Source organism: Parasteatoda tepidariorum, chromosome 1 (assembly GCF_982258835.1).
Source record: "Parasteatoda tepidariorum strain Cologne lab strain chromosome 1, Ptep-v5.0, whole genome shotgun sequence".
In the NCBI taxonomy this organism is placed as follows: Eukaryota; Metazoa; Arthropoda; class Arachnida; order Araneae; family Theridiidae; genus Parasteatoda; species Parasteatoda tepidariorum.
In genome coordinates this window covers 95,615,623-95,687,711 of record NC_141755.1, presented here as the reverse complement: position 1 = coordinate 95,687,711, position 72,089 = coordinate 95,615,623, and the positions used below count along the sequence as shown (strand labels likewise).

The 72,089-nt window shown below is 28.9% G+C and overlaps 1 protein-coding gene across 1 annotated transcript; it reads right to left on the bottom strand.

Annotated features, from left to right (window-relative positions):
- Window positions 1-13,584: 13,584 nt before the first annotated feature.
- On the bottom strand, window positions 13,585-70,636 carry LOC107441923 (melanopsin-like). The gene is made up of 2 exons (XM_016055335.4): window positions 70,406-70,636; window positions 13,585-15,718 (listed from the first exon to the last, which is right to left on the bottom strand). The coding sequence occupies exon 2, from the start codon at window positions 15,697-15,699 to the stop codon at window positions 13,714-13,716; it is 1,986 nt and encodes a 661-aa protein (XP_015910821.1). The 5' UTR covers window positions 15,700-15,718; window positions 70,406-70,636; the 3' UTR covers window positions 13,585-13,713.
- Between the last annotated feature and the right edge of the window lie 1,453 nt (window positions 70,637-72,089).

The window sequence follows — 72,089 nt, the reverse complement described above, 5'->3', positions numbered from 1 at the left end:
GACATGACTTGAAAATCATTGGAATGCTCCTCGACGATTCGACCCTTAAGACATGGTGCATTATCCTGTTGGTAAACACCATCCCCCGCATGAAAAACTGTTGCCATGAATGGGTGAACCTGTTATGCAACTATGTTCAAGTAGCTTGTCAGGGATTGTTCTATGAGGATTATGGGTCCTAATGTGCCCCATGAAAACATTATTCCAGGGCGAGAAACCATGAAAACCTCGGTGAGCCCATTGTTATAGATGAAGGGTGGTCATAATGTAATGGCTCTTCGGTGTATATTTCAAATAAAAAAAATGAGAGTACACGGCACATTTATCATCTTCATCTGTTTGTGTATATAGATACATCAATGAATCGATTCATCTTCTAAACGTGCGTAGAGTAAGAACTGATTAAAATTCATCTTTGCTCATAAGATTCAAACGTGATGGAAATGACTATATATATATATATATATATATATATATATATATATATATATATATATATATATATATATATATATATATATATATATATATATATATAGGGGAAGAATAACGTTTTCCAACTTTAATTTTAACACAACACATTTGTGAAAGCAAAAAGGAAAAGAAAATGGAATCAGAAGAATTTTAACGTTTTTGGTGAAATGAACTGGGAAAATCATAATGTATAATGTGGTTGTCAACAAAATTAAGATGAATTTAACAGGTTTCTAGAGTCTCTTGTCAAAACATTAGCAAAACTAATGATTCGGTCGGGACCTAGATAAGTAATCACTGTCATCGATCCCATCAACTGTCATCGATTCTTTAAAGCATTGCAAAGTTGTATTTCACGCCTTTCAATTATTTTGATTAAGGAAAAGACAAAAATGAAGAACGTTGAGGCTCAGTTTTAGAAATGTTATACTTATAATATACCAATTTTTGCGACTTTCGAATATAAATGTTGTACTAATATTTACGACTTTCGAATTAACTATTTCATTATTGCTCCTATACATATTTTATCAGCAATGAATGTATATTCTGTAAAATGAAGTTCATAACTTAAAATAATATTCTGAGAAATAATCCTAAAAAAAATGAGAAGTATATTTTTCTGCACTACTTTCATTTGTTAAATTAGTACTTTTCTTTGTACTTCTTTTGAGAACTAGTACTTCTCTGTTTACTTTTCTTATTAGTATAAGGATAAAGAACCCTAATTTGCAGTGATGAAATATTGTTACTTTTAAATTTTTAGATTTTAGTTGTTTGCTTTTTTCTTCCGAATTTTTGAAAACGTTTTTAATTCAACTTTTTTATGTAAATATTTTCTTGTAAATAGTTGTATGATATTTCATTGCTTTTCTCGACTACATCTGTTCTATAATGACAGTTCTTCGTTTCTCAAATTCTAGTTATAAATATATGTACTTCATGTGATCATCAGTCGATAACTAAGTGAGCAAGGCACCGTAAATAGTTGTTACACGAAAATCTTCAGGAAATCATTCCTGCAAAATTAGAGAAATGTTTTTTTTTATAAAAATACAGAAGATATCCTGCATTCTTATAGACATTTCAACTTTCAAAGCGGTAGTTGAATTTATTTGAATTAAGTGAAACTTACACATTTTTTCCAAGTTTGGACATTTAGCCTTTTCTAACTAAGAAATTACAAGGGGTATTGTATTAGAATGTTATCTTCACCACTAAGAAACAATTAAAAGAAGCACAAATAAATTCCGTGAATGCAAATTTCTTTTAATACTTTATCCAGGTGTTCCCTTGCCTTCCGGATTGGGTTCAAAATTACAAGACTACGGAGTTGAGTATTGATAGTCGTGAACTCAAAAATTTGGTTGGCTGTTCAACGACGGTTGCAAAATAAAATAAAACAAGCTTCTTCGAACCAGATAGTGGATAGAGCATTTGCGTTCCAATGAAACGTCCCAGGTTCAATCTCGGTCGAGATAGTTGGTTGATTTGAATTTTGCACTGGCATCAGCCCTTTGGTAGGCCGCAAAGGTAAATATTGATAGCCGCAAACTGAAAAGTGGATTGGCTATTTCAATATTTGTTTATAAAATAAGATGACTTACGATTATCCGTTTTTTTAATGCAAGATATAATAGTTTAGAATAAAATCTGCAACAAACTTTTAAAATTGAAATTATGACTGAGTTTAAAAGACTAATTAAAAATAATAAAAACTTTTCTATTACTTTTTTAAAGTTTCAAGAAGAGGGCACACACTGATCCTCTATCAGATTATTGATCTATAATGTTAAAAAAAAAATGAATTCATTTTTTTCTCCTTTTTATCTAGCTATCAACCATTCAGAAACTGACGCCCACTTCTTTTAATCACGCATCCCTCATATTAATTTTTTTTAAAAACGTGAGTCGACTAAAAGTAATTAAAGCTGCAATAATCTTGATCTATTTTTAGCGAGAAAACAGTTAATAGCTGACGCATACATGTTAAAAAATCTAGAAATTTTCCAAAATAAGACAACCATTTCAATTTTCTTTTCGTATTCTTAGTGTATGCGTCACTGTCTGCTAATTTTTACACACAGAACTGCTTGAAAGTGAGGCATGACAACAAAGATATTTTTTAGACTTACTTTAATTCAAAATTTAACTGAGGAATTTTTTTACGAGAAAAAAAATAAATATCCAACTAAAAATATCCCTAGAGAGAAGTTGAAAAGGAAAAGAAATTATAGAAACGCTCAGGAGTTTAGGCATGTAATTCTGAAAGATACTATTAATATTCTGAAAAAATTTAACACCTACGCAGTTTCGATACTTTATAATCCGCTTATTATTATTAAAATATTTAAGAAAAATATTCGTTTTAAACCCCAATATCAAATTGGCAACGACCGACATTATTAAGGTATATGGAATTTTTAAACTTTATAGTTAATCTTAGTTTGTAGCATTTAAAAAATTAAAGAAATTTTTCTTAGGTTTACCAAGAAAATAAAAAATATATATTAGAACCTTTTAATAAACAACACACAGCAAACAGGCAAGCAAATGGTACATTGAAACCCCAATATCAAATTGACAACTACCGATATTACTAAGGGATATGGGATTTTTAAACTTTATAGTTAATCTTAGTTTGTAACATTAAAAAATTTTTAAGAATTCTTCTTAGGTTTACAAAGAAAAAAAAACAATTTTTAAATTATATATTTCAGAACCTTTTAATATACAGCACTCAGCAAGCAAACAAGCAAATGGTACACTTAATGCACCAGTCATATGCAGAAGGTTAATATTTAAAAAAAAGTTGGAAAATTTTCTTAGAAAAACTACACTGCTTAATTGATTTGTAGTCAGTCAATCTGAATTGAGCAAGATTCCATCTTCCTTTGATACCATTTATATGAATGCCGATTTTTAACGATATGAGATTCTCAGTAACTCTCTATACCATTTGGAAATGCAACCTGCCCTTATTTGCCTCTCTCGGCCACCACTTCTTCATCTTTCGTGGTTTTTCTGTTTTTCTTTTCTATATAATTGATAGTAACGTGATAATGGGTTGTCTTTTCTAAGATTATTGTCCTCATTTACGTCTGTTTGTTGAGTCTTAAGAATCGGAGCCTTGCTTTCGAGCGCTTGCATCTTGTAGACTTATTTTATCCTAATAGTTTTTGAAGCTAATGAAGTTATTCCATTTCAAATGATTTATTTACTGGAAATCTTGAAATATTTAGACATTATACAAAAATGAATCCATGTCTTAACTGAAAAAAAATTCCATATCAGTTCCATATTTTTTTTAAATATGTAATCTTATTTTTAATAGTTAAAACTATCTGAAATACCGAAATTTTATTTGTTAATTGCTTTGGCAACAAAAAAAAAGAGAGGAGTTAAAAGCATTGAAAAAAATGGCAGTAAAGCAATATTAACACAAATTAGCATATGTTTCTTGAAATCAAACTAAAATCTCTCACTGATTCACAAATTAAAGCTTACTAAATACTGAACTTTGCTGAAAACATGAATTTAAAATTAACAAGCAAGCATTGGTTTTCAATAATAATTTTATTGAATATGATTTCTGGATAAGACTTTATGAAAATTCTCCGACATTGAATTGTAATTATTTACTTATCTGGTAATGATATTTTTTAAACCATCAATAAAGTAGAGAGGACGTTGCAAAAAAGGTCTGTGTTTAGGAAAAGCAAAACTATTTTTAAAGGGAAACAAAAACCAAAAAATATGTACTGAAAATTTCGCTTATTACTGTCAGATGAAAATGCCAAAGTATTGACGCATTTAATAGATTTCAAATAATGGGAAGAAATGTATGCAAAAAAAGAAAAAGAAAACAACATTGCTGGATGAGTAGTGATCCAATAACTTCTTTTGTAAATCGCCTAGCTTATTTATATTATTTACGAAATAAAAAAAAGATATTTAAATATTAAAATGGAAATAAATTATCTCCGGGTGTAGTTTTTGAGATTTAAGTTTGAAATTCTGCTACAATAATTTGGAATATTCCCATTAAATTCATATCAAATCCAAACTGCGCTAATTATATGCTGATAGGAAAAGATATTTCCCCCGAAGCATTTATAACATTCCCCATAATAACAGAAAAGAGAGTTATTAGATGCATTTTAGAATACTGTTGTTAACGCTTCTAAATGAAATTACAATGTGTGTAAATATCTCTTTGCACAATGAATGTAAACATCTCCAAAACTTTTGACGACTTTTATTTGTTTTGCTATTTAATATTTATTTAGTAGAGTAATCTGTCGAAAATAGTAATGCCATTTATTTAGTAATTTGCCACCATAATAAAATTAAAATTAATTAAATCACCTTAATCTCTTTAATAGTGGAGCTTGAACATCAATATATAATTTATTAACAATAAGTCACATTGAAAAAGTTTTATGAGTATGCACGTGACAATACTAAGTTTCAATACTTTCATTTGACAGCATTAACAGGGATTGATATTTTTGTCCGATAGTGCCGATTTTTTTTTTTAAATTGCATAATAGTAGTAGGAGCCTCCCCCTGTTCACTTCGCTGCCTAACCCTCGTAATTGCTTGTTATTCATTATTGAGGAACAAGAGGGAAGAGCCGCTTATGTTCATTTTTTTTAATATATATATATATATATATATATATATATATATATATATATATATATATATATATATATATATATATATATATATATATATATATATATATATATATATATATATATATATATATATATATATATATATATATATATATATATATATATATATATATATATATATATATATATATATATATATATATATATATATATATATATATATATATATATATATATATATATCCGTCGTTGAACAGCCGAGCCAAATATGGGTTTACGACTACTAATGTTCAACTCCGTAGCCTTGTAATTTTGAACCAATAAAAGACAGGGAGACTCCTTGATCAGTACCCCCACAGGTATTGATTTTTTATGGGAACATGGAGGACTTTGCTAATCGACCAATTTAACGTGCATCAGTCGCCATTTACTATACTGGGAGTCTTCAGGTCTATATATACTCACTATACTGGTCCGCACCCACAAACTCTTGGATATGGGCCCAGTGCCCTACTAACCAGGCTACCCCGGCCAATGTTAATTTTTTTTGAAACAATAATTACGATTGAGCCGCGATGGCTCAGGGGATAGAGCGCTCGCCTTCCAATGAGGTGAACCCGGGTTTGAACCCGCCAAGGGTGGTCGATACGAATTCCGCATCTGGCTTGAACTGACCACAGTGCTGACGTGAAATATCTTCAGTGATAGACGGATCATGGGTTAGAGTCCCCCTGCCATCAGGCTAACCGTGGGAGGTTCTCGTGGTTTTCCTTTCCATGTAAAGCAAGTACTTGATCCAGGAGTTACCATGTCTTCTGGATTGGGTTCAAAATTACAAGGCTACGGAGTTAAACATTAGCGGTCGTAAACCCAAAAATTGGGTCGGCAGTTCAAAGACAGTTATAAAAAAAAATACGATTGGATTGCTATCTGTTGCATTTTGGGAATTAGCAAGATATGAAAAATAAATAACATGGAAAATCGGTCATCGCCTAAAGTTATTACTCAATAAGGATGGGCAAGCTGTGGGAAAACAATTTCTACCCGTGCGCAAATTCATTTTTGTTCAGAATCAGCTTTTATGGACATAAACAGTTTTTTCTCCTTGTTCATCTTAAAAGTCGACAAAAAACGGTCACTTAGTTCAAAACTAACTAATCATTATAATTTTTCGTAAGCACATTTTATTAATATGTTAACCGTAATGAAATGAAAGGATAGTTGGATTTGAAAAATAATCTACTTTACTTGGAATAAGTTTTAAACTTAAGAGAAAAGTAGGCGCCACACAATAAGAAGTAATAAATTAGAAGTAATTTTACATGTTAACAATATACATATAACAATGACCTTATATCATATAACAGATCATATTGGAAGCAGTTTTTAATGTCTCCTCAGTTTTGATATTTTTTAAAAATTTTGGTATAAATGCTAGAATAATATTTTAAATCTGATAAAATCTATTCTTTCTCTAATTTTTTATTTACTTATTTTTTGTTGTTGTTACGTTTACTATTATTTGTTTATTTACTTATTTTTTGTTGTTTTTTTACTTGTGTTTATTTACTTGTTATTTTTGTTGTTTATTTACTTATTTTTTGTTGTTGTCTTTTTTATATTCCATCGAACTTCTTGAACATTTTTCTACGCATCTTCGTAATTCCAAGTACCCAAGTCTTAGAGATTTTGAGTAGCAAAACAAAATAAAAAGTAGAACAGAAAAAAAGTTTAAAATAAAAATTCGCAAAATAGAAATACTTAAAATTTTAATAACTCTCGAGTAAGTTAAAATTTCGAGAAAAAAAAACTGCAAGTTGAGTTCATGAAGAAATATGGCCCCTTAAACAAGTCGAATTTCAACTCTGCCGTTGCATTCCAGCATATATGTATGCAGATCGGTCCGCATGATATTTTTTCAAACAAGTTCAACACCTAATAATTCCTAAACAAAGGTTAACTGTTTTTCATTTCATCGTAATTTCTATACACTTTTCTATACACCTCAGTAATTTCGAATTTCTGATTCTTGTAGTTGCAAAACAAAATGCAAAGTTATATATATATATATATATATATATATATATATATATATATATATATATATATATATATATATATATATATATATATATATATATATATACACTGAGGAGCCAAAAAAACTGATATACCTGCCTAATATCGTGTAGGGCCCCCGCAAGCACGCAGAAGTGCCGCAACACGACGTGGCATGGATTCGATCAATGTGTGAAGTAGTGCTGGAGATAATAGACACCATGAATCGTGCAGGGCTGTCCATAAACCAGTAGGAGTAAGAAGGGGTGGGGATATCTTCGGATATCTCTCTTGCATGATCTTTTTCCGACAGCAGCGGTGTCGTAGATTTGATGTTTTACCGGATTTCCGTTACTCACGGTATATTCGTGAAATAGTCGTACGTGAAAATCCAAATTTCATTGCTATCTCGGAGATGCTATGTCCCATCTCCCGTGCGCCGACTATAACACCACGTACAAACTCACTTAAACCTGGCATTGTAGCAGCAGTAACCGATCTAAGAACTGTGCTAGACACTCGTTGTCTTATATACGCTTTGCGGATCGCAGCGCTGTACTTAGATTGGCTCCATACCCCTTTATTTGCATACTCATGCCTGTACCAGTTTTTTCGGCTCTCCAGTGTGTATATATATATATATATATATATATATATATATATATATTCAAAATTTAGAGGACAAATACCATTGCTCAACTGTGGTCCATGAAAACTAGCAAACTTAAAACGACGTTTATTTTTTTATTTTTCCAGTTAGTGTAACAGTTAATAAAAAGTAATGTTTACAAATTGCAGTTCTTAAATTTTGAACTTAAATACATTTGCTACCGAAATTCTTCTTGTAATATATCACATGAATATCAAATATCGATCCTAAACAAGAAACATTCAACGTCATCAGGAGTTGCTTTATTTTAGCTGTAACTCAAACCGCAGATACTTACCGAAACAAGAATCTAGTACTTACGAATGTTGTAATGAATATCAATACTATTATAGTACTATCAAGGAAAATTTTTCGTAAATTGAAATTAAGCAGCGATATACTATTATAATTTATCAAATATTATCAGAATTTGCTTCAATTTTATGAGTGCTATTTATGCTTTTCTTTCGTCACTTTTTTAATTTCTTTTACTAGCAGTGTTATTTTCGACTATGTTACTATTTTAATTACGATCATCTCATTTTTGTTTTATTTAATACTGTAGTTTCTTCTCTTCGTATTATCTATTTAAAATCAAATTTTGTATTTTCCAGATATAGAGTATGGAGTTAAGTTGTTTTATCTTAACAGTTTCCATGTAATTATATGAAATTTCCGAAAATCAATGATGGCTGCAAAAGCACGTGAAAATATGTTTATAAAAAGCGATTCATGCTTGTTTTTACCTCTAAAGTAGTTTAAATTTTTCAGTCTAGAAACTACTTTACAGAAACATTTCATTGAATTAAAGTAAACGTCTTCTCAGAAATTGGCAGACAGAAATGACATCAACATTTTTAAACGAATTTATTCTTTCCATAAATATATAATATCTCCAAAAACAACATGTTTCTTTCTTTTATAACAACAGCTTTCAAAGCACACACTTAACAATGAAAATAAAGAATAACTGAATATTTATTTAACACCAATTCAATAATAGTCAACACCAACTTTTTCAATATAATATGCAAATGCTTTTTACAATGATTAACACTTAAGCCATTACATACAAACCAAAAGCAATAGACTAATAAAACAGTGTCTAAAGTTTAAAAAAAAAGAACAAAAAACACGAAAAATATTCACAATATAAACACAGGAACTTTTTTCTATTTGTTACATTGTATCTATATGGAACTGAAGGTACAAAAGTTCTGACGTCATACGTACTAAAAAATTTTCAAAGCTAGATTATCGTCTGTGACCGGAAAAAAGTGCTCCAATCACTAACTGTTAAAAAAAAATTCATGCCCGTTATGCTAACAAGAGCATAAAAATATAGACTTACCCTTAAATTATTTTCTCGTGAATATATATGGCCACTGGCTGTAATTTAGCGCTATGCTCGTAAAAATTATCTTTAATCCGAGTTTTGAATTTGTTTGAGACTTACGATCGAATCAAGGTGAATAAGAATGAGAGAAATCACTAATGCATAGAGTATTGAAGAGATAAGTTTTTTGACGTTAATCGGATTCGAACTCGGGAACTTTGTGCCTGAGACAGTAAAAACCATGGTAATAGAGTATTCACCCATAAATTCAGTTAGGAAGCTTTATACAATAAAACGTTGTAAATTAACAGTTACGGGCACTGAGCTTTTTTTCTCAAAAGAAGAAGCTGACCGTATGAATTAACGACCAACTCTCCGAAATTTACGAAAATTTTTTAGAGCGTAGACGTCAATTCCTTTTTCGGTGTTGTTCCAAAACTTCTTCCTTTTTTTTTACAGAATGCTAAATTATTGAGAGATATAGGTTCAAGCTGCATAAATTTGTACAAAGCATGTGCTCATACACCCATAGTTCATGTACTTGGGACAAATGCACCAATTTATAAACTTTCAATATTTTTGGCGAAATTCATATACAGGCTCTCCTCAAATAACCTATAGTAACCTTTATTTTTAAGACCTTGTCAAACAAGGATTCAGTGGAATTCACATCATTGAGTTCGTAAATGATTACGTAAATGATAAAAAGAACACTCCTACACTGATTAAAAATATAGAGTATACTTTATCTTGCTAGTCAACAATTTACATTTTTATTAGCCTTTTATTTTATTTTTATTACCCTACAAAATTTGGTTTAATGTTGAACTGTAACAGAACCAAAAACCGTAATATGATGCAAATTTTGTTAAAATCTTACTACGCTGACGATTTTATCATTCAACTTAATCATTTTTAAACTTGATTAAATGATATACTAGTTGAAACCGTATATAGAGTCGGAGAATTTACTTCATATTAAACCTTTTGATTTAAGTATAGTGAATCAAAGTTCAACTGAATGAAATATTAAATAAGTGCATATTTTTCGAACGAATTCATATATAACTTTAGCCACTCTTTAACTTTGATTGAATCGAGAGTTAGTTTCAAGTTTGTGTTGTCTAGATTAGCGTTTTTAGTAGCTTAAATTTGCTAGGAATACGGCTGAGAGTCAAGTCCTATAATTAGTAAATTTGACTCAAATATCAAATTTCGTACTTTAATATTTTATACCAAGACTTAGCTTGTAAACGATTAAAATTTGATCTTTAACCCCTTGCCAGTATCGTCCGAATCTAGTTCGGGCAACTACTACGGGCAGTATTTGTGAGGCTCGAACTGACTTTGGGCAGGAGAAAAATTAACGTTTCTATTTTGTGATGCTCGAGCTGAGTACGTTTCTACTTTGGAATATTTAATTCACTATTTTCCTAATAGATGGCATTAGTGGTCCTAGTTTTTCACTGATTACGATATGGGCTAGTATGCAGTATTGGGATATAGCATATTGTAAACGATTCGTAAAGTTTATTTATCGAAAATCATATTGTTGTGTTTTCATATTGCATTAAACTTGTTATAATACATTATTGAGTTTTTATATTACATTATACTAGTATTGATAAAATTATAAATACAGTAGTTATTGCCCTTAAAATTTTATTTTTGTAATAAAAAACCATTTTCTACCTTTATAATAATATAAAGAATAAAATTAAACAGTAAAAAAAAATTTTATTTTTGGTCCATTTTTCTGAAATATTAAGGGGTTAAATTCCTTTTAAAGGGGTTAAGGTGTCCACTGTTAAGGGGTTAAATTCCTTGCTGCCTTTAATAAGTCACTTATTTAAATTTGAATACTTCCACTCCCACTAGTGTTTATGCTTTTTAGGCCGGAAACCTCATCACATAGGTTTTGATGAATCCATTTTTGGCAAAAGTTGAAAATATATAAATTAAAATGGTTTTTTTAAGAATGAATGACTAGAAAATACCACTTTAACAAATCTATTCGTTTTGGGAAATGTAGAAATAACCTTAACTGAACAAATAAACCAAGTATATAGGATAGTGGCATCTCTGGTTAAAAAAAATTCATAAAAAAACATCCATTATAACCATCATCTGGTTAATAAACCATCCATTTTAAAATTATTCCGTTCATATGTTAGCGGCTTACTGGAAACTTTGGTCTTCATAATTATAGTTTTCATTATCACACAATTAGTAAAAAAATACAAAACTGAAAAGAAAATTCAACCGAATAAATGGTTTTTATGCCATGCTTATGATAAAAATTACCAAATTTTACCAGAATTTTCAAAATTTCCTCTATATTTTATTGTTAATTTTGCCAAAATCACTATCAAAGCGTTTCGGTAACAATTACCGAGGTTTTGATATTCTTATAGAGCCAGAAAAGCAGTAAATTTTACCAGATTCTGGTAGTTACGAGCATATTTTTCTCTTAGTGTTAACTAAAATTTTTCACTTAGTTCCTCTACCCGCTGAGATCTAAAAAATTTAAAACTTTGAAAAATATAATTAATTGTGAATATTAAAGAAGACTAAAATTAAAATTTTTTCTTTTTTCCCGAGAAGTCTATTTTTTTTCAAAAATTACCCCTAGTACCATCTTTCGCTGAGCTCCAAAGTTAAGAATTTAGTTTATGCATAAAATCTATTATTAAGAAATGACATGGTTTTTAACTTATAAACAGAAATTTTCGTTCTTCTTTTCTTACATATTCCTTCTAATATCAGAAAATGCTACTACTACATATTAATTGTAAAATATTGCAGAAACTTTATGATTTTATATTTCAGAATTTAAATGCAAATAAATGTCAACTCAAATTTTGGTGATTTATTTACTTTGATCATATTTATATATTTTATAAAAAGATTTATCATGTAATTTTTTCTCACATTTAAAAATAGAAAGTGCTTAATAAATCTCTTTCACATTGAATCTAGTAGAAATAAGAAAATTTATCAGTCTTAAAGTGTACATTATACAAATATACATTTATGCAATACTTCTTAAACATTTTATCAAACTTTTCTTATAAATTATGATCAATTAGAAAAATAAAGGCAATTTCATATGTAAATGTACCTTAAATTTTTAAAGAAAATTTGAATCGAAATTATTTCGCCTCGATCATTATAAAGCAAATTATAGAGCACTTACGGTATCAATGTTATGAATCTAATTAATCTGGTTTAGACTGCTTGGTTCATTTCTTTTATAATTTACCAAAACTAAAAAAAACTAATAATTGAATTTTTTAATCTGATTAACAACTAATCTTATATTACACATATTGTATTATACATATATTTCATTCTTTATATTAAACAGGGTGCTCTGTAATTCTGACTTACAAAAGTATAGTTCTTATACCCACACAGTAAGTAAAAAACTACAAAATAAATATAATCTAATATATGGTTGCTATGCAATGATAAAATTACTAAATAATGATAAAATTACTAAATTTTACCACATTTTAAAAATTCTATCACACTTTGTGAAACAATATTTTATTGTTAATTTTACCAAATTCATTGACAAAGCGATTCGATAAAATCTTTTTGGCGTTCCCATAGAGCCAGAAACACAGTAATTATTATCATTTTTTTTTTTTTAGCTTTGATCATACTTTTTTCTCAATGTGGTGTCGAAAATTAATATTAAGTAGATAGATACTGAAAAACTAAATTACATTCATTAATGAATATATATTTTTTTTAACAAGGTTTATAAAATAAGTACTAAGGGAGGACATTACAAAATACCTTGCTCATGGTTTTTGGTTTGAAAATCAACTCAATCCACTGTTTTGGAAACATCTTATTTACCTTCTTATACATGCGTTATAAGCATTTTTAGAAGAAAAAAAACCTTTTAAGTTATTGACAAATTCAGCTTCTCATTTTTTTCCTCTTTGAAAAGACTTTAAATCCAATAAATTAATGAAAGTAATTTTTTAATAACTTATTTTTGTGTATTTATTATTTTTTAAATATCAATCACAAAATAACGCAACCGCTCTGTTTAAAATACCTAAAAAAAATGCCGAATTCAGATTGAAATAAGCTCAGATCAATTTTTTTAAAAATTAAAAAAAAAAAATTCAAATAAATTTAGTGTAGTTTTTTTAATACATATTGTTGAATTGTTGTTATGAATATGTTCTTTTATTCCCGAAAAAAAGCTAAAAATGAAATTTATTTGTTACCAGTTTTTATTCTTTTCCGTCTTGAAATATATATGTATATATATATATATATATATGTATATATATATATATATATATATATATATATATATATATATATATATATATATATATATATATATATATATATATATATATATATATATATATATATATATATATATATATATATATATATGGACTTTCAACCCCGTTCCTAACGTTTTAGCATTTCTGTATTTAGAAACTGGTCAGAATGGCGATGCCTTAAAATTAAATTAAAGCAAGGTCTAATTAAAATCAGTATTTTTATATGGGATATCTAAGTCAAGTTTCACTATGTTCTTCAGGGGGTTCAATAGTTTGTACTTGCCTGATTAACTTAGGCCTATTACAATTGCTACTAGACTTTGTAAGTGAATTTGCTGAAGAAGAATCAAGGGTTTCTGAAGCAGTTGAAGACGTTAGGGTTGTTTCGCTGGATTTCTTGTGTCTTATGTGGCTGTGAATGAAGGATTTTCTTCTCGCACTTCCAAAAGACGACATGCCCTTTCGCGTTTCACTCGTGTTCTTTTGTTCGTCATTCGAAGCAACTGGCTTCTTGTGATATGTCACGGCAGGCCTGGATTCGAAAAGCTCTTCAGAAGTATTGAAAAGATACTTTCCAATGCCACGTCTAGATGGCAGCACAACATCTGAGTCACCATGCTGTTCATTGCTATTGGTGCTTTCCAACGAAATACTGCAGTTATCTGTTGTGTCGCTGCTCGTGGAATCTCGATTCACGCTTGTCTTCATTCGGAAAAGCAACAACTTGCTCGAAGCATTACCTTGCGTAATAGATGTGTTTTTCAGAGTGGCACTGCGAGTAAAAGAGTTATTGTATATAGCTTGCACATTTCCACCCGAAGTTTTGAAAGTCTTCCTGGTTGGTAAGCTGTGTATCCCACTATCGAAGAAATCATCATCTGATACATTTGATACAGTTTCATCGATATCGTCTCGACTTCTTTCTTCTGATGTACTGAATACTTGCCATTGGCCATCAATGTCCTGATACAGAGCAGGAAGAGCTTTCACTTTCTCTGACCCTTCGTTTTCAAGACTAGCAGTTAGGATGCAAGGATTCAGTGTGGTGGGATTACTTTTGTCTCTGTTTTCCTTTTGGAAAATCCATTTTTTGTTTTTAGTGAGATTAGTGGGACAAATTATTTGCTTAATATGTTTGCGAGATGTTTTATTCCTAAACACATATAAATAAGGATTTATAATGCAAGCACTAGAAGAGCATAGAATAACGATGAACAAAACATAATCTGGTATTTTGTTGCTGGCATAAAAATAAGTTTCCAAGGACGTCACTGTAAAGTATGGCAGCCAACATAGTGTAAATGTCATCACAACGAGAAGTCCAGTCCTAACTGCTTTCCATTCTTCGCCAAAAAACTGGTTAGAGCCGGAACTCCACCTGCGGTATTTCTTTTTAGGGGGCAAAGAAGATACTCTAGACGTTTCGGGAAGGGTAGATTCTACAATGGTACTGTTTACACTGTGTTTTCTGGCTCTCTCAGAATTGTCTCTGGCTGCTTGGAACATTGATGAATAGACGCATATTGTCGTGAGGAACGGTACCATGAAACCAAGAACAATTAGGACACTCCCGTATGCCAAACTGTAAGTTTCGTTATGCTCCCACTCAAGTGTGCACATGTGCCATTGTGGTCGATATTTAATATCCGTTACGCCGAAAAATGGCGGTGAGGCGACCAGCACCCCGATGAACCATGTCATGAAGATCAAAAAACCTGTGCGTTTCTTGGTGATGGTCATGGTGTAATGCAAAGGACTATTGACAGCAAAGTTACGATCAAGAGCAATAAGTAACAGGGTCAGCACGGAAGTGATGATCAGCGTTATGAACAGGAATCCACTTATAATGCATGTAATGTCGCCAAATAGCCATTTTTCTGCTGCCACAGACATTACTGTTGTAGGCAATGTCAGGATACATTGCCAAAAGTGAGATATCGTGAGATTGAGAACGAATCTATTGGAAAAGCTCCTTAAAGTTGGCTTTCTGTAGAAGAGTAAAAGTACCAGAAAATTGCTCACAAAGCCTAAGATAGTGATGAGGGATAATGATATTATTTGGATGTAACGGAATATTTCGGCTGGTATCGGATTCTGAAGCAGAGGATCAACAACTGCAATTTGTGTTGCAATTATTGTCGGTGGATATAAAGACGTTGTTGAATTTGATAAATATTGGTAATCTCCTGTCCATATACTTTCACTGGGTTCATCCTCATCCATATTCCACCGATTTGGACACCTAAAAAATAGAAACAAAATTGATTGTAAATAAAGTACTATTACTAAGTGCTTCAGAATTTTAAACGTGATTTAAAAAACAACGAAAAAACACTTAGGAGGTCTGTTGGTCGTTTGAGTCACTATTCGCAAATATTACTATTTTTTAATTATACATGCCTTCTTAATCACTTTTATGATTGTGACTTCTTAATCACATTTATGATTGTGATACGGTTGATAGAGTAAATTTTGTGCAATAAATATTAAATTTGAGATAAATGCTCTTTTTGATTTAACCCTTTGAGAAAGGATTTTCATTAAGCATATTTTCTCATATTTTTTTATTATTAAATATTAATTTAAATCAAAGTAAACGAAAAATGTTAAATATAGTATTTTAATAATTTATGCTTATGAAATACAGCATGAAGCACTGGTGTTTCGAAGCATGGTAAAGTCTTCCAAACACGGCTCACTCCCTATCAGTAATTTTTCACATTTGCACTTATTTGCAGTTATTTAGATAAGGTTATACAGCACTGAAATATCTTTAATTTACGTATAATTTTATTTTAATTAATAAATTTTTTAATATGAATGGAAAGAAATTAATCTACGTTTTCTGAATTTTATATCTTAGTACAAATATAGCTCTGATAATCTAGAATTATATATATATATATATATATATATATATATATATATATATATATATATATATATATATATATATATATATATACCTGCTCGGGATTTTTTGCCGTTGGTACCTGTTCTTCACACGTATAATTATTATATTTTTAACTCTAAAAGTCAAATTTTCTAAATTTTTATTTTAAAGTAAGAAAGGTAGGGGATTCAAAACATAAAAAATAAATTTTTAAATGTTGATACAATGTCTTTTAATAAACAATTGTTTTTAATTTACAAAATATCACTACAAAAAATTTCGAAAATATATAATTTTAAACTTCCCTAATAATTTTTTTTCTAATACCCACCTGACTTCACTAATATATACCAACATTAACTTCACTAATATATACCAACTTAAATTTAATAAACGATACATTTATAGATTACAAATTATAACTTTTTAGTTTTGAAAATTACAATTATCAATTAATATTTTTTAATTTATTTTAATTTCTTAATAAGTTTTTATTAATTCGCTTTATATAAGTGGGGGAGGCAATCTTTCGATTGAAATTTCAATAACTTCTTGACGGATTCAATTAGAATTTAATGCCATGCTTTTGTCAACAGAAATTCATCATCAAACGTCAAATGTCAACTTTTTTCTTACAGTTAGAGTTTTCAAAAGTTAAATAAAGCTCTAAGACGGATGACAAAATAAATTTAAATTATTTCATAAGTAGCAAGGGTATATTGCTTTTTTTACCATTAATCAAAATATCGACCATTTTGTGACACAAATAATCTAACAGACTCAAAAGTAAAAAACAAATAACAAAGTATAAAATTTCGAAAGCTGCCTTTATGAATAACTGAAAATAAGAAAATGACTTTACTTTTGACAAATCTGAAGCGAAAAATTTAAGGCGCATCATTTACCAGGTCTATGGCAGTTTTGTTTGTCCAACCAGGCATGTTAGTCTATAAAATAAGTTAGTCTGAAATATTAGTCTAAAAATAATTGCCAGAATTAAACTTTTACGTCACCAAACATTTCAGAATGAATAAAAACGTATATAATTTTGAGGACAATTTTGATTGAATATTTACGTGAACGGTCAAGTATGTAAAGTTTGAGCCTTGTCCAAATAATTTTAAAGCCTTATCACTCACATAGTTAACACCTTCAACTTCCGAATATAATTACCGAAATCGACGTATTCTGTCGTTTTAGTTCCTGATCAAACAGAAATAAAAATATTTCCTATTTTCATTTATTTTAAATACATAGAATTTATTTTAATACTTTTAAATTAAGTTTCTTCTTATCTTTAAGATCGATAGGGGAGGGTGGCCTAAAGCGGGTAGGTTAACAATAAACACTCAGAAAGTGTAGTTTTTGGGCTTTTATCGCAGCGTTTTTGATTTTATTTCTTAAGAGAGATCTTGAACTTTAAAATAAAAAATGATTATTGCGTTATTTTAAATTTTATGATTATTTATTATCAAAAATAAAAAACATTGAAAAAACCCGCTTTGCCCTACAAGGGAGCCTAAAGCGGGTAAGCCGTTTGGGCAAAGCGGGTAAGCACCATAGATTTTACAAATACAAGCGCATATTAATTTTCTTAAGCATTAATAATGAGACCTTAATCACACGTATAATAAACGTTAAAAATAACATTTAAATAACAATTTTAGACTTATTTTATCAGTCTCAAATTATGATTTGTTATTCTTGACATAGTTCCCAAAAATAAGACCCTCTTCCTGAATAAGTTGTGCAAGCTTCATGAGCCCAGTCTTTACAATCTCCACGTTCAGTCCAAAACCCATCATTACAAAAATACGGAAAAGTTAGTATAAAAATGTATCGGGGCAAAGCGGGTATCTACCCGTTTTGCTCTACCCGCTTTGCCCTACCCGCTTTGCCCAAAAGCATATTTTTTACTAAAATAATTATAACCTTAAATAAAAAAAATTAAAAAAAAAATTGAACATCGTAGTTTATGGGGGAATAGTGTTAGAATAATATAATAATATCGACAATAAAAAAAATAAGCCGGCTTTCGAATAGCCACAAGTTGCATACCTTGAGTTTTTTTAATAAACTTATAAATTTGTTTATTTTGTGATTGGTTACGCCATGTCGCTTTACTTCTGCTCCGCTGAGACTGATTGAAACTCGTAAGCATTCGGGTAATCACGGCATACTTAGATATCGGCGCTTGCACTCCATGCGGCGGGATACGATTGCCTACCCGCTTAAGGCGACCTACCCGCTTTAGGCTACCCTCCCCTAGACGTACAAACTATCAATCTAAGATTTAAGGTTAAAACGCTTCTGCTGTTACAAAAAATAATACAATTAAAGAAGTAAGCTGCAAACATATTATCATGTATATTAAGTAGCTTCTTATAAATTAATCATGGTTAAAACAGTTTCAAATGCACCTGAGCATTATATCCTCATTATATCCTAAGTTTACATTTCCTTCTTTTTAACTAATTGCTCCTTTATGCGGCACGTGCTGAAAGAGGCGATGATTAATTTGATTTTACGGAATCCTTATACATCCTGTTTTTTTTCAGACTAATGGATTTGAACTGAAAAGATTATTGTGAGTCATTTCAGGACATGAATTGGAATTAAACTATTTTAATGTCAAGTTCAGGATTACAATCAGAGGAGGGTATGTGATTGCAATCAAACAACATTAAGAAAACGAAATAAGCATTGGATAATGATTAACATTTCTAAAATGCAAAACCAAATATCTAACGAATTGTACTTAATACATTTTTTTCAGTGTTTAATTAATTAGTTGTCTGTTGTTAATTGTCTGTTTCAGTGTTTAATAGGTGTACTTTAGGAAAAAAAGTAATGAAAGATGGCGTTACTAGAAGGCTTCTCTTTTAACTTAATTTTTCAATGCGACATTTTGGTACAAAACCTCAAAATAGTCGTTATTTAACGTGAATTGTATGTTTTTGAACCGTCTTGAAAAAATAAAATAACAATAATAAAATAACAATCTAACTTGAACTAGTAGTTTTTACGTTAGTATGAGCTGTAAATGGTTGTATTTTGAAGTTATAGACATACTTTGGTACCGGTACGAAAATAAGAAGTTAATGATTAAAAAATGCGATAAAATAACAATCTAACTAGAACGAGTAGTTTTTACGTTAGTATGAGCTGTAAATGGTTATATTTTAAAGTTATAGACATACTTTGGTACCGGTACGAAAATAAGAAGTTAATGATTAAAAAATGCGATAAAATAGCAATCTAACTAGACCGAGTAGTTTTTACGTTAGTATGAGCTGTAAATGGTTATATTTTAAAGTTATAGACATATCTTGGTACCAGTACGAAAATAAGAAGTTAATGATTAAAAAATGCGAAAAAATAGCAATCTAACTGGAACGAGTAGTTTTTACGTTAGTATGAGCTGTAAATGGTTGTATTTAAATGTTATAGGCATACTTTGGTACCGGTACGAAAGTAAGAATATATGATTAAAAAATGCGATGAAATTACAATCTAACTAGAACGGGTAGTTTTTGCAATAGTAGAGCTATAAATGGTTATAAATTTATAGCAATATTTTGGAATCGGCCCAAAAAAAGGAAGTTATTGTTTAAAAACTCCTATATATCAGAAAGAGTAGTTTTTATATTAGTGTTATAAGTGGTTGTTTCTTAAAGTTATAATTGTATTTTGGAATAGCTATGAAAATAATAGGTCGATGATTAAAAACTGTCATAAAATCTCAATTTAACTAAAATGAATAGTTTTTTATTGTTATATTCAAAATTTTTTTCTGTTTAAAGTAATATTTATATTTTGAAACTGCCATGAATATAAGAAGTTGATAATTAGAAACCATCACAAAAAGACAATCTAACTAGGAGGAGGCAGTTTTTTCATCAATATCGGCTAAAATAGGTCAATTTTTAAAATAGCAGTTATAGTTTGAGACTGTCATGAAAATAAAAGTTTAATGATTAAAATTTATCCAAAAATAACAAATTATCATGAACTAGTAGTTATTATTCTTTTTAGCTTTCTAAAGTATCTAACTATATGATATATAATACTCTCAATGTACGCAAATATAAAAAAACCATCTATAACAAAGTATAAACATAAAATACCTAAACTAAAAGCATATTTTGTACAAAATAAACATTTAAATCATAATCCTACACCATATCCTCATTAATAAATTTAATATTCAAGTGGCACTTTTTTAATAACCAGTTTTTCCCTTCTTTTTTAGAAAATATTACTTATTTTCAAATTAAATTTTGACATATTCTATTTCCTTCGATGTTTTTATCTTTATGTTCAATATTTGATATTTGCTAAAAGTTTTCATTAATTAAATAATCTTATAGTAATTTCCTTTTTACGATGGTATTTTAGATTATTAGCATAAGTCAAATTTTCATCAAGAAAAAGATAATGATCTCTTAGACGTTTTTTTTTTCCTTTGAAAACTAATAATGTGTACTTTATTTTTTCTGCTTTTGATGACAATTACGTACCTTTTCATCTGAACATTTCTTAACATTTTTCTTTCTTAATAGATTTTATAACACTAACATAAGAAAAATTTATTACTCTACAATAAAAAGGGAAAAAAACTGTCTGATGTTTACGATAAATGAGCAGCATCATTTTATGTCATATTTTTAATAGTTTTATTTTTATCATTTTTTATCTAAATTAATCTTTTAAATAAATCAAACTTTCTATGATATGCCATTGCTTTACAGGAAAATTCATTTAAACAACAAGGATAAATAATTTAAAGGATTATTTCGTAATTTTTAAACATAAAAAAAAACTGATTTTTGATAAGGATATAAAAAAAGTTTCCAAAGAAATATTTACTATAGACCAGAAATATTATGTTAATTAATAAATCTGAGCACGAAACTTTTAAGGATGTTAAAGAAACAAATGATAACTTTCATGTATCATAATTTTCATGTCGAAAGTAAAGGTAAATAGCTTTACTAATGTACATGACACTTTTTTAAATAGAAAAAAAAAAGCTATTTGTGAAATAAATATGATTATTATTAAAAATATTAATTATAAACTAGGAATTTTATTCTAAAAATAGAAACTTAACGGTTATAAATATATGAATACAAATGGTGGGAGAAAAAAAGTTATCATTAAAATACCATTTAGAAACTCAAGATTTTGTGCGAATAAATCGATGTTCAATGGTTACAAATAGAAGAGTTTTCGAAAAGCTATAACTGAAATACTACTTAGAAACTAAGAATTTAGTGCTAACAAAGCGATATTCAATGGTAAGAAATAGAAGAGTTTTCGAAAAGCTATTACTGAAATACTACTTAGAAACTAAGAATTTAGTGCTAACAAAGCGATATTCAATGGTAAGAAATAGAAGAGGATTAGAAAAGTTATTATTTAAATACTAATTAGAAACTAAGAATTTTGTGCTAACGAAGCGATATTCAATGGTTACAAATAGAAGAATTTTAGATAAACTACTATTGAAATACTACTTAGAAACTAAGAATTTTGTGCTAACAGAGCGATATCCAATGGTTAAAAATAGAAGAGTTTGAGAAAAAGTATTACTGAAATGCTACTTAGAAACTAAGAATTTTGTGCTAACAAAGCGACATTCAACGGTTACAAATAGAAGAGTTTTCGATAAATTATTACTGAAATACCACTTAGAAACTAAGAATTTTGTGCTAGCAGAGCGATATTTAATGGTCACAAATGGAAGAATTTGAGAAAAGTTATTATTGAAAATTAATTGGAAGCTAAGAATTGTGTGCTAACAATGTGATATTCAATGGTTACAAATGGAAGAATTTGAGAAAAATTATTATTATATATACTAATTAGAAACTATGAACTTTGTGCTAACAAATCGATATTTAATAGTTACAAATAGGACAGTTTGAGAAACTTTTTTACAGAAATATGAAGTTTAAACTAGTAATATTATGCAAAATTATGAATAATTTACATAGTTCAAGAATACATTGAAAATATTATTTTTTAAAAAAAAGATGTACTTACATATTAAGAAAAGTAAGAAAAAATTATTATACAAGCATAGAATGGCGTTCATGAATTTTACTTTTAATAAAACTTAATAAAATGTACTTGTTCTTTAATCCTCAGTACATCATGTGACTGTTTTGTTACAAATCACTGGTAAATCTCACAATATACCAAAAAAAAAACTCCTGAATTTAGGAAAAATGTTACAAAGTTGTTGAAGGTAATATGAAATTTCTAGAAATTAAGCTACTTCACCAATACTTACGAGCATAATCACCTAACCAAGATATCTAAAATAAATATGCTTTAATTTTTGATCAGTCATAGCTAGGACTGGGCTATAAATCGATATATCGCGACATATCGATTTAACGCCTATATCGGCAAACCGATACAGCAACTTTCATTCCAAGCGATGCATCAGAAATCTGATTTAAGTCGTCGAGTGAAGAAGACGATATAACGATATAGCGATATAGCGATACACGCAAGGACTTTCTCTTACGTTCCGATGTCAACTCGCGCTGTGGAAGACGATATTGTTTCGTTATGTTGAGACGGCCTTGACTGATGAGCGGTAGAATCAGAATCACTTTTGAGACCTTATATCGTTATATCACATGTTCGTTTTCGCACCTTCGCGATTTGAAATCGTTTCTTGTAGATTATTTTCAATGGGATTAACTTCGTGATCGCCGTCGTAACCTTGTTCTGAACGCAATCTATTATTGAAAAGAATTTATAAAGAAAAGTTTCTTCATTAATTAGGTAAGTTTTTTATTTATTTTTTAACAAAACCTTTTTATATTTTTAAATGTGAAAATTATCGGAAATCTAATTTAAGGCACCCATAAGGAATTAAATTACAAAGTAAATAAATTTGTTAGGTTATTTTTTTACTTTCTTTTAATTTATTAAAAACCTTTTGGATAAAACTTCTAATAATTTAATGGGCTTCTATTACTGATTTTAAATTTATAAATCTTGAGTTATTTTTATTTTTAGAAATAAAGTTAAAACAAAACTTATTTTTTGGACATAAGTCAATAAACTTTATTTGTTCAAAAGAATTTGAAAAGATTGCGAATTTTATTCATTTCTTATTTTTTTTTTTTATCAATTACTACTTCGTTTTATTAGAGAGTAAAATCATTATTTTTTTTTAATTTTCGTTTTATATTATTAGTTAATTAGCTAAATATATTTACGAATATCACAATTCTTTTTTTATTTTTAAGAATTTAATTAAGAAACTTTGCCTTACTTTGTTTTTCGTTCATAATTCGGTCATTATTTAATTTAATTTAATTATTTATATGAAATAATAATAAAAATAATGTTTAAGAAGCATTTTTTTTTCTTAAATTTATTTAGCTCTTTGTTTTAAGCATACAAATAATTTTTTAACGAACTTATTTTTTAAATTTTGTTCCTATGCTGTTAGGTAAATATATTGATAAATTTCACTTTTATTTATTTTTTTATTTTTAAACTAAGAAATCTTTTGTTATTTGCGTGATCATTTTTAGAAAATATAACAAAACTTGTGTTTACTTCTTCATTAAGAATTTGAACATTACGATCGAACTTAATAATTCTGTAATTATTTACGCATAATAGTACAAGCAAATATTGATTTGTTAAAAAAAGTTTCTTTTTTTTAAAAAAAAAAATATTTTTAACACTTTGTTTTAAGTGTATAATAAATTTCTTAACAAACTTTTTTTTAAATTTTTTAAATTTTCTTTCAATAATTTCAGCTAGATATCTTTATAAAATTCCCTTTTTATTTTTAAACTGAGAAATCTTTCAGCGAACGAAAATTTTAAGAAATTATTACAAATCTTATGCTTACTTTTTAGTTTAAAATTCGAACATTTTTAACTTTAAACTTCGGCTTTTAGTCAATCTAACTTTTATTTTAATTAAAATATATTTTGAAATTTTAAAATCAGCTTTTGTTTAATAACAATATTTTTTTTCATTAAGGGTGTTTTAGGGGTTAACTTAAATTAAGACTGCTTATACCTTATAAACGATAAAGAAGTGCAAATATTTCATTCTGTATCTACACACATTTTTTCAATAAATATTTTAAGTAAGATTTGTACATCTTAGTCAATTTATTTAATATCTTTCTTTAGCAAAACATATATATTTTCAAATTTATAAATTGATTTAAATCAATATGCGTGTGAAGTCTTGATAGAAATCTGACTTTCTGTGCCTTAAAGTAAATGAAATTCAAAAATACTATATCGCGATACATCGCTATATCGCGATGCAAAACTGACGATATATCACGATATATAATTTCTAATATCGCCCAGTCCTAGTCATAGCATTTTAGCAAATTTAAGATTTAATTTTTAAAATTGAGATATATACGTTTAAATATAGGTTGAAAAGAAATTAAGATAACAGCAAAGGTCATGACATGCATTCCCAGAATGAAGAGATCCTATTTTTATCTCTTTATTTTAAATATTTATTGGAAAAAAGGTGTTCATAATAAAGTACGCAGAATAAAAGAAAAAAAAACTGTCAAAGTCTTAGTGGTTTACATCATTCCGAAAAATAATTGTTTTCTCTGGGAAAAGGCTGAATCAATATATCTAGTCTGGTATACAATTTAATTATATTCAAATCAACAATTTATTTATGATCGCAAATCTATTGCTTTAAACGTTTTTTATATATAGAAAATTTTCTGTTATTATCCTCCACGTCACTTTAAAATTTCAAAGATCTGAAATTTAAAATTTCTGAAGTAGAATTTGCCAGTGAGAAACTACATTTTGTACAACTAAAACACACGAAGAGTTGGTGCTAAGTAAGAAGATTTGTTATGACACTGATGCGGAATAATATGTCATCAATTTAGTGAAAATAAAAAAAATATGTATTCAATTTTTTTTAAGTGTATTCTAATTAAAATTTGACTAGTTACATAAAATGTATCACAATTTTGATAGAATTTTTAATTTCGTCATTATTTTTGTTCGAAATTTTAAAGGAAAATACCTCTTGTGATGCAAGCGAAAAATTATCTTTACACAAAATAGTATTTTGCCTCTTGAAGAAGTTAAGTTGTCAAAAAAATATTTTAAAATCATTTTATGAGATTTAGTTGAAGTTTATAAATTTAAATTGATATTTTTTTGTGCTCTCACTGGGTTAACAATATAAACTCACGGTTAAAATACATAAACATAAATAATTCAAATTACAAAAAGGAATTTATGACTATAACTTTTTCCCTAAATAAATAAATAAAGTGTCATATGAATCGGTTTCTTCCCGAATTTGTTTTCATTTAACATAATCTATAAGCATTAGTTTATGTTAAATGCATCATAATATTACTTTTCAATTTTTTTCGTTAAACAATTTTCGAAATTCAAAACAAATTTCTAAAAAAGACCAAAAAAGTTTTTAAAAGTAACACTTTTTGCTTTCTCATAAATTTTCTCTATGAATGCTTTGAAACAAATGCTTATACACCCATTTAAATAAATAAATTTATACTTATCGCAAAGAAAACAACTGAAATATTTATTTTTGTAAAAGATTTTTAATTTAGAAATATCTAATAAAAACAAAGGTTTAATTCAACAAGGAAAGCAATGATGTGATAGGAACCCAAACAAATAATATTTTAAAGAAAAAATCTAAATGATATTATTTTTTTCTTATAAGATCAAAGGAGATTAGAAATAAAGCTGGTAGAAAATTCTAAAAGCTGTTTTCGGTAAGCTCCTAAAAAACCTTCTCATTGAGTAAACTCTAGAAGAATTGCTTTTTCTGCTTTTGGATGAAAAGTTGAATTTAAATTTACTCAATCGGATGATTTCAAAAGCCTTATCGCAATTGAAATACCACAAAAAATATTTCTGTAAATAAAGATGTAATTAATCATTCAATAAAATATCTAGAATACCTAATAGAATAAAGAATACCTTATGTTTGATTAAAAAAATATATATTTAGAGCTCTATTTTAGAGTAGGGTGCATTTTGTTAAAAGGACTTATTTCAGTTTGGAATGTTTAATTTTAATTTATAATTGATACTCGGCTTAACTCAGTTATAATTTTTCGTCCGTTATGAAATTCGTTATAATTATAACTTTTATACTATGCACCATTCAACGGGAACTGCTTAGCAGATGTTATGCAGAAAAGCCTACGCCACGTTAAAAATGGGATCAATTGTGGATAGATGTTCATAGTAATCGAATGAGCAAATCCCATGTTATTTTTCTTTTCACTAGAATTACTGGCAAATTAGGAACCTGACAAGTCTCTAGCAAAAAGTGATATTCTGCTACTTTTGAATTAAGAATATCATTTCCCTATATATTTGATATAGTAATCATTAATATCCTTCTTGAATGTTTGCTGACTCTTGCGGAGTTTTGCGATAACTTCAACTTTCAATATTTTCCTTATAAGTACGGTCTAAAGAACTTATAGTTTACGTATATAATTTATAGTATGCCTCTAGTTTACTGTCAGTGACCAGTGGAACTGAAAATTAACGTTATGTTTGTAAAAGTTGTCTTCAGTTTAGGCAGCGACGTTGTCTGAGACTTCGGTGATTTGTTTAAAAACTCAAAGCGAGCCATGGAACAAAGAGGAATATTAAAGGGATGCCATCTGTCAAGGACTTCTGGAGATGCATGCCCGTGGTCTGTCGTTATCAATGTAAAATATAATAACGTTATAATATAATATAGGTTATAATATAATATAATCTATACGAAAATTAATATAATAACCATTGAATTAACTTCTAACTCTACTAATTGTGCTGAAGGTCGTTGCATTTACAGACACTGGTCTTTTCCCTCAAAGAAGGAAGCTGGCTGTTAAATTAGAGGTCAACTGTGCTAATTTTTCAGAAGTTCGTTACTATTATGGACATTGTTTTTCCTCTCAAAAAATGGAGTTGGACACATAAATTAACCGTCTCTTTGCAAAATTTTACAGAAATTTCTTTGTGTATAATGTCACATCTTTACCCAAACTATAAGAAAATACCTGTCTAAATAGCAAATGAAACGAAGTTTGTACTTCTCACTGGTATTTTTGTTACTTGTAACGACGTTAAAAGTTTGGCATAATAAAACAAAACCTGGCATTTTTGTCTATATTAAAACTCAGTTTTGGTAAGTAATAATGAAATTCAAAAAGAAAGAAAGGAAATTTTATGTGTACTAAGATAAATCTATTTTCCTTTAGTGTCTGCTTCAACTATAAGACTTCTAGACAGTATGACAAAATTGGTTGTTGACTGCCATGGATTTTTGTATTTTTTATGCTACATAGCTATGTCTTCTTCTAGGAAAAGAAGAGACTTTATTGTCATAATAAAACGGTTTCGTAAGTAACAATCAAGAAAACATTACTTTTTTTGGAGGCAGATTCTTTTTATCAGCAGTTCCAAAGAAACTGATTACAATAATTAGTTTTAAGATCTTACATACTATTTTGCACTACGTAGCTAAATAGCGAGGAAATAATTACATAAACAAGGTTTATAAAATATATAGAAAGTATGTTCCAGTCTCTTTATTACTTAATCATTTCAGTTACTCAGAAAATTTTGACAACTTATAATTAAATTTTTTTTGTTATAAAGAAAACTAAAGGTTTTTTGAAAAGTCTGAAGAAAAAAATGCAACAAAACAAAATTTAAAATAAAATATGTTTTCTTCAAACTTATAGGAAAGGCAAAAAAAAGAATTAACTTTTAAAAGAAACTAAAGAGGTACAAATGCAATCGCAAACATTTGCCTTTGTTACCAGTAACACAAAAGTACGAAAATGAATCCTTAAAACAGGAAATCGAATTTTTCAAATTTCGCAAGAAGGTATAAACCTCGAGTGCTATTTTTTTCATACTTTTTTGCGTTTTCATGAACCCCATTAAAATGTTTTGCTATGTGAATCATTGTACAGGCGTGCTTTGAAATTGATAGTCTTATTGGCTCTTTGGTCGTTTAAAATAAATCGAACTTTAAATGACAGTTAATAACATGTGAATTCAAAGAAATATTGTGAAATATGAGTTTTGGGGAACTCTTTTTTTGGTTGTAAACAAAGTGTAATTAATATGTGTTTATACAAAGCGAACTTGATTCCCGCTTCTGTGTAGTTGGTACAAGTTGAAAGAAATATGCAAATCAACAAATTACCGGAAATTAAATCTGCACCATCGAGATTCAAACCTGGAACAAAGAAGAATGCTAAATTCTCTTGGACTTGCAAAATCAATATAATTGGCAATTTGAATCTGTATCAGAAAAGGAAACAAAATGTGAATCAGCCAGTCATCATCAGAACTCTAACCTGCATCTGACAAGAATACAGTAGCATTTTATTTTGAAAAACGTCTGGGAAACGAATATTTAAATTTAATTAATCATCATTGGGATTGGAACCTGCATCGAAAGAGGAAGCAAAACACGCATCCGCCAGTCATCACCGGGATTGCATCAGAGGTTATATCAGAAACAAACGCTGTTTTTACTGAGTCTTACGAGAATTCACAATGCGATCACGATTGTTTAAATTTAATTAATCATTATTGGGATTGGAACCTGCATCAAAAGAGGAAGCAAAACATGAATCCGTCAGTCATCATCCAGATTGCATCAGATGTCGCATCAGAAACAAGCGCTGTTTTTACTGAGTCCTACAAGCATTCACAATGCGATCACGGTTATTTAAATTTAATTAATCAGCATTGGGATTGGAACCTGCATCAAAAGAGGAAGCAAACATGAATCCGCCAGTCATCACCGGGATTGCATCAGAGGTTGCATCTGAAACAAACGCTGTTTTTACTGAGTCTTACAAGCATTCACAATGCGATCACGGTTATTTAAATTTAATTAATCAGCATTGGGATTGGAACCTGCATCAAAAGAGGAAGCAAACATGAATCCGCCAGTCATCACCGGGATTGCCACAGACGTTGCATCAGAAACAAACGCTGTTTTTACTGAGTCTTACAAGCATTCACAATGCGATCACGATTACTTAAATTTAAGTAATCATCATTGGGATTGGAGCCTGCATCAAAAGAGGAAGCAAAACATGTATCTGCCAGTCATCACCGGGATTACATCAGAAACAAACGCTGTTTTTACTGAGTCTTACAAGCATTCACAATGCGATCACGATTACTTAAATTTAAGTAATCATCATTGGGATTGGAGCCTGCATCAAAAGAGGAAGCAAAACATGTATCTGCCAGTCATCACCGGGATTACATCAGAAACAAACGCTGTTTTTACTGAGTCTTACAAGCATTCACAATGCGATCACGATTACTTAAATTTAAGTAATCATCATTGGGATTGGAGCCTGCATCAAAAGAGGAAGCAAAACATGTATCTGCCAGTCATCACCGGGATTACATCAGAAACAAACGCTGTTTTTACTGAGTCTTACAAGCAAACATTCCCAATGCGAAAGAGAGGGCGAACAATAATAGAACAAAAAATATCACTTTTAAATAAGAATTTGAAATACAATTAAATTAAAACAATACTTCGTGAATTTAACAGAAAACAAGATGGAAAAATAACGGGGAAAAAATATATCATTTCATAGAAAATCAAGTTCGTAATGATTACTTAACAATTCCATTTAATTGGTTTAATCTTAATACCTAGTAGAGCTTTTATCTACAAAATGGACTTAGGACACAAGAAATAATTGAAAACATAGCAAGGAATTACTTTAGCTTTTCTTGAAATTGAAATTAAGTCTTATTTTTTGTTTTTAACCTTGACAGAATTCCGATTAATTCGCAATAACTAAGACACCCTCGAGTATTTTTCTAAGAATGTGTCTTTTCTTGACACTGTTCAATCGATTATCTTGCAATTTTATCACCTTTATTTCATTTAACAGCTGTCTCTTATATGATGGTATAAAACAACATGATCGCTTTTGACTTTAAAAGTGCTTTTCTACAAAGTTTAAATTCGATGATTAATGTGAGAGTTAAAATAGGTAAGAAAATTAAAAAAAGTTTTAATTCTATGTTACTTTAAAAATGACAGAAAATCTATATAATTTTTTTTAAAAAAAATTATTTTAAATAAAGAAAAGTATATACTTTTGAATAAGCTAATAATTTTAATATGCTATAAAGCATATAGACAAACACCGGATTGTCACTGAAAGTACTTGTTGAAACAAAGGAGTGTCACATTGATAACTTTTGACTCCCTCGCATTTGGAAAACAATAACAAAATATAGAACAAAGTTGAATTAATAATAAATAATGTTTCACTCTAGGGGATCATAAAAGGTTTGCATGAGTAGGTTGCATGAATAATAACTAGCACTTGTACTTGAATAATATATGAAAGTATAACTTTTAAACTAACAAGGATTAAAAATATTCCAGAGTGTTCTAGAAAGATGTTATATTGTCTAAGAGTAATTTAGAAGAATTTGGAAATTTTTTATTATTTTCGAAATAAATAGCAATCCTTAACACTTATGTATGTGTTTAAATGAAAACAAAATTAATAATTCTACATAAAAAAATCACAAATATTGAGTAGAAATAATTGACATAAATGTTGATCATATTTCTAATGGTATAGTAAAATATTAACTTTAAAATGTTTCACATTGATGTTGTATAAGTAAATTACACTTATTATAAAGTTAATTAATGTTTTAATACAAAAAAACAATTAGCATAAATTTTTATTATTCTGATAATTTAAAAAAAAATCCCTTATAAAATTTATTAAATGTATTAAAAATTAACTTATGATGATAAATGCGAGCATTAATAAATTTAAAAAAAAAAAAGCTAAACAGATATTGGTTATATTTCTTTTAAATATAACAATATTTTATACATCTCAAAAGACTAAACTATAATAATGAATGTATTTAGTTTTTAAATATTCTAAAGAGTAAATAAAATAAAACCTGGTCCATTCTCGTAATCGCAGAGAAAAATATTTTTGAATCATTTGTTTGTAATTTTGAATAAAAATAATTGGTATATATATATATATATATATATATATATATATATATATATATATATATATATATATATATATATATATATATATATATATATATTTTGAACATAGACAGAAATTTATAAAAAGACCTAAACAGATATTGTATTTTATAAATACAATACAATATCTGTTTTTATGCATTTTATATTTAATTTTGAACGTAAAATAGTTGATTACGTTGCAAAAGTTATGAGATAAGCATTACACAAATTTATTATTTCTTTAACTCCATACTCAGTGAAACTAATCTCTTGAAATGTTGGGGCAGAACAAATTAAACTTCCATATATCAGTAATTATAATCGATATTTAACTAATACAAAGTTACTAAATTCAATAGCGTAACATAGACTTTATAATTTACTTAATTTCAAACAGCGAAACACTTTTCTCAGATAAAAGTTTAATTTGCTTCAAGTTTATCCGATTCAGATTTCACGTCGGTATCTATTACTCTTAAATACTTGACAATCGACGCAATCATGGACAAACATCTAAGAAACAATATAAACATAATTAAATTTCTGAAACAGAGAGAGAGAAATTCCTTCGATAATCATGTTTTGAAGACAGAAACCAATTTTGTGTAGCCAAAGCGACTAAATAAATGCCAAGGTCTTTATCTGGCAGCAAGAGAAGTCGCCACACATAATATTTTCTTTAGAATTTTCTTCCACTTATTTTCCAAACTATCCGGTTTGATAAAATTAAGCAAAATTGCTTAAGTGGAAATATTTATAGGGTTTTAAATTGTTTTAATACAAATTTACTTGTTATATACTAATTCCGTTACCGATTTCCGTCAAAAACGCATGTTTTTGACTTTTTTCTGTATTTATATTATAATGATAGGATGATGAGTGAGACAAATGTTTATGCTTTAATTATGTTTCAGAATCATACAATGTTACTTAAGGCTTGAAAAATAAATTCCACTGTTGGAATTTTCATTCTAAAATTATGGTTAAACTACTGCCCCTAGTCAGTTCCTCCGATTAAACAGAAAGTTTACGATAAAGAATATTTTTCACTTTACGGTTTTAAAGCCGTTTACAACAAGCATTGTTATCAGACCATGAATACAAAACGGATTTTACGGATTATGTACCTATACTGCCGATACTTTATACCATAATTTGATCCGGAAATTTTTTACATTGCATCTAATTTAATAACTATTTTGTAATTGTGTTCAACATTCGTCGATTTAACCAATAATAAAATATCCATTAATAAAATTCCTAACTATCTAATAAGAATAAATTAATTAAATTTGTGAAAAGAATAAAAATATAAGCCAAATTTCAGAATTACCATAATTTCAGAATTTTCATTCTGAAATTATGGTAAAACTACTGGCCGCAGTTTGTACCTCTGATTACACAGAAAGTTTACGATAAAGAATACTTTTCCCTTCACGGTCTTAAAGCCATTTACAACAAGCATTGTCATAAGACCATGAATACAAAACGGATTGTACGGATTATGTACCTACACTGCCGGTACTTTAGGCCATAATTTGATCCGGAAATTCTTACAGTGCTTCTAATTTAATAACTATTTTGTAATTGTGTTCAAACTTCATCGATTTAACTAATAATAAATTATCCACCAATAAAATTCCCAACTATCTAATGTGAATAAATTAGTTAAAATAGTAAAAAAAATAAAAATATAAATAATCATGATATCCAATATATATTCTTTCTTTAGTCTTGAAGAAGAATGTAAGATCACGTCATTTTATTCCTCCTACTTTCTCCTCTGTACTAAGTAATTAAATTCTATTTATTAGTTCAGGCTAAATGTTTTTTCCCCATACTACTTCTATTCAGTCTCAAAGCTAATTTACTTTGATAGAAAAGGATATAAACAAAAAATAAATCATGTTTGTTTTGGAATCCTAATTTAATTACAGAAATATCGACATAGATAATTAGACTAGTACGCTTAATATAATAAAATTTCGATATAGGTTAATGGACTAAATAAATAGTTTTTGCATTTTTTAAGAGATTAAATAATTACATTGTCATTATAATATGTAATTATAAAATAAAAATTTTATAATAGAAGAGAAATGATTACGTCTAAGATTTTTCATTAGTTTACATCCATCACATTCATGCACACTTAAAAATGTTTATTTACTTATTTTATCATGGTTAACAGTTTGAATACCGTCTTTTTACGGTTATTTGACTGTTTTGGGTGGATATGGTGAAATAACAATTAAATAAATTATTATTTAACCATTTCTCTGATAAATTTCAAACATAGTAGTTCCCAGCCATTTTACGACAGTGGTGTAATACAGTTAACATGGTGCAATATTTGGTGTAATACAGTTAACATGGTTTTAAATTTAACCTGTTCAGTAGAAGTTGATTTGTTGCTATTAAATTGTACCGGTACGATTCAAGCAACTACGCGACGATTTCAAACAACGCAAGTTCAAACCTATATCTCAAACAGTTCAAACCTATAGCTACGCAACTAAAAAGCAAATAGAATAGCAGAATAAGTTGCTTAATAATTGTATAATGTATTTATTAATTTATACATTAATTTAGTTCTGCTACATCATTACACAGGATGGTCAAAAATTACATTGAAAATTTTTAAAACCGATTAACTTAAATATAAACTTAACAACAGAAGTACACAGTGACTTGTTTTTTCTGCATGGATTCTTTTGCATGCAAAAAAAAGTTTCCTAATTTATCAGTTTCAGCGTTGTAAATGCAATGTTTTTTAAAAATCAGCAGGGGTACAATATGTGAGAAGTACGATTTAGTCAACCTCCCTGAAAACTGAGAAAAGTGCTGCAGAGTATGTTAAAATTTGCCGCGTCGCTAACTCTATGGAAACACCAAAGAACTCGGTAATTTTCACCAAAGTGCTTTGGTAAAGGCTTTGGTAAAATTCACAATAAATTATGGTTTATGATAAAATTTGGTAAATCTAGTAAAATTTATCAAATTTTATCATGATGCTTAAGAACGTGGTATAATAACGCTTCATATTCGGTTAAATTTACATTTCAATTTTGTATTTTTTCCCGAATGGGGGGAAATGAGAACTAAAATTTTGAATATCAGAATCTATCTATATTATATAAAACGCTAATACGTACGTATGTATGTATGTATCAATAAAGGGGGCGGAGCCTCCTAGTCTATATTATATAAAACGCTAATACGTACGTATGTATGTATGTATGTATCAATAAAACCGATGATATTTCTTTTCTCGCGCTGGCAACAGTTTTCATTTTTAATTGATTGGATTCGGCGCGCAAGAGCACGTAGTGAGCAACCAGATAACAATAACCAGAGTGAGCATTATCAGGTTGTTCAATTCAGATTCATGCACTAAAAACATGACAATATTTAATTTAAACTCAATTAGGAATTAATTAATTAATTGAAGTGAGAATGCTTTAAAAGGCCGCTGTTGAATTGATATTTTTCTACAGGGAGCTACCTAAACGTCTAAAAAACGTTTAAGTGTTTGTATTGAATGCATTGAATTTTTTTTGTATTTCGCGTTTATTTATGCATTGAATTTTCACGCTTTAAAATGCAGAATATCAGTGAAACAATATTTGATAATTTATTTTGATAATATATTTCTTATTTAGCTAATGTTTTGATTTTTTCACCATGTACAATCTAAATAGCTAATATACTTTTTTAAAAGCCAATAAGAACATTGGTAGAATTCTTCTACATAAGTACAATACTGTGTCTTTGATGATAAAATACTATGTCTTTGATGATAATATATTATGTCTTTGTGCTGGAACATTGTGTTCATTGGCGAGCGAGCGCAGCGAGAAATGGTTCACGGCGTGAACCACATAGGATTGCGTAGCAATTCTCGGGGGTTGGCGAGCGTTAGCGAGCAGGGGGCGGAGCCTCCTAGTTTACATTTAATGCAAATGCTTACTGATGATTTGACATTGGAAATTAAACAACGAGTTTTAATTTTGTAATTTACCATTTAAAGATGTGACAGTTTTTATTAATGCTCTAAATTTACAGAATTACGGTAGGAAATACAGACTTGCTTTATCTTATATAAATATTTTTATACTCATTAAATTTAGATTTATCTAAAATGTCATTTTTATTAGAAGACACTGTTAAGTGAATTTAAAAAAATAGTATTAATATTTTTTAATTGTATCTAAAAATTTATGTAGAAAAATGTTTTTGCGTTTTTATTTTTATCTAAGATTTTTAAATGTAATTTTCATCTCATCAAAGAATTTGAAAAAAGATAGAATTTTTGAAAACTATTAACATAATGTGAAACCCTTAACTTTTTTGTTGTTGTTGCTTTTACTAATCCGCAGTCTTATCTGACAGAGTCAGACCAAGTCTGCAAATCCATTGACACGCATGAAATCAATAATCAGTTGGAGGCAAGTATAGATGCCTTTCCATACAAGTTCGAATATCAAAGACTTCGAATATCTAGTATTATATAAAACGCTAATACGTACGTATGTATGTATGTATGTATCAATAAAACCGATGATATTTCTTTTCTCGCGCTGGCAACACTTTTCATTTTTAATTGATTGGATTCGGCGCGCAAGAGCACGTAGTGAGCAACCAGATAATAATAACCAGAGTGAGCATTATCAGGTTGTTCAATTCAGATTCATGCACTAAAAACATGACAATATTTAATTTAAACTCAATTGGGTATAATATTAAAAAAACACAACTACTTCCACTTAGTAGGAATAACATTTACCATGACGCAATGCTAAATTCTATGCCACTATCCGCATAAATGCCACTATCCACATAAATCAATTATTAATCAAAAATCGAATATCAATTACTTTTCTTTATAATGCAATAAAATCTGGCGAGCCGCTATTTAAACGATCAAACACTTCGTTTGTTTATTTGTGGCTTGAAGTTAGGCTCGCAGAAAATGCCGTTCATGGGTTAAATTTAGTAGGAATAACACAACCTGTGACGTAGGCTATAGTATACCCAATTAGGAATTAATTAATTAATTGAAGTGAGAATGCTTTAAAAGGCCGCTGTTGAATTGATATTTTTCTACTGGGAGCTACCTAAACGTCTAAAAAACGTTTAAGTGTTTGTATTGAATGCATTGAATTTTTTTTATATTTCGCGTTTATTTATGCATTGAATTTTCACACTTTAAAATGCAGAATATTAGTGAAGCAATATTTGATAATTTATTTTGCTAATGTGTTTCTTATTTAGCTAATGTTTTGATTTTTTCACCATGTACAATCTAAATAGCTAATATACTTTTTTAAAAGCCAATAAGAACATTGGTAGAATTCTTCTACATAAGTACAATACTATGTCTTTGATGATAAAATACTATGTCTTTGATAATAATATATTATGTCTTTGTGCTAGAACACTGTGTTCATTGGCGAGCGAGCGCAGCGAGCCATGGTTCACGGCGTGAACCACATAGGATTGCGTAGCAATTCTCGGGGGGTGGCGAGCGTCAGCGAGCAGGGGGGGAGCCCTTCTAGTTTCCAGTAAGCCCCTTATCGTATGTATGGAAAAAATACCAAATACCGTATATTTAAGTTTTATTGATCATATCTATAATTGTTTTATCAGAAATTCCATGACCATACAGCATAGTAGTTTTGCTAGAACTTTTTTTTTATTCGTGTATATATTTTATTTATAATAGCATGAAGTAATAAATTTTAATTAATGTTACCTGAATATAAAAATAAAGTTTTAAAGAATTAAAGTTAAGACTTGAGGGGAAATAATTCTTAACTAGAATTTTTTTTTTTTTTCAAAAAGGAAAAATTTCAATTTTTGAAAAGGAATTTTTTCAATTTAAAAAGCATTTATGCTTTATGTTTCAAAATAAATAAGGAAGAAAACATAAAGTTTGAAAACAGTTGAATTATTCTCAAAAATGTAAGCATGTATAAAAAATGGATGTTTGGAGAAAACTTAAAATGCTTAAAGTTTAAAAATAATTTTGGCTGCTTATAAACTGTGTACCCCAATTTATAAAAAGCTGTGGAAAGAAACATGAAAGAATTAAAGATAATAATAATCTCTCTTTTTTTTCTCTTCTTTACCTACTAAATTATGCATTTTTTACAATTCTAAATCTCGTATATTTACATAAATGTCTTTCTTTCAAAATAAGAGAGCATTTTAATCCTGTTGAATAAGTAATCTAGAAGTTGGTTGAAAGGACAGGGAAATATGCTTTATTCAAATAGTATTTTTTTTATCAAATTAAGGTTGGGCGAAAAAATTGCATTTATAGAGGCGTAAGGAAAAGCGAATTAGGGAATTTTGGTTTACTCCAAACCGTAAATAAATGCAAGAAAGAAATAATAAAAATGTGTCATAAAAAGGTAAAACCACGGATGCTAGATACATTTTTGTAAGAATAAAACTCTGTGTTAGATTACATCAAAATGTATTCATTTATGATTTTTGCAGTAGTTTTTAATGTTCTTGCAGATTGTTTTAGTGGTTTATCAAGGATTTTAGGTAAAATAACGGATGCTTCAGACATTTTCGTAAGAATAAAACTCTGTATTAGATTACATCAAAATGTGTTCATTTATGATTTTTGCAGTAGTTTTCAATGTTAGTATAGATTGTTTTAGTGATTTTGTATTTTCGCCAGCTGTATTTAATAAACATTTAAATAAATCACTTTTTTCATGTTTCCTAAATTGCATTATTCAATAGAATAAATGAAACACAACTCGTGCATGGATAGTTTCATAGGAATAGCTTTTCCATTCTGCATGTTTTATTTTAATCGATGCTTACGTATATAATGCATAAGCTTACGTATATAATGCATTTAAAACAAATTAATCAAATAACTTCAACTTGAATCAGACGTCTCTAACTAGCATATAAGACTAATCAAGAAAATTAATCACATTTTTAAAATATGTTCAAAACTATATATTTTCGAAACATGAAATTAGCCAACATGTAACGAACTTGTTCACATTCAACCGGTTGAAATCAAACAATTTTAAATCAATTAAATTAGCTAATTTGAATTACTTTAATGAATTAAAGAGTATATATGCATAAGAGATTGATTAAAATTGAATCGTATTAGTTATAGATTTCAAATCAATGTTAAGATCATAATTCAGAATAACTATTGCAAATTCAACTAGTGTTTCAACTATTGCAAATCACCAATTTTGCATCAAGTTTTGCCTGTTGTGCTTAATTCTAATCAGAACCGTTTGATTTTAAAAAAAAACTCAAATTAAATTTGCTTTTTATAGCAAAATCATGTGAGAAATAATTCTTAAAATTGATTTATATCAACCAAATTCGCGGATTCTCAATTTTTTTAAAAAATTATGATAATCAAAATTTACATATTACAGATTTGAAATGAAAAAAATTACTGATTTAAGTGACTCTACACTTTTAAACTGTTAATTTATAATCTGTGTAAAATCATAATTAGAACTAACAAATTAATTTTTAATTGAAATCCCAAATAAATTCTGTGTCTAACTATTTGTATTACTTGCGTTTTTAAAAAAGATTATTTACAAAATTTTAAAAGTATTTGCCATTTATAATCAAATGAATGTAAAATTAAATTACAATCGCTTAAATCAACTAATAAATTGATTAAATTAAGAAGCGAGAAATGATTACTTACTGAGAAAAAAATGTGATTGAAATTAACAGATATAACTACCGTGGTAAAATTTCCCGTGATTTTGACTCTAGGGAAGAATCAAAATTAAAAGCTCGTTAATTCTTATCGAAATGCTTTGGTAATGATTTGTTAAAATTAATAATAAAATACGGCCTTATAATGAGTGAAAAAAATGGCAAATGTAGTAAAATTGGTAATTTTATTATGATACCTTATAACAAAGGCATAAAAATTATTTACTCGATTAAATTGTTCTATTTTTTTACAAAATGGTGATAGGAACTGTAATTTTAATATAACTATAATTAATATTGTGGGGTGATAAGAACTATAGTTTTAAAAAAGCAGAATTTCTGATAAGCCGTTTTCATATGAGCGGAAAAAATTGTCAAATGAATGGTTTAAATATCGTTTGATTTCAGGAACTAGAATTACGATTTTTTTTACCGGAAATGCCATTAAAAATCACTGAAATTTTACCGGAATTTTTTTCTCCGGAAGTAATTCGGAAGTAATTGACTTAAATAAATGCATTGTAATCATTGCTTTCCAATTATTGTTTAATCGATAGCTCAAAAGTTATAGTCCCGAATTTTGCACTTAAATATCCTGTACTTATTAATATTATTTTTAATTCGGATTGTTTAATTTACAAAATTACAATTTTGTTTGAATGAAGCATAAAAAATTAATTACATCTGAAGAGTTCAAACAGGAAAAAGAACATCCTCGTACTATTTACAGAATTACTTTTATGAATATTCCAGAAAATGGCGATCAGTTTCTAGAATAAATCAACAGCCCGGACAAATCTTTAATAAGCTTTCGTTCTATGTACTATGTTGGCGGTCAAGGTTTGTATTACCGATTTTTCATTAACGCATTCCATAGAAAAAGCAATCACCTAATTTTTCCTTCTCGTAACTAAACGAATAATATCTCGCTGTCAAGAGTATGTTTACAAATTGTATCCTAATATATGAGAAGATGTTACAGCAGGTTGTTCTTCGTAAATCTATTTATAAGCTGAGAAAGATTGGCAGCAATTAAGGAGAAAATTATAATTCTCGATAGCTTGTTTACCACAGGAAATTGTTTGGTGTAATCTGGCCACTTTAAGGATTTCGAAGTAATCATGGCAAAGTAATAGGTTAAAAGCAAGGGCGCATTATAGATTTGTGATGTACAATGAGATGTTAGCAAATTTTTATAAATTTAAAAAAAGGAGTAGAGATGATTTAAGAGAATCTTAATTGCAATTAAATCTTCTCGAAATTCACTAAAAGCGACAAAAAATATATTTAATTCGGGAATTATATTAAGAATGATTCTGAAGGAAAAGGAATAAAGCAGCTCGTTCATTATAAGTCATTCAAAATCGTAAACTGTTTTTAGATTAAAAGACTTATTATAATTATTCTTAAACTTAAAATCATTCAAAACTGTACTGACTCACCCTTATAAAAATAACTTACCAAATAACTTTATATACCAAACGTATAACCTAACTTACAAAAACACGTTACCTAAATAAAATTAATAATCCTGTCGAGTATTATTTTGACAATAAAGTCGATTCACTGTTTTATTCATACGATGTTCAAACCGATGAAATAATTACTGAAAAAAGAGCAAGTATAGAAATTAATAGTAAAAGGATTTGAAAAAAGTTGAAATATCGTACGGTAAGCAAAACTGAATGGTAAAAACTAGAATTTGGACTGAGGGCTTAAATTCGTTTGCGATTAGGGTTGAAAAAAAGAACAAATCAGCTTTAAACTGTCAAATATACAGAGAAAGTCCGTAAAACACGAGGATTTCTTGCATTTTTCAGACAATGGTTTAAAGCAGAAAAAACTCTTCAATTTTTAAACTGTATTTTTTTTTCTGTGAAAAATATGCTTTTTTGTAGTATTTACAGTTATTTCTCACTGTGTAACTGTATTTATTTTATGGGAGAACTAAGAAAAAATATTAGTTAAATATAATTTAATTTTAATGAATTTTTTCCTTCAAATCTCACAAATAATTCAAAAATAATTTATTCTTACTAATAATAAAGAATATGATAAAAACTGAAAAGGAGGGACAATGAATTAAAAATGATTTTATTTAAACATGAAGCAGCAAGCATTTACATACCATTTCCTTGATTAGTGCCCGTACATCATGGACAATTAAAATTGGTATTCCAATAAGTATTATTAATAATGCGACAAATTGTACTTCGACCTGGAGTATAAAATTCATAATTATGTTAGCATTGGAATGATATTTCAATCTAAAGAATATGTCGTCATATTTCTTTATTTTTCGAACTTTTTATCTGACCAAAAAAGCTTGTTTCATGCATTCAGATTTAACTGCAGCTAAAACCCTCCAAGCTGTTCAGCTTGGAGGGTTCTTGGAGGGTTCCAAGCTGTTCAGCTAAAACCCTCCAAGCTGAACCAAAATGTTCAGCCACAAGAAAAATCATCAAATTTGTGATTCAAAGAATTTAAAAAGAATTCTGAAAAATCTGGAAAATATTCTTATAATTTAGTATTTTTGTTTATTCTCTGGAATTATCTTATATTATGGAGTCACTCAGTGTCTAGTATTTTATTTTTAGTTTTTTATATTCTATAATAAAATGCAATTCGTATTAAAATCCTTTTACTACCTAAAATGATATTTTTTAAATATTTGATTTTTTTACAAGGTGCTTAACTAGGTATATATTTAACTAAGTATTACAGGGTGTATATTTAACTAGTGCTTATTAAGTAGTTTATTTAATAACTCGTTAAAAATTGTTAAACTAAAATCAAAAAAATCATTATTATTACAGATTTCAAATGCAATCTACATTGAAAATATCTAAATGCTTAAGAAATGAATTTGATTGAGTATTAAAATATTGATTTACTGAAATATTTGAAATAGTTTATTTACTTACTTTTTAAAATATTTGAATTTTAATTGAAGAAACAACATTAAAAAATATATTTTAAATCATCTTTTCAACATTTAAATACCTAAAAAGAAATTTTTCTAATTGATTGAATTTTTGTCTGACTTGTGAATTTCAAATAATATATACTTAACTTTTTTAATAAGTAATAAATTCATTTTAATTCTTATTTCTTATTTAAGTGCACTTTTAATTTTACTTTTACTCCAAGACCACTGAATTTTTTAATGTTTAATTTACGATTTATTGCTTCTCATTTATTTGCTGTGTAACAAACAGAATAATAAAATGAATAAAAGCATAGAAAGTAGTGAATAAGTTAGTGCTTTACTTTAAATTTTATGCACAAAAAGGAATTTCTCAGAATAAAAGTAGTTTAATATAGAAAATACAGATACGCATATACTTTTAAGTGTAGTTCGCGAAGTTTCACGAAAAGGAATAATTTAACACTTTCAAGATTAAGAATTAAATTTATTTCTGCATATACACACTCAGAAAGCGTATATATATATGTACTTAAAGAATTAAAACTAAAAAAACTAATTTATTTTTCATGATCCTTCTTAAATGATGATCACAATTTTTTTTGTGTAATTAACATTTTTTATTCGCACGAGAATGCAAATAAAAAAATACTGCCTAGGCAAGTTGAAATAAAGTTCTTGTCTCCTTAATTTTCAAAGAAAAGAACAAAAAGAGCAACCTAGAAATTTGCTTTTAATTCTTTCTTTGCATTTTAATATATTCTCATTTATTTCTCTTAAGTTTAGCTGTTGTTACATTCTAGTTTTGTGGAAATGTTTACTAAAAATAGTTATTGATGTTGCAGTGGTATTAGGAAAAATAAAGGCATCTATGATGTTTCCTGTTAATAGTTCATGACTGTTAAAATTTAAATTACTTAAAATATATTTATATATATATATATTGTTCCTGATGTAAAGTTATATGCAATTACAGTATCGTCTGCAATTAGTTCTAGACTATAAAAGATTCATTGACACAAAATATAACTATGCATTGTTTCATATGTAAATTATATGTTGTTTGTTATAAGTCTTACACTGAGAGGAAAAAGTATGGTCAAAACTATTACAATATGGTAAAATTTACCGTGTTTCTGGCTCCATGGAAACATGAAAAAGAGCATTGGTAATATTGGTAATATAATTGTGTTAAATTAACAATAAAATATGGTTTTATAATATGTGATAAGATTAGGAAAATGTGATGAAATTTGGTACTTTTTACATGATACCTTCGAGCGTGTTATAAAATTCATTTGTTTGGTTAAATTTACTTTCCAATTTTGCAATTTTAAATAAGAGTATGGTAATAAGAATTATAACTTTGAAAACCAGAATTCCTGTTAAAATGTTACCGTACTTACTAAACTGTTACTTAATCGTAATTATTAAATAAACGGTTTAAATACCGTATATTTGTTTTTTTTTTTAACCTGATTTTCTTTTTACCTGAAATATCCTGACGATACTACGCTGTAATTTTTACCGATTTTTTTATCCTCGTACATCATTAAAACTTTAGTAACATAAAATATAAGAATATATTGTTTCAGATACGAAGTTCATGCATCTATAATGTTGTCTGTTATTAATTCTAAATTAGTAAGACTGCGTAAAACGTAAAATATCGTTATATATTGTCTCAAATGCAAAATACTTCCATCTACAGTGTTGTTTGTTATTATTTCTAGACTATTAAAACATACTTAACAAAAAAAGAAGAAGAATTATGTAATGTTTCATGTTACATTAAGTAAAATTTTGTGAATTATAATTACGTAATGAAGCTAACGTAGTGTATCCAAAAACGTAATGTACCAATGTAAAGTATAAAACGTAATATATCCAAAAATTAGAGAAAGCAGCTTTAAATGTCATACAAAGGACTACTGAAAACTGACCAATCATAGAAACGTTTCTAAAATTGTGGGATGAGTTTTATTATAATTTGCAATAGAAAAACTGAAAAAATAAAAAAGAGATTACTAATTATGGGAGAATGGAGTAAAACTGAGTTGGCCACTGTATTGAGTGATTTTATAATGTATAATTTCTTTTAATTTTTAGTTTCATTAAGGCAAGTTTGAATTGCGTTATAATATTCTCTCTTTATGTCTATATTTTATTTAAAACCTAATTTCTTTATAAAACTTGGTGTATAGAGAAAAAGGCAAGGAAAGACTGGATAACGGGATATAACCAGGTAGGTCAATTCTGATGAAATTAGTTCTTTTTAACGAACAGACTCTGAATTACCTTCTACGAATTGGGAAGAAAGGATTGCCTTATTGGTGCGTTGTTGTTCTTGAATTCATAACAATAACTGGTTCAACCAAACTTTTTAGTCCAGTTTATTTAACATCAAAAAGTTTAAAAAACTTTAGTTATTTCCTAACGAACAATTAGGAATAAAACCGTTCAGTTCTGTTTCGATAACCTATTCTCTCTGCCAAGACCATTTACAACAAGTTAGCGTATGGCAGGATAATATCATCACCCTATAAAGCAGATTTAGAATATAAGGATAAAAAAATTAACATTAAAAAATGTTCCATCAAAGAACAGAAAGTCGTTTTGCCATGAAAAAATTAAAAAGGGAAAGCCTCAAAACGAAATAATTAGAAACTGAAGTTTATAAAGAATCCAGAAAACAAAACAGTTTAATCAAAGAAAAAATTAATCCTTTACTGGTATATCTTCCAATACAGGCGATTAAAACACATCAGATGTTAATTGTTTAATATGTATTGATGAATTTTCTAATTCGAAAGAATAAAGAAAAGAAAAAAGATGAATCCATAGAGGAGAACTCTTTACTGGATTCACGAAAGCTGAAGTAGAGAGATGGAAGACGTGTGAGTTTCGTACAGAATATCTTTGTGCCATACCATTATATCTATGTTCTGAAACTTTTATATTATTCTGTTATAAAAAAAAGCTTTATATTAAATTGCAAAACAGTTTTTTGATATCCGATAAAATATTCATGAATTCTATTTGAGGCAATGCAACAAAAAATAATACATATTCGACGATAAACTCAAAGGATGAAAAATAAAGAAACTACTCATACATTTTATTTTCTGATTATGTTAGCAAACACGAATCTCTCTTTTCGTTTATGATGAGCATCGTGTATCGTAAAAAAGAAAATTATGATTTATTGCTGGTATATTTTCTTCTTTCCTCTCCTGAGGTGTAAAAATGCCTGTCTTCTCAGATGATTATTTTTCTAATTTTCTTCTGATTTACCATATCATTATTTCGCTTTATTCCAACTCGATGTTCATAAATGTGAAAACATTGCTTTACAGTCCCATATTTGTCAAATAGGCGATGCTTCATTCTTATACAATAATGGAGTTTTCGAATAAACATAAATTTCTTAAATTATACGAAGTTATATTAGAGTTGAAAGCTTCCAGATACACAGAGTTTATGTTAGAGTTATTTTAACAGTGTGTTTTTTGTACTTAAAATCAATATTAAAAAACTTCCAGTGAGTCAAAGATAGAAAAAAAGATATCACCATGCATAATTTTTGCTTCAATAATCAGATTTTCATGCTGAATCTCAATCTATTCCAATCTTAATGCCTTAAAGGGCTCTCCTCTAATCTGCTAATTAATTAGTGGAATCTATTGAATAAGTTACGTAATAAGTTAAGACGTACTTACTGAAAATGAACATGTTTCTTTTTCTACACATTGGCAAAATGGGTCTTGTTTTGAGTTTGATGACGTGCGCAACTTATTTAGACGTCATCACACTTTTCAACTGTGCTCAAGAGTAATAGTAAGCAGTGGGCATGCGTCGTCATTGCATGCGTTGCTATGGCGATCACTGCTGTTTTTCTTTTTCTTTTCACTAGCAGGCATTTTTAATGTATTTAAATAATAATAATTTAAAGTATTTTTACATATTTTTTTATTATTAACTTATAACTACTGGCTTGACGGTGATTTCAATATAAATATGAATACTGATGAAGAAGGAAAATTATTTTGTGACGTCTTGAAACACATACGTAGGCAGGATTTGAAAACCAATCCGACGACAAACATCAATTGAGACAGTTTTTGCAACCCATGACTTGAAATGTTGTGTCCTTTAACGGAGTCAATCCAGAAGGACAAAGCATTTGACCAATGGCTAACCAGTGATCGTAATAAGGGGATCACAAAGTTTTGACCCATTGGCAAAATTTTTTTTTGACGGATTTGTATTTTTGACTTTCAAGTATAGACTTAGGAGAATGTAGGAATGTAGGAAATATTGATTCTGAATTTTAACAGTAGAACAATTGAATTTTATGGCCATTTTACTTTAAATTTACTTTTTTGCGTATTTCTCGGTAATTTTTAAAGTGAATTCGAAGCATTTTCAGCACAAATATAAAATTTCGTTTTCCATAAATCATTATACGCATTGAAAGTAATTTTAATGACCATTTATAGTGCTTTCATTTATATATTTTATTTTAAAAAAAATTCATAATTCTTTTATTTACAGTTTTATTTAATAGTTGTCGAACAAAACTTTGAATTGTAAGGTATACAAATTTTTGCATAATTTTAAATAAAAAAAAATTAAAGGTTGTCGAAATGTTATCAAGAAATGAAAATTTTAAATAAAGAAACACGATTCGTTTGAAATTTAAAAAATAATTCTACCGATTGTATTGAAATTTTATACTGTAAATTTGTTTGTCATCTGACATTTAATTTTTCTGAAATATTTATAAGAATTACAATTAAAAAAAATTTCGACTAATTTTACTTAAAATAATGAAAGATTATAGATTATGAAAGATTGTTTTAATAATAAAATTTTCTTTCGATAAATGCATTATATAGCTGCATGCAATAAGATTTCTATTCACTTAAAAAATTTCCGACTTATGGCGAAATACGCAAAAAAGAAAATTCACATAAAAGGGTAAAAACTTTTCTTCTGTTAAGTTCATATATTATACACTGAATAAAGAGTTTCACTATACAAATAGTGAAATAGACTACAATGCGGAAAATTCCGGATCAAATTATGGTAAAAGTTACCGGTACATACCTTTTACTGTTAAGTTCATTTTTACCGCAACATGCTACGGAACAAAACATTTGATGTACCGTAATTTTTACAGTAATAATTTCAGTAAAATCCTTAAATCACTCTAATTAGATAAATGTTATTGTAAAAATTACGGAAAAATAGATTAGAGGTAAAAATAGATTTTACACATAATGCATCCAAACTGTTAGGATTTTATACAGCTATTTGATCCGAATTTTTTTTCAAGAAATACACTGCCTGGCTCAAAAAACGAACATACTCAAGGCAGTCTGTGTAAAATTTTACCGTTTCTCAATACTCAAAATGGTGCCAACTACTTTCACCAAAGTTGTGTACAGAAACACCATAGAAAACTCTTGGCTCTTGATATTTCATTACACCAAGATCTTGGACAGTTCCAGGTGTTGCGATACACCGCAAATGTATGTTTTGATTACGTCAACTGGTGCAAAGTAGCTGCCATCATTTTTATTTAGTAGCACTCAAATTTATAATTACAGAAAAAAATGATACACGTAAGTCGGAATATTTTTACTATACAATATAAGTAAGAATCATTAATTTCGGCTCAGTATTCTTAAAATAAGATCAGTTAACTAAACATACACGCAGCGCAGAGAGATTGTTAGGACCAATTCGAAATAGGCTTAATAAATGCGAATTGAATAGAAGTTTAAAATAATAATATTATGTAATTTTTTTTTGAGAATATAATTATATTTATTACACTACTACAATCATACATGTCTTTTTGTAAAGGAAGGCTTCTATTTCTGTGGAATATTCAGCAACAGACGGGATAACAAACTTCCACTTTCTCGAGCTCGATTGCAGACAATCTATCATTGTCATCTGATGGTTTCTAAACGTGAGCCGAAACTGATGAAAATAATTCATGGAGCAAATGTAATTGAGCTCTAGGTAATCTTTCTCAATTATCGGTGTTTAGATATTAAATACACGCTTTAAGTTGTGTATGAATGCTCGAGTCTTTTAACTCGAAATAAAGTTTTTATTCACATAATTTTCGGAGTTTTTGACTCAAAATAGACATTACATTCATTTTTTACAGTACGAATAGGTGTTATAACGAAAAAAATAACAAGTGAAATAAAAAAAAAGAATCTTAAGAGCACTACGTGATCGTATTAGGTGTTCCATAAAGACCATCCTTAATATGTATATTTGTAATCCCTATCAAGAAGGAAAAAAAGTATATGCATCTATGTTTTTGACGAAACCGTTGCCTTGTATATGCTCCGAGCGAACATTTCCTCAGAAGAACGAAATAGCTGTCGTCACTTTTTTGAGGAAAAAAAATTTTCAAATATATATATATATATATATATATATATATATATATATATATATATATATATATATATATATATATATATATATATATATATATATATATATATATATATATATATATATATATATATATATATATATATATATATATATATATATATATATATATATATATATATATATATATATATACAGGGTGTCCCAAAAGGTCGTTTACAAACTTAACATGCTGGTCTGTCATATCATGATGAACAAGATTTACATAGGAACTTGTGTCCGAAAATTAAAACTGCGACCGCTAGAGGGCGATAATTGCACGAAAACGGGACAGTGGGAAAAACAATCATTTCAGGCGTGGGAGTTGAAGGAGAAGGATGAATGAGTTTAGTAACGCAGAAATGGCCGACATGCATTACGTATACGGCTCCGCTGATGGAAATGGACGTGCAGCGGCACGGACGTACCTTGAGCGCTTCCCAAACAGACGTCAGCCAAGTCACGCTTTGTTTGGACGATTGCACTGCAGATTATGTGGATCAGGTGCTTTCGTAGCACGTAGCCACATCGGTCGAGAACGTGCTACACGCACACCTGTCGTAGAGGAAACCGTGCTACAGGAGTATGCCATCAACCCGCAAAGAAGTCTCCGAGAAGGCGAACGTGTCTTAGGTGTAGCTCGTTCCACCATAATGCGCATACTGCACGATGACATGCAACACCCTTACCACTTCCAAAAAGTACAGGCATTGTGCGCTGACGATTATCCCAAACGCATTGCATTCTCACGCTGGTATTTGCAACAGCGGGTCGCACAGCCAGATTTTCCATCATGGATTTTGTTTTCTGATGAATCCTGCTTTACACGGGATGGTGTCGTGAACCTGTGCACAACATACACGTATGGGCGCATGAAAACCCAAGATGTACACGTGCCCATGCACATCAACAACGTTTCAGCGTAAACGTTTGGGTTGGTATTATCGGTGACATGTTGATTGGCCCTTACCTTCTACCTGAACGCCTAGACGAAAATACCTAACGCATTTTTTTAGAAAGAGTTTTGCCGGATCTGATGGGTGACGTTCCAGCCGCTACACGCCGAAGCATCTGGTTTCAGCATGATGTAGAGCCAGCCAACTTTAGCAACGCTGTTCGAGAATACTTTGATAGGATTTATCCTAATCGCTGGATCGGTAGAGGCGGACCAGTCCCATGGCCGCCGCGATCCCCCGACCTGACTCCCCTGGATTTCTACCAGTGGGGACACATGAAGTCCATAGTGTACGAGACACCTATAACATCGGACATGGATCTTATCGCCAGGATCGCGGAAGCGGCAGCACGTGTTCGTGACACTCCTGGCCAATTTGAACGGGTTCGTGAATCCATGCGCCGACGCTATGAAACGTGCATTGTGGCGAATGGAAGGAATTTTGAGCATTTGCTGTGATGTTTTATAATAAAAATCATATTAACACCGCTATCGATATCATTTTTTTTCTCCTCATCCAAACCTGCACTTATCGCCCTCTAGCGGTCTCAGTTTAAATTTTCGGACACAAGTTCCTATGTAAATCTTGTTCATCATGATATGACAGACCAGCATGTTAAGTTTGTAAACGACCTTTTGGGACACCCTGTATATATATCTATTTCGCCATTCCAGTTTCAATTGTCTAGTCTTTATTCTAGTGAAAGAGCACCCACAATGCCCTGTGATAAGGTTCCGAAGTCGCGTTTCGTCACAAATCACGTGATTTCGTAACGAAATGATTCTCAAGATTAACGAAATACAACTTAGAAGGATTGCTGAATCGCCAAAAGTGAGATTTAGTTTATTTCGGAGAGTGGGGTAAAAATAAAAGAAACCTATTAACTTGGTACATCTATTTAAAAATAACAATCATAAGTATTATTTCTAACATATGTTATATTTGTATATTTTTAAAAAGGTAAAAATTAATTCAAAGCATTTACATATGGTTCAAGAGATGCAATTTGAAATAGAGTAATTTCGACACTGCCTAAGACAAATATTTATATGGATACTAATTAATATGGAGCAATTATTATAGTTAAGAAGCTGTCCTAACTAAATATTAGTTTTTACTAAATGTGTAGCCCAGGGGAAGAATTATCGTATCGTAAACCCTATAAAAAGAAACGAAAATAAAATAAACGGAGTTTATTTTTCTATTTAAATGCAAAGCAGACGCATTTTTTTTCTCCTCGTGATTTACTATGTAATTCAAGGTGATTCTAGTCCATTTGAAAATAGTCTAATCATCAAAAAGAAATGAGATAATTATTTTTACTAGAATCGAATCATAAAAAAATTCAAAACGCGTTTCGGAAAAATATTTTTTTATTTTCTATAATTTTAATTTTTCTATAATTTGTTAATATATTTTAATATTCAAACGTTTTTTTTATGAGTGAATCTTCAGCTTTTATTGGACGAAAAAAAGATCTGTGTCATGCGATGTATACAATTGAAACAAATATTTCATGATTTTTACTGTTACTTTACACGTCTAGACAGTGTTTAAAAAGAACGCCAATTTAAATTTCAAGTCCATTTTAAGTAATCTGAAATGAATGTAGAGACGATTTAAAAATTACTAGTCAAACTGTAACCGATTCAAAACCGATCAAAACCGATTTAAAAATTACTAGTCAAAATGCAACTCTTATAAGAATTCAAAAAAAAAAGAACATTTTCTTTTCATTTTTGTCATCATTAATTTTTTAATTTTTAAAAGAATCAATACTTAATTCTGGTTATAGAAACCTTATAGTAACAATTTATAGTAACATTATTAATACCTTACCTTATATAGTACCAATATTAGAACAACCTTATAGTAACAATTTATAGTAACATTATTAATACCTTACCTTATATACTGCCAATATTAGAACAACCTTATAGTAACAATAATTTCAAGGGAAAAAATATATTTTGTCCTGATCATTAATTTTCGTTTGAATGCCAATCATAAAATTTGCATTAATTGTTTTTTTTTTATGTTTGGTACACGCTTGCTCGGTATTTCCAATGCAAGTGTAACTCCGTAGCCTTGTAATTTTGAACCCAATCCAAAAGACAAGGGAACTCCTGCATCGAGTATTGGAAGAAATTTTCCCTTCGTGGAGGACCTTTTGATGGAGCTAGCCCGCATTTGCGTTACATGGAGAGGAAGACCACTCGAAACTCCCACGGTTAGCCTGACGGCAAAGAGACTCTAACCCATGATCCGTCTACCACTGAGGATATTTCACGTCAGAACTGTAGTCGATGCAAGCCGGATGCGGAATTCGTATCGACTGGGATTTGAGCCCGGTTCGCATCACTGGAAGGCGAACGCTCATTTCAACCCTGAACCATCACGCCTCCACAAATGCTTTTAAGGATAAGTGGTACTCTCGGCGTACACGTATCTTGATTTGATACACTGATGTTTTTTCACAGTAAGTTGCACTTCCCCATAGGCACTTACCCTGTATTCCGTACACTGATGTTTTTATGATCTAATAACACAGTTCGGTATACACTTGCCCTGTCTTCCCTTCACTAGTGTTTCTTAATTTTAACCCCTTCTTTCTCGCTCCCGTGAAAATGACGCGGTGAGGTTTCGCCATCTATTTCTCATTCCCGTGATATTTTCGTGCTGGAGTGTTCAGTAGTAACGGGCCAATAAGAAGAAAACTAATTCATTTCCTTTGCCCGGAAAACATTTTATTTCTCATTTTGCCCATCAGATGGCAGTACCAGGATATTTTTAAGGTAATTGTAGATAGTTAGTTTATTTTAAACTAGATGTCAGCACTAATCATGGATACAGGGATAACAAAAAATAGGCACTTTTATGACAGTTTTCTTGGAAATTAACAGATCGTTAAGGGGTTAAGTAACACTGCCCGGTATACACTCGTCATGTGTTGCCCTCACTGTTGTTTTTAAGGTTATCCTGTATTCGCAAATCCAATGCTTGTTTCTTTTCAATTTCTACTATTAGTCCACACTCTCCCTATATATATTTATACATCTTGTTCAAATTTTCATTCGTTAATAAAATACTTTTGATTTTGCTAATACAGTTATTTCAATTCACTAATTAAATTTAATTCATTAATTTTAGTCTTATATGGGAGAAATATAAATATCTTTCATATCATGGGCATCAACAGTACATAAGATGCAAGGGAGCACTGTAGATTGATTATGCAGTAATATATCTAGGACGAAAACTCAGAACAAGCATATGTCGCTTTGAGTAGTGTGAAATCATTAAATGGACTATTAATTGAAGAACTGGACTGCTCGAAACTCACTGGAAAGGTTCCTTGCAATAATGAAGCATTACAAGAGATGGTTAAAATGAGAAATTATAGACCACCATCAGCTTCGAGAATTAGAAACGAAAAAAAAATATAGAGCAAATAAATAATAACAAACAAAAATAATAGTCCAACACTCTATATGGAAAGAAAAATGAAAAATTGGAAGGAAATTGGCTGTCTATTTTGCTATTTAATATTGTGATTCTGTCATATGTTTATACATATTTATATTAATTCTAATTATTTAATCAAAAGTAACTAAAGTAAAAATCTTTTTTGACCTAAGTAGGAATTGACTTAAATTTTTTTTTAATTATTTATTTAAGGATAAGATGAGTAGAACTCCGACCCACCCCAGGGGGGTATGAAGAGATTAAAAGTTAAATTATTGCATTAAATATTTAGGCTAAAAACTTAAAATACAGTAAAATTTTGCCAAATGACAGTGGTGGTGATCAGTTAAAAGTGAATTAACTAAAAACTTAGGTAATTAAAAGCATGACTTAAAATCAAAGGAAGCTAAAAGCGCCGGTGTAAATATCAAGAATTAGAATGATGAAAATACTAAGGAAATTAGAGATGAAAATAAAATCATTAAACTAAAAATCAGTAAGAGCTAAAAGTCCTAAGTGCAAATGGCTGAAAGTAAAAGTTTGAATAAAAATCGATGACTTTCTGGTATGCACTTGCACTGTAATAAAAGAAATAGTTTACAATGAAATAATAGTACATGTATTATCTGTTATCATATTGCTATTAATAATAGACCAATGAATCAATTTACTTCTCTGTAATCGTCATTCTTCAACATTCCCAAAATCGTTCAAAGAATATTTAATTCTTATCTGTGTTGTTCCAATCCATTTTTAAAACCATAATATCATGCAATTATATCTGCGGTTCTATCGATTTTCCCTTGTGAGGTTGATTTCTTAGGAAGTTCCCAACGTGTGTGAAAAGCTCTTTTCCGTCTTTTAACGGCTTATTATAATAATATTAAGCTGATCGTGTTATTCTTTCATAAAATTTAATAATTCAGAGTTTGTAATTTGAAATGATGTGATTTGTAATAAAGCAATAATACTTCGTTTAACTCTTCAATTGAATATCATTACACAATAAAGATATTTCTTTTACCCGGAGCTGGGAAGTCGAAGTCAAAGAAAAAAATTGAAGGATTCTGAGTCGAAAAAATTTGCTCGACTCCAGTTCCGGTTAGTTAAACGTTTTTAATACTTTTGGTTTAAAAAAAAAAGGGGGGGAGTTTGATCTTTCGTTATTTCAACAAATATAAATTTATAAAAAGGGAATTCATATGTTTGAAAATGAGTAAAATTATTAATCAAATGAATATTGTAACAATTATTTAAACTAGCCACCTTTACCGACTAGCTTGACCACCCTTCAAAATTATCTTGTGCAACATAACCAAGACGAATGTATAACACCACTGTATATAAATATTCTAATTCTTCAAAATTTCCTCATAGCATCTTAATTAGTTTTAAACAATATATTAGCCAAATTTTTTGCCGTTTAGATGTTGCCCGTGCCTTTACCCTCACGTAAATACATAGATCTTCAATTTCAACTACTTTCAAGAAATGTCAGTGACATCAAAGTCCTTTATGTATTAAATTTTAGCAATAATTTAAAATCTGTTCGGCAGCTATTAAAGCATGCAAACAGTCTTAAGTATGAGTTCAGTAAATTTTAGCATAGCAGGGAATTGTTGGAAATATTGACATCTCTGTCGTGAGATAAGAAAAAGAACTTATCCCAATGCTCCATTACGTGCTGTACTACTTCCTGACTCACCTCTTGAGCAATAATTTGAGTATCGTGCAATATATCTATGCTGTTTAACAAAACAGGCAAGCTGTCACCAATAATTGGTATGACAGTACGCGGCACCATAGCAGCGCTTATGTTAAAAAAATTTACCACCATTTGAGAAAGGATCAAAAATAAATCTAAGTGATTACGTCGTATATGAATTTTAATTTCTATAAAATAAAAGTACAAAATTATATACAAAACAAAAGTACACACATATATATATATATATATATATATATATATATATATATATATATATATATATATATATATATATATATATATATATATATATATATATATATATATATATATATAATAAATAAATACAAGAAAACACGAAGAAAGTTAAGAAAAACAATAAGTTTCATTTATTGCGCTTAATCTGCAAGTAAACAGAACCCATTAGATAAGTTCAAAATGAAGAATAAAACAAAGAGAAATTAAAGACAAATGAAAAAAGGGGGAAATAATAGGTAATAAGTAAAAACATAACAAACAACAGTTTAAAAAAGTAAAACAACAAAGTAGTACAACAGTAAAAAAAATTTTTGAGTGCTCCTCACACTATTGTATTAATATATTTAGCTTTGGCTTTATTGATACAATATCAGAAAGCACTCTGTTTTACGGATATAATCGTGTGGGCTGATGAAAAGATTATATCTTTTTTTCCGGCTTTTTTTTCCGGTTTTTTAATCCGGTTTTTTTTCCGGTTTTCCGGTTTTATCCCCTTTTCTTTTTTCTTTTTTTTTAAAATGTTGTTTGTTATTTTTTTACTTATTACATATTATTTCCCCCTTTTTTCACTTGTCTTTAATTTCTCTTTGTTTTATTCTTCATATATATATATATACATATATATATATATATATATATATATATATATATATATATATATATATATATATATATATATATATATATATATATATATATATATATATATATATATATATATATATATATATATATATATATATATATATATATATATATATATATATATGCATATATATATATATGCAAGTGCAATAATGTTTAAAAAATTCCACCATTTCTTTTTACCTTTCAATCAAGTTTAAATTTTCAACGGTTTAAAAACAACTCTTTTAAACCACCTTCTGCTTCAAAATATGATATTTTCTAAAGAAAACAAATATTCTAGAGGCATAAAAATGTTTTGCCACGTGACCCATCCTTTCAACTTTAAATTTTTATCCAAGACTCCGGAAACTGATATCCTTCAAAAACATCTGCAAGAAGTACGCAAGCAGCCGAAGCCGCTGTCTTTGTGAAAACGATGCGCATTTTCTTTCATCTGAATTCCTCACGTTTTCTACAAATTCATAAACAAGCGTTTCTTCTTCTAAAAATGCTCAGAGCTATTCACTTTTGAAATAAAGAAAAAAAAATTGATATTTCATGATTAAATTTCTCCTTTGTGCATAAATTATATTAAGTTTGATACTAATTGTAATTAAAAAAAGAAACATTTTACTTTTATTAAAGAGTAAGATCAATAACGATATTTCGAACGAAAAAAGTAAGCGGATTTTAATAATTTTTTTGTGGGGGGGGGGAGATAATGAATTCATATTCTTAATGGATTATACTTCTGGAAACATATTACAATGGATTATGCTTCTGGAAACATCTTTAATTGCACAATTATTACGAGACATTATGACTTTTTACTGTGGATTGTAAAAATCAATAATAAAAATTTTTCGAAAACTAATCATCAAAAAAGTCATAATATAAAACCTAATAATAAAAAATTAGAATAAAAAGTAAATAATGTAAAAATTAATATTGTGACATTTAGTTATGAAATTTAATACCAAAGCTGAGTAATAGGAAATTTAATAATATGAAAATTAATAATGTAATATTAAAAAATAGAAATTGATAACGTAAAAACTACTAATAAAAAACCAATAATACAAAAACTGCTCATGAAAAAACTAATAATAAGAAGTTAATAATGTAAAAATTAATTATGTTAAGTTTAATATTAAAAATTAATAATGCAATAATTAATAATATAGAAATTAACAATGTAAACAATAATAATAAAAATATTAAGTAATTTTTGCAGCAAACTGGGAACTTTAATAACGCAAACGAGAGTTTACGTCCAATACAAAACAAAATGGCCATTTTATGGAATATTTCTTTTTAAATGGAGTGCTATTCTTAAAAATTTTAGCAACAGCCGAATTTAATATGGAATACAAAATTTCGTTCGATTATGAGCGGGAATCGCAACGAGTCTGTAGAATTAATTTCACATTTTTTAATTTAATAATCCCCGAAAAATCATCAGAAAAATTTTAGAACAAAAAAGAATCTATGATTTTATTGAAATAATCCGATGAAAACATTTAATATTCAGAATTATATATTTTCCTTAAGCCTATTTTATCATTAGCACTTAAAATGCTTAAAAAAATTTTTAATTAAGTATTCATTTTTTTTAACTCTTTGCAAAAAAATTTTTTTTTTCATTTTTAAAGCTTTAATTAAGAATATAATTTTAAAATTCGTATGCAAGAATGTAATTTATTAAATTATTAGCCACCTTTGCCGATTAGCTTGGTCACCTTTCAAACTCATCTTGTGCAACGTGTACACTAAACTGGTAACCAAGCCAATTGATAACCAATTGGTAGCCTTTAACGTTTTTTTTAACGTTTAAACTGGAAAACAAATATACGAAAAACCGACAACCTTCAAAAGTTTTTTTTTAATGAAATCCTAGAAAAAAACTAATAAAACTTATATTTGCGATAAAAAGTTTTTTATGTACAAATAGTAGACAAATAGTTTCAAAATAGTTTTGTACAAATTGTAGACAAATAGTTTTATGTACAAATTGTAGTAGCGAGTGGCCGGCGAGTCATTCTGTTTTGGCTCGAGTAACCAATGACACAGGTTTATTCCACTGTTTCCGATATTATCCAACTACTCTTATTCCCTATCCCAAAAACAGGTACCAAAACCGATCGATAAGAAATCGAATAAAAAAACATTTATTGAATCGATGTCCCGTCAATCGCAATTCTCCCAATTTTCATGTAACATCAAAAGTACGTAACAGACACCCACTTAGTATAACTTCCTTCACTAAAAACTCTCTCTTACAATCGATAAATCTAGTTCAAGGTTTCAAAGCAATTTAATTGTATTCTGAATTTTTATAAATACTATAATAATTTGTGCGATCGATAATTATTCATCCATTCATTAAAAATTTACTTTTTTCACATAAAATATTAATGTGTGCCTTTGTTAAAATGTTTGTTTAGTCGATTTAAATTATATTTAAAGTCAAAGCAATTAAATCATGTAAACGAAATGATATGCTGCTTTATTCATATATTTTACGTATTTCTTCAGAAATAATTCGATTATGTAAATTTTCTTCATCTTTGATTTTTGGGTCAAGGTCTAGTTTCGTACTTCTCTACTTTATTTAATTTCGGAATTTTTTTTTAAGTGAATAGTAATGTAATACAACTTCTTATTTGTTCATATAGGTTTTGAAGAGTATAATTGAGATATTTTATTAAAAAAAATACACTTATGATTGCGAAAATTGCAACACCATGAGGGAATAATGCAAATTGGACTAAAACTTATAATAAAGCAAATGCATCTTTTAAAGTGTATTGTAATGTGACTGTAAAGTTTGGTAAAACACGCAAATGATTAGAATTAAAGCGATTGCGCATGCGTGGACGGGGAATCAGCTATATCAGCCTTTTGTTTCTTGTATATTAAAAAATATAAAGATCGGTAGAAATCAGTTTATCATCTTCAGTTCGGTTCGATTCGTAGTTCATTTACGTCGCACTAGAGCTGCACAATGGGCTATCGACGACGTTCTGGAAAACATCCCAGAGGATGATCCGAAGACATGCCATCACAATTTTGATCCTCTACAGAGTGGATGGCACCCCCGCTTCGGTAGCCTAACGACCTGCAAATGAAGTCAAGCACTTTACGGTGGAACATAACATTAAGTTTAACAAGGACCCATACCCCACACCCTCGGTCCCTATGCAGACTAATCCAAGTGGTCACCCACCCGCACACTGACCGCATCCAGTGATGCTTGAATTCGGTGATCTGCTGGGAATCGTGTCTTAACGATCAGTGCACTGCGGGACCGTCTTCTGTTCGGAGTAAACGTTTTATTAGGAGTCAGTTCGCTTCTTGAAGAGCGGAGAGCACCACACCAACAACTAACGAAATCTCACGCCGCCGAATGCGTGGTATGCGAGAGGGTGGATTTTCATATAGAGAAATCACAACCCGCAAGTATCATAATGCCACAACAGCGATGCGTGTTCGGAAGAAATCGACACAAGAAGAACAACCAAAGTGAAAACTTGGCAATGGCTCACGTAATAGCACAACAGCACCGGAGAACAGACACCTCAATCGAATGACTGTGATGGACAATACAACGTCCTCCTGCATGTTAGCACAACGTTGGAGCATGGCTACATGTGTTTTCTTGTCAAGCTTTACGGTTGGTCACAGTCTGCTGCAGCATCAACTGCGTGTAAGGGTTTCCTCTATGCAGGATTTCTTAGTCTCTGAATCACAGACACCTCCGAATTCAGTGGGTTTAGCAACAGATTAATCACGTGACAATCTGGAGTACAATGATGAAAGAGTACGTTTTAGACGTTACCGTTGCGTATTATCCAGGTTCATACCGTTGAGACTCCTGACATCATGGCTTGGCGAACTATTGAATGTAATTGTCGATCCCATCAAATTGCTAGAAACTTCAACAGTCATCTCTACAAACGAGAAATTGAAGAAATTGTCCACTTCGTTCTTCGATGCATTCTGAACGACACTGTACTCCAGCAGGATTATGCATGTGCACATGTTTCTTAGATTACACAAGCGTTCTTCAATGGACAACAGGTTTCGATTCTTCCATGGCCTGCTTATTCCACAAATGTATCTCCCATTCAGCATGTCCAGGATTTCATTGGTCGGTGCTTTGCTAGTGCAAATGGTGGGGCACACAGTGAAACTGAACTTTGATGTCCAGTCGAAGCCATCTGGAATACCATTTCCAAGGAATTACATTTTATTCAATGCCACGACGTGTTCAGGGTTTTCTTGGCGGACGCACAAAAGTCTGATTTCCGATGTTCTGTATTTTTATCTTGTAAGTTTGATACTTTATTTATACTTCGTTTATTTAAATGTGGAATAAATTTCATTAATGTCAGAAAATTTCTTTATGGTGTTTAAATTTTTACAAACATTAGTATTGAAATGTTGAACTTTCAGCTCAATTTTAGAAATTTTTACTTTTATGTGTATATTTATTTTTGTTTTAATGGACATAAGACTTGGCGTTCAATTTTCAAAATGAATTATCTCTAAGAAAAGAATATTACATCAACAATAGGCGTTTCTTTCACGTGGGTTTTAATTTTTATCTATTTACTAAAATAATATTTTTTTTCGAATCCCGCATCAGAATTTATATTCTTCAAAATATTAATAACTTTCATTGCATAGGAAACATTTTTAAAAAAATTACACATATTCTGCAAAAGAAGAACTAATTATTGTCTAGAAATAGTGCTTCAAAACCCATATAAATATAAAATACATTTAAAGAAATAACATCAGTTAAATAGAAACAGTACAACATAGAAAATGTCTGAGAAGAATATTCATATTACGAAAAATATTGTCCTTTTTTAAAAATTACTTTTCCTTAAAGATAAAATAAGAGAAACCTTTGCTTAAGTAAAACGAAAAAAGAAAGGTTTTTTTTTATAAATATATATACTGTAGAAATTCAAAAATAAAGGTTCTAAATTCTTTATTGTAGCAGTAATGATGCATTAAAATTTAGCTTTACGTTTTTATACTTACTACAAAAACTTTTCCTAATAAAAAATGGAAGAATTCAAAGACTTAATGATAAAGAATAAAAACTGTCTCGAACAGTCATTTTTTTCGGTTCATTGACATTTTAAATTTTTTTTTATCGTTAACAAAATGGTGCAAAATTAGTTTAAGGTCACGAATGCAAAGAAGTAGAAAACAATATCCACTTCCAACTGAATACTTTTCTTTAAAAAATAGTGCAAAATTAGTTTATAGGAATTCAAAGAACACAAATGCAAATACTTTCAGAAATAAAGCTCTCACTTTTGACGTTTCAGTAATCCTTGAGCTGCATTTCGTTAATTTTGAGAATCATTTCGTCACGAAATCACGTGACGAAACGCGAACTCTGAAATATATGAAAAAATTGTTTCCTCAACTCGAAACCTCATCTTATGCATGGTGGGAGATAGTTAATCAGATTAACAAAACTGAGATAAAAATAAAATAAAAATTGTTTCCTCAACTCGAAACCTCATCTTAATGCATGGTAGGAGATAGTTAATCAGATTAACAAAACTGAGATGAAGACTAAAGGATCAAAAATAACTAAGCACTCCGACCGGATGTACTGCGGTCAAGTAGGTATCAGGGTTCGTATCTCGCATCGGGTATGGGTGTAATTTATTTTCTGTTCAATCGATCTTTCTTGTATATATATATATATATATATATATATATATATATATATATATATATATATATATATATATATATATATATATATATATATATATATATATATATATATATATATATATATATATATATATATATATTAGAGGAAATAAAATGACGAAATGTTTTCTAAATTTTGCGAAATTTGTTTACTTGAAGATATAATGATAGCTATTTCGTCAATTTGACGTACTATTTGCTCGGACCATATACCAAAAAACGATTTCGTCGAAGAAAATGAAGAAAGTTCACAGATATTTGAATATGTAGTTTGTACGGTGAATATGTAAGAACTAATATCCAGTTCCAACTGAAAATTCTTCGTTGGAAAATAGTACAAAATTATATTAAAAGATTAGAAGGTCATAATTTTAACCATCATAGCAACATACATTACGCTAGTTTAATAGTTAACAATTTTAACACAAATTTGTCTCGTTTTTTCATTTAAACAAAGAACCATAACATCAAGCAACTTATGAATTATGTAGAAAGGTCTACAGTTAAGACCACGCCCAAGGAAGTTAATGCTGTTGTCTTAGACAGCAATGATAAATTCTCTAATCAAAATCCTGGCAAAGCACTTAATGACAGTAGTACTTATACTAAAAGGATATCTTTAAGGGAAGAATTAGATAGTTTTTGACGTTTTATCACCAATTGTATAAGTAACCGCTGCTATGATTTAAAGCTACTTTCGATTCCTCTCTTTGTTATTATACACATTTTATTCTTGTTTTGCAGGAATAAATTATTTTTATAAAAGGAAGCGAGGGATTGCCTACTGAAAAAAAAATGCAAATCATTAGCAAGACAATATTTCAGTAAATTTGCAATTTTTTTTTGGTAAATAAATTTATACTGTAACATTATTATAATGTTATTAGAAGTGCTGTTGAGATTGTGATTTAAAATTTAAGCTTTGTTGCAAGTGGGACATCCATGCGCCTTTTATATATTTTCTCTGACGCTCTAATTTACAAGCAAAAATATATTTCGGTATATTTTGTAATTATAAAAAAAACAGTCTAATTTTTACTAAAAAACTGTTAGATTATCGCAATAATATTTGTACTAAAATGTAAAATTTAAAAAAAAAAAAAAAAAAGAAAATGGAGTTTGAATTTTTTTTTCCGTTCACATTTAAAAACTTATCTATAACTCATTTTATAAATTATAGAAATATCAATGATGAATAACCGCTTCTCTTAGATCGAAATACCTACAATTTTGACAAATTATTGTTTGGAAGTGAGAGTGTTTGGAAGATTTTCCCTTAAACGCAGAAAAGACACCGATATTTCATGCTGTATTTTATAACCATACATTATTAAAATTCTGTATGTAATATTTTTCACTCATTTTGACGTAAATTAATACAAAATAATGAGAAACGGGCAAAAATATGTTTAATAAAAATTCTGCGTCAAAGAGTTATATTCAATATTGTGAATATGTGTTTGTTGGGTATATGTGTGTTTCTTTAAGCGTAGTTATTTTAAGAATGTTTACTCCTAATTTTTAATCATGAGACAGTTATCGATTTCTAAGGTGTAAAATACTTTGAAGGATTTTGATATTAAAGACTGGAAAATAAAGATAAATAGTAGGCAAATTAATCAATCAACGATTAAATGAGCGGGTGAATTGATAAATTAGTGACTCGACAAAATTAGTGGATCAACAAATTAGCAAATTTTCAAATGAATGAATCTGTGAATTTAAGGTAAATATGCGAATTCATGAGCCAATGGATAAATGGGGCCTTCAGCTTTCACAGATTTTGTTAATTTCCAAATTATATTTACACAAATTTTTAAACACAGTATTATTATCAAAAGTCACCATACAAAATGTTCTACTAAATTCTTTCAAAAAATAAAAAATATAATATCTTCTATAACCAAAAGTTAGAACAAAATCTAATTTCATTGCCACGGTTTAGTTTGAAAGAAAATATGATTGAGCTTAACACTTAATGAGAATGAAGCAAATTTGAATAAAATGGTTTAAGATGCTAATATTACGATTCAATATTGAATCGATTTATATGAGGTTGAAAAATATCATGACGTGGAAATAAAATAGAGGAGTAGAAATTTCGCGTAGCAAAATTTCGAGTTACATAAATCACGAGTGTAGAAAATGCAACCGAAAAAAAATGGTAATTCTCACATTTATTGACCAAACAAGAATATGTCCCGCGAAAACTTGTACCAACGAAATTACGTAAATGCAAAATTTCGTTCCTACTAAATGTGGCACCAGCAAGCGCAAGTCCATCTAAGACAGCGCGCGTTAGTATATCATATCACAAAGGGGGTGATCAAGTAGGTGGGACATATTTGTGTTGATAGGGGACACAATCAGCTATAGTGCGGCTTTCAGGAGAACTCCCCCAGACTCCTGCCTCGCATCGTGACGGGTACCATGGTTACGAGGAAAATTCGCTTCGAATAGGGGTGTAGGGTGAATAGTTTTGTCTTGATCTTTGCATAGGTCAGCATGAGTAAACCAATCAACACCTTCATTTTTCCATTGCACCCCCATTAGAAATGTGCTCTCGATTGTAACCATAGCAGCAGACAGTCTGAGACTTTTAGTCTAGAGGAGTTCTCTGGAAAGCCGCACTATAAGTTACCCTGCAAATGCTCTAAATAAAATATAAATCACCTCAATTAACTTCTAATGATAAAGTCGTCATTTTTTACGACTACGGAACACTTTTAAGCAGCTTCTTCGACCAGGGAACACTTTTAAAAAGCTTTAGGACTAGGGAACACTTTAAAACAGCTCTTGGCACACTTTTTAAAATTAGTGATTGACAATAAAAATTCTTAAAATTGGAATAACGAATTTTCACATTTATTTCTCTGTAAACTAAAAAGAATTTAAGAACTGCTGCAGCAACGGTTGTTTTAGGTGTTTGATTTAACGTTGCATTTTGGATTCTGAAATTTTAAATTTTGAAAGTGTGAAAACGAAAATGCAGGGAATAAAAAAATTAACATTCGATAATATTCTTAAGATTTTTTTATTTGTCAAACTCATCGAAAGAAGAGAAAGCTTGCTTTGCAGCCCATGGAAGTGCAACTAAGGAGTTGAAATTTGACGTGCTGAAAAACTCATTTTTACTTGTGAACTTTAAAAAAGCTTTTTCTTAAAAAAAATCTTTTTTTTTAAATTCATTGAAAAATTAGTAAATTTTAATGCATTTTTCATGACTTCCTCTTTTTATATATTCGCTTTACATATCTTTGCGTTACATTTTGTTCTACTGCACAAAATCTATCTAACCTAAACATTTGAAACTACGAAGGCATATAGAAGAGCATACAAAGATTACCCAATAGAAAGTTTTAAAGAAGAAAATATTGAAAAATATAAAAATGACAACAGATGCTGACGTCGTCAGGGGGTACCTTCTCCGGAAGTCATAAAAATACAAAATCTTTTCTATTGAGAGAACATGACGAATGTCTAAATATTGCTTTTTTTGCACCACAATTTTTTGTTAAAAGTCCAAGAAGAGAGAAAAGAAATACAAAATACAAATACTAAAACAATTTTTATATTTTTCATTATTTTCTTCCTTAAATTTTTCAATTGGTTTCACTTCACTTATGAAATGTCTGCTGCATTGCGCAACTTTCCTTTGGAATAGTAGCATTTTACTGCTTCATACATGATTTTTGATTTCTCTTTTTATTTATATAGTTTGAAAATAATTTCTTTATAAAAAATGCAAGTAAAAAAATACGTAAAAATTGCAAATAAAAGTTGATAATATGAAAAAGATTATACGAGGCGCATCCAGAAAGTAAGTTTCCTTAATTTATAAAAAAAAAGAACTCATACTTTCAAGAATTATATTGGTATAACAAGCACAGCAATATTTCAGCTATTTTTCAACATAGTCCCACCAGAATTGAGACACTTGTCGTATCGTGGGATCAACCTTTGTACCCCTCTGTCGTTGAACTCTGCCGCCTGTGAATGGAACCAGCATGTGACAGACGTTTTCTGCTCTTCGTCGTCGTCAAAACGCTCAGCGGAGGACAGGAATTTTTTGAGGTGGCAGAAAACGTGAAAATAGCTGGGAGCAATATCAGGGCTGTAGGTTGGATGATCAAACAACTACCAGCCAAATTCCGTCAAAACAGCCGCTGTGCGTCGTGCCGTATGTGGACTAGCATTGTCATGGGGGAGCGCAACACTTGCAGTAAGCATTCCACAACTCTTGTTTTGAATGGCACGTCACAATTTCCCAGTGTTTCACAGTAACGGTCACAGTGATGATAGACGTCTGTCACACGCTGGTTTCATTCACAGGCGGCAGAGTTCTACGACAGAGGGATACAAAAGTTGATGCCACGATACGACAAGTGTCTCGATTCTGGTGGTGGCTATGTTGAAAAATAGCTGAAAAATTGCTGCATTAGTTGCCAATAAATATGTTCCTGAAAGTGTGAGTTCTCTTTTTAAAAAAAATTCGGGAAACTTATTTTCTGGATACGCCTCGTATAATACAAGTAAAAAAAGCATTGAAGAAAGTATTTTTTATGTACCTTCTATAAATACAAATTAAGTAGTCAAATCACTGTAACGAGCTTTAAATAAAAGAAATGAATCACAATCTAAAATATCAATATAATGGAAAGAAGTTTGAAAATTTGCTATGCTTAGAAAGCATTTCAGGAAGAACGTAATGGGAAACCAACATTAAAAATAAATTGTCGACAAAAAGCATATTAATAAAGTTAGCATATACAATGATTAAGTTACACAAGTTTTGATGTGAATGTTAAGAACTTTTTGAGAAAGAAATTAAAAAAATAAATAAACAGTAATGATTGTACAAAGTTTAAAGAAGATACACTAAGCTTCACTTGTCGAACGAGTAAAGTTTTTTAGGTTCTGAAATCATTTATGAAATTTATTTTGTTTATTTCGAAGTAATTAGAAACATGCAAGTGACGTCACTACAGGTAAATCATGGCATTTGTCGATTCAAATGCCAATCAGGTTCGATACACACGCGTGACGTCGCTCACAGGTACTGAATTAAATCTGATTTAAACCACATGGTTAGACGTAATCACTATAGTTCTTCTCGAGTTGCAAGCACCGAATTATTTAGTTATAAATCACCAAAATCTACAAATTTTACCTCGAATAGGCCATCAAGTTTATTTCATTTTGTAGACGAAGAGCATTGCTGGCTATAAGAAGTTACTTTAATTTAAGACTTTTTTTAATCGGAAGCTATAATAAGAGTTTTAAAAAGGGTGAATTTAAAATATTAAATTTTTATAAAAATAAAGCTTCTATGCTTTTGAGTTATCAAGTCAAAAGTTCTTGCATAATTTTCTATTTTCATGAATTTTAATATAATAATTATTATTAGAACGAACAAGAAATCATTTGAAATCAATTTTTTTTTTGGTATCTTAAGTATGATTTTTCTGGCTGTATTATTTACCGCGCATTTGGTGAAATTTGTACGATTTATTACAATTATTTTGCCACATGTATCATTTTTAATTATTTATATTCCTACAACCTAATTATTTATACCCCTACAGCAAATTATAAAATAAATATAAATTTAAGTTGCTTTGATTAACAAGTTCAAAAGTTCCTATATAATTTTTATTCTCATTTTTCAAGAATTTTTACATATTAATAATTTTTAGAACAAGCGAAAAATCGTTTGAAATCAATTATTTTAAATTAACTTTAAGATGATTTTTTTCAGCTGTGTTATTTATCACGCATTTGGGGAAATTTCTGAGATTCTTAAAAAAAATTTTGCCAAATTTTTTTATTTTCAATAATTTATGTCCCTACAACCAGTGCGACGTAGACGCAATTTTTTATATACATAATTTCACAATCAAAACGAAAACTAACACTTTCGTTAGTAAGGAGCAGAAATACGTAACATGAATACAGAAATGTCGTAAAATAGAAAAAATTAAAAGCGTGCATTTACTGTTATTAAAATTTTAAAAAAGGAAAAGAATTTTGAAATATTTTAGAAAACACATTAGAAAACTAAATAAATACTAATGACTTTCATTTACTTTATTTACTACTTATTAAATTAGAAAGTTAAGGTGTTGTAATAACTGTACATAATTGTACAAGAAAAAGTATTACCGTAATAAATTAGATGTTTAGAGATATTTTTATGCCTAAATTATAATAATAACAAATAAATTAAATATTAACCACAGTGATAAAAATTTTATATTAGATTAAAATTATTCCGGAATCACTACCCACAGTTTATCATGTATCTAATGAAGAAATCTTTCTATGCGATTTTTTCCCCGTTAGTAATTTTGTAAAAAAAAATTATTATTTTGTGAGACATGAATATTAAAAAAAAATTTAATTGTACGTCTAATCGATTATTTTTCATTTTTTGAGACCTAGTGATGCTTTAGAATGTTTCAATTCACCCATAGTTGAAATGGGTCCTGCAAGTACGAAAAGGTTGCTGACCCATTAATCTGTAGGGTGAAGAACGATAAGAGTAATGCAAGCATGTACCTATATCCCATCACAATTTGGAATAAATGTCCTGATGATTGTCTGGAAGTATGCCAAAAGCACACTTTTGGTTCAGATTTCCCATAAACCTTAAGACTGAAAGTGTTACATTTATAGTGCTCCTCCACCAAAGTATCCTTTATGTTGTCAAAAATTAGATAATGTTTAGTTGTTTCTTACTTAGTAAGCGAAAACAGTATAAAAAACATACTTATATATTGTTTTAATAAGATAAACCATAATAATGCAGACAAAACATACTTTTAGAACCATTTTAAACATACTCTATTGCTCTGTACAGTACACAAAGTAAAAAATAATAAATAAATAAAAAGATTTTGATCTAGTGATCGGATTTTCACGCCAACTCAGTGGTTCGAGTGAAACTTTAAATAAGCTAGTTAATTTATGCAGAATTTTAAGATACGAAATTTGATTCAAGATGTACTTCCTATTGGATTAAGATATTGGATTAAACATATTGGATTAAGATACGAAACTTGATGAAACTTTCTCTGATTTGATTAAGATGCGAAATTTGATTCAATATGTATTTTCTCTGATTTGATTAAGATACGAATTTTGATTCAATATGTACTTCCTCTGATTCAAAATATTCACAACTGAGAAGAAAATTGTTCACAAATAAATTCCTTAAAAAGTGTTTATTGCGTTCCTATAATCGAACTTAATAATAATAACAATTTTTTTAAATCTTAAAATATGCAAATTTGTACGCATTATTAAACTTTGCAATTACAAATGACCAAACAAAAAATTTGAGCGAAATCGATATTTTTTTTTTAAAGCTTTTTTCCTTCATAACTTTTCGATGGATTCCGCTGAAATTCAGAATTAAGATATTTAAAACTATTTTACTTAAAATTTAATAACAATATTTTCATATAACTTAATTCAAAGTTTTGTCGACCGTTGTTGTTAGTTTGTTTGTCGATAAACTAAATATTAATAAAAAATTATAAAAGCGTATATTTTGTACGAATAAACGATTTTTTTCATTTCAAAAATGAGAACTTTTAGCAAAAAGTTTCTGATTAATTAAAAAATTTATAAAGGAGAAATTGCGCAAAATGTATAATTTCCTTAATGAGGTCTAAACTTTTTCCTGATTTGTTGCGCAAATCATTAATTTCGAATATTCTTGATAGCAGATTCCACGATATTTCGAGGAACAAAATACCAAATATATCGAAAACAAGCTTTGTTTATTCAAGGAAAGTACTTTTGTGGTTCTAATTTTATAATATTAAAACCTTATCTGCACTAACTAATTAGCAAACTGCAGGTCATTGTTTCAAAGCCATTAGAACGTGAAAAACCTACTCAATAGATCAAAAGTTGCTCAGAATGTTATTGATTTTTATTACTTCGTTCCTTGCGCAAATAATAGTTTAATACTATCTTTATATCACATAATCATAATAAATATTATCACATAGAAATAAAACAAGCAGTTATAAACATCGAGTAAACATATAAAGTTGAAATAAAAACGTGTATTTTAAAAGGTAAACGTTAATCGGTGTTCTGATAAAAATTCATTTAAATATTTTCATTCTAAAGCTTTTTAAAATGCATATTTAATTTAAATATTTTACAGACTTTCCAGTAGTTTAGAATAAAACAGAAATTATCAGTTTGCATTCAAACAAGTTATTATTACTGTTGCATACTTTTTTCCTTAGAATAATAATACTTTTAAAAAACTCTCATACTTTCGGAGTGATTGTTTCTTTTTGCCTTGTAATTCAATGTATAAGTTAGTTTTAAATTTTAATTAAAGTCATTAAACTTTTATTTATTTTTATATGAATTTAGAAAATATAGTTTTTATTTTTGTGTTTTTTAATTATAAAAAATTAATGAAACGTTTTCAAAACGTTTTTAAATTTTTAATTATAACCATTGCGCTTGTTTTTAAAACAATTTGTATTGCAAGTTTCCCCCAATACCAAGTTTCCAATCTTTTATATTGTTATCTAGTTTTTAAAGTAAAAACAATTCCTGATAAATATTACTTTTTAACATTGACAATTGTTTTCAATTTCTTAGATTTTGCAATTGTTTCGGTTGAATTAATGCAAAACTTTTTTCTTCTTCTTTTCCATTGAAAAAAAAATTAAAATTTTGAAAAATTGGAATTGAAAAATTTATTGAATTTTCTGATAGAGTTAATATCATTAAATTCAATAAATTTTTCATTTAACTATCTTTATCAGAGTTTTCTATTTTTTAAAGCGAAATATTTTTCAGATAAATATTACATCTTAACACTTGCTAATATTGATAATTGTTTCTGAAAAATACTCAATTGACTTATAACTTGCAACTTTATTTCAGAACCTTATTAAAATAACGCACGCACTTATAATATTCCTTGATTAAAGTATATTGTTTAACTTCAATTGGGGTAAAAAAGCATAGTTTGCAATCAAATAAAAAATTCATGCAACTAAAACATTGAAATGCCTTTGATATTTGAAAAAAAAATTATAATTTCCTACCTGTTATTCTAATTAGGAATTGCACTCGATATTGCAAATGCAACAAAATGTTCTAATTATTGCAATTCCGTTAGTCGTGCATGCTTTAATGCAATTGATGAGCGGACGCATTTGCAATGAACAGCAACAGAAGTGGACGCAAAATCTCAACTGAAGTATTATACAGTTAGTAGACGCGCTAGGCAAAAAAGCAGAATGTGTACTATTCTCTCGTTCTCCTGAGCCAGAACCGGTGAGCCTCCCTTCCTTTAAATCGAACACCTCTTCCAAGCTGGGGGTGAGGGATTGCTATAGCAACGGCGCATGCGCCATAAAAACGGGAAAAGTCTTGTGTTCCGCGATAATTGTAAGTTTTGACGGCGCTTTTTTTCGTTTTTACAATAAACATCGTTTAAAAGATCGTTTTTTCCCCTAATTTTTTTTAAATCCAATTAGAGCAAGGATAGTGGGCTGTATTTAATAGTCAGGTAATTTAAGAAGAATAGAATCAAGCATATAAATTCTGACGTCATGGCTTACCTGGGATCTTTTGAGAGTTTATCTTGCCAGGTGAGGTTCTTCTTAAGGTTTTGGTTTGCATATAAATAAATAAATAAGCAAAATATTAATAACGTATACTTTTAACGCCAGAAATTTTGAAATCAATATTTTTTTCTAGTTTTTAAAAATATGAAAATTTACGTATCTAAATGTTGGTAACAAGGTACAAATGGATATAAGAACAGGAAAAAAAGGTAGGCGACAAAAGCCTGCGGATAATATGAAAAACGTGGTTAAAGTTTATATGTTTATTCTTTAATATTCTTAAACCATTAAATAGGAGAGATAACCTCAATTTATAAAATATGGTCGGTCCAAATAGTTTAGATAAAAGAATGCTAGAAAATTACAGCGTTATAATATTAATTTCAGTTTTTGCACTTTTTGTCATGCATCTCAAGCTACGTAATAAAGAGAAGCAAAAAAAAAATCTGCTAACAGTTGTAAAATTTGTTTACTTATAAAAATTTGAAGCTGAACCAAAAATTTCAAAAATAATTTATTATTTCGTATTTTTTATTTAATAAAGGTCGACATATTCATGAATTTTAAAACACAGATACAAATTTTTTCATCAGTTTTAACTACGTAATTTTTGAATGACAAAATAAAAAATTAGTAAGAAATCAATTGAATACTTTCTGAGTAATTAGTTTTAAAAAATCGTGCTTTTAAACTTCTATTTCTCAAAAATTATTCCATCAGCTGCGTTCAGAACTTGGATTTTCTCAGACAAAATTACTCAGCTTAAAATTATGCTAATATTTGTGTACCTTACAAAAATACCTTCAAGTGACATCACGCATGGGTCAGCCAATCAGGTTCGTCACGCACGCGTGATCTCGCTTGCAGGCATCCAATTAAATCTGGTCCGAGAATTGATTCAGCATGATAATAAATCAAAGACAAAAAATTGTAGTATTAGCGAGCCATCTACAGCCACGTGATTAAATACAATTATCTAATTAGTTGTAAGTTCCCAATTCAAACTTCTTCGAATATTATTGCGTTGAAAAATAATAAATAAGCATAAAGATATTACTTTTACATTGAAATATCTTTGATAAAATGAATTTCACAGTTATGTCAAAACAATAATAAATTCTTTCAAATAGTTCCAAATAAGTACAAATTGAAACCAACG

Coding starts and splice junctions, on each gene's coding strand:
- LOC107441923 (XM_016055335.4), bottom strand. CDS start 15,699: ATGGATGAGGATGAACCCAGTGAAAGTATATGGACAGGAGATTACCAA.